General features: G+C 37.5%; 1 long non-coding RNA gene across 2 annotated transcripts; it reads right to left on the bottom strand.

Annotated features, from left to right (window-relative positions):
• Positions 1-12,152: 12,152 nt before the first annotated feature.
• LOC112661171 (uncharacterized) lies at positions 12,153-64,805 on the bottom strand. Of its 2 annotated transcripts, XR_003137480.3 has the most exons (4): positions 64,745-64,805; positions 64,111-64,191; positions 13,402-13,724; positions 12,153-13,172 (listed from the first exon to the last, which is right to left on the bottom strand). It is a non-coding gene; the product is annotated as an uncharacterized LOC112661171 (long non-coding RNA). The 2 variants fall into 2 exon arrangements; XR_003137479.3 differs by having other exon boundaries at positions 12,153-13,724; positions 64,745-64,804.
• Positions 64,806-72,089: the final 7,284 nt, after the last annotated feature.

Here is a 72,089-nt window from a genome sequence, read left to right as displayed (position 1 = left end):
GGACTTGTTGTTTTAATGGATATAGAGTTTCGGTTTTGCAAGATGGAAAGAATTTTGGAGATTTGTTGTGTAGAAGTATAAAGTACTTAATGTTACTGAAAAGTACACTTAAAAATGGTTAAGATGGAAAATTTTATGTTATATGTATTTTACCACTCTGTATGGGCATGTGTGCATATGTTTGTGTGTGTGTGTGTGATTATGAAAGTGTGTAAGCATGAAAGTGCCATGGATGGGGGTATACGTTTACTATTTATTCAGGGGCTGATGGCTAGGTTGAATGGGAGGGCTTACATAGAGATGGCTTTTAAGGGGGTGTGCAACTTTGACGTGTGGTCTAAAGAGGGGCCTGTGCACATGGAGTATAGGGATTAAGGGAGGAACTCCTGAATTGTGGATGTATGGGTTCCTGTGCAGTGAATAGCTGTGCCTTTTAGTAGCAGGGAGATGAGATAAGATAAAAGCAGACAGTGTACTGAGAAAGGTGTTGGATTTGAATTTCCCCAGTGAGCTCTCCCAGTTGGCTCTGTGAATCAAGGAACTAAAAACCTCATTCTGGACAAGGTGGACAGCCCTTAAAAATTTGTCATTTGTGTTGTCACTTTACTCTTGTCACTTGGGAAAAATATACAAGAAGGTGAGACAATGTGAGCCCTTGTCTAGTTAGGGAGATCAAACCTTAATGGAGGTTCTTTTCATGGAGAGATTACTCCTTTCAGCAAGATTCTAATTACGTGGGTTTATTGATCACACACATTCTGCTATCCACATCTACTCATTTGCACGCTTCAAATGAAGAGAGTAGCCAGGGAACTCTGTCCAGGGCAATGAGAAAACCACTGCCATGACACTCAGATAGCATCTCACACTTGTCATCGGGAGTCTTCTGCCATCTGTCCAAGGGAACAATCTGACAGAGCACACAGGATGAAATTTTGCTAGCTTCTGTCTTTAGATAAGGACGCTATCACTGGCTGAACATATTTTATGTATAACCTACCAGCTGCAAAGACCACTCAAGCATCATGTTTAAATATATTTGATAATATCTTGAATTCCTGTTAACTCTTGCCAGGATGTGTGGGCTATAAAAGCATACAATAATACTCAATAGATGCTTAGATTAAAAACAAAAACATATATGAAAAATGACCGTGGTCCATTCCCAAATGTAAGGGGTGTCAGTTGGGAAAAAGGAACCCGTGTATTGAGCAGAGGATGCGGGTAGAGCTGGATGGTGGTTATGGAGAGTGTGTAGAGGCTATTAAAGGGATATATTTTAATTCATCTCTTTTCTCTGTCTCCTGATTTCAAATGGGACCTGATATGGGGAAGCCTCAGTTTTGCAAAGCTTTTCTTTCCTCTGTAGTTCAACTAGTCTCTCGCTGTTGACTGATTTCAAGACTAATTTTCATCATTTAGATAATTTTGAATTAGTCTAGGATCAATGTTTAGAGAAATTAGAATGTAAACTCAGGCTTACCCCAACATGTTATTATCTCAAGAATTTGTACAAATTAATGCCAAATTTGATGCCCCACATTTATCAACCTGTGGGGTGTGAAATGTCACTCCCCTCTAAAGGCCATAGTGTGGTGTAACTTTGTTCTGAAATCACACTGGGTATTTTATCAATTATAATAATAAAATAATGGTACTTCACCATTGTTATGGTATGTCCCCCCCCCTTTTATATCTAAGTACTTGGGTGTGTATTTATTTGGAACAAGAGAATTCTTTTCTACAACTATAGTATAGTTAGTAAAATCAGGAAATCTAACACTGACACAGTACTGTTCTACAATCCATTGTCCATATTCAAATTTAATCAGTTGTCCCAATGTCCTTTTGTCTGAAAATATCCCTTAAAAGATTTTTTTTTCTGGTCTAGGTATTTGTCATACCTTCTTAGATTCCTTTTATATGGAACAGTTCCTTAAATTTCCTTTGTTTTCTTGACAGGGATTTTTTTTTTTTCTCAAAGGGGTAGTCAGTTATTTTTGTGGAGCATCCCTCAGCTTGGGTCTGTCTGATTTTCCTCATGATCACATTCAGGTTGTGGATTTTTGGCATGAATACTGAAAAAAAAAAGAATACTGCAAAAATAGAGAAATGCAAATAAAAACACAATGAGATATCTCCTCACACCTGTCAATGGCTAAAATCAACAATTTAAGTACCTACAGGTCCTGACAAGGATGTGGAGAAAAAAACTATTTGCACTGTTGGTGGAAATGCAGAATGGAACAGCTTCTATGGGAGAGAGTATGGAAGTTCCTCAAAAAATAAAAAATAGAACTACTATATGAACCAGTAATCACACTCCTGAGTATTTACTCAAAGAATACTAAAACACTTATTTTAAAGGATATATGCACTGCTATATTTATTGCAGCATTATTTATAATAGCCAAGATATGGAAGCAGCCCAAATGTCCATCAGTAGATGAAAAGATAAAGAAGATGTAGTATATACAATGGAATATTACTCAGCCATAAAAGTAATTAAATCATGCTGTTTGCAATGACATGGTTGTATCTAGACAGCATAATGCTAAGTGAAATAAATCAGTAAGAGAAAGATAAATACTATATGACTTCACTCATATGTGGTATAAAAAAACAAAACAAATGAACAAAGGAAAAATAGAGACAAACCAAAAATAGACACTTAACTATAGTGAGCAAAAAATGGTTACCAGAGGGGAGATGGAGTTGGGATGGGTGAAATAGATGAAGGGGATAAAGAGTACATTTACTCTGACAAGTACCGAGTAATGTATAAAATTGTTGAATCGAAAAATTTAAAAAAAAAAAAAAAAAAAAAAAAAAAGGGATCCCAGGGTGGCGCAGTGGTTTAGCGCCTGCCTTTGGCCCAGGGCGCGATCCTGGAGACCCGGGATCGAATCCCACGTCAGGCTCCCGGTGCATGGAGCCTGCTTCTCCCTCTGCCTGTGTCTCTGCCTCTCTCTCTCTCTCTGTGACTATCATAAATAAATAAAAAAAAATTTAAAAAAAAAAAAAAAAATAAAATAAAATAAAATTGTTGAATCGTTATATCGTACGCCTGAAAGTAATATAACACCATATGTAAATTATACTAGAGTTAAAATTTAAAAATAAATAATAAATAAATAATAAACTCATAGAGTTGGCAATTTTGAAAGACAAATTTAAAAAAATGGGTTTGCACATGCAATTGGATATCTATGTGAAAAAAATTAACTTCAAATTTACCTTACTCCATAGACACAATTAACTTGAAGTGGATCATACTTAAATGTAAAATTATAAACATAAAACTTATGGAAGAATACGTAGGAGAGAATATTCATTGCCTTGGGATGGAAAAGTTTTCTTACATAGGGCTGAAAATGCTGTAACTATAAAAGAACATTAAAAAATTGGACTTCATCAAAATTTCACTCATATGGAATTTAAGAAACAAAACAGATGAACGTATGAGAAGGAAAAAAAAAGTGAAGCAAACCATAAGAGGCTCTATCATGGAGAACAAACTGAGGGTTGATGGAGGAAGGTGGGGGTGGGGATGGACTAAATTGGTGATGGGTATTAAGGAGGGCTCTTGTGATGAGCCTTCAGTGTTGTATGTAAGTGATAAATCACTAAAATCTATACCTGAAGCCAATTTTACCATATATGTTAACTAAGAATTAATTTATTTTCAAAGATTTATTTATTTATTCATGAGAGACACACAGAGAAAGGCAGAGACATAGGTAGAGGGAGAAGCAAGCTCCCTGCAGGGAGCCGGATGAGGGGACTCCATCCCAGGACCCCAGGATCATGACCTGAGCCAAAAGCATATGCTCAGCCACTGAGCCACCCAAGTGGCCCCCAAGCTTCATTATATGATTTAGGCCTCTGAGCATGACTGTATAGAATCTTCCCTAGGTAGATAGGAATTGCAAACCTTGTGGTTTTTATTAACTTATAAGAAACAGCCAGACTTTTTCACAAAATGGTTGGGCCATTTTAAATTGCCACCATCAATGTATGAAAGTTTTAGTTGTTTTCTATCTTTATCAACATTCGGTACTATTGATCCTTTAAAGTTTTGCTATCCTAGTGAGTGTGTGTTGATACTCCATTGTGGTTTTACTTTGTCTTTCCCTGCTGACTAATGAGGTTGAATCTTTTTATATGCTTCATGATCATTGTATATCTTCCTTGGTAAAGAGTCTTTTAAAGACTTTTTGCCCATTTTTATTGGGCTATTTGTTTCTTTATTCTTGAACTGTGAGAGTTCTCTATATATTCTGGATACAGATGCTTTATTACATATAATGTGCAAATACTTTGTCAGTTTTTGGTATTAAGTGATGCTGGCCACTAGCCAATCTATGGCTTATCGTTTTCATTACTTTAATGTTGTCTTTCAAATTTTTTGTTTTGTGATCAATCTAGCTAAAGATGTTTTTATCAGTCTTTTCAGAGTTCAGGTTTTTTATTTAATTGATTTTTTCTTTGTTGTTTCCTGTTGCATAATATAGAATTTAATTGGATCTTGTCCCTGTTTCCTGGAGAGAGACTCTAAATCCTTGGTTCTTCCCAAATAATAGGAGTATTTTTGTTATTCATGAGCCTCCTGACCATACCATAGGTTATACTAATGAGATGATTCCTGGTAGACCCCTAAGGCCTTCAGGGTGGGGGATAGCCATTTCAGAAAGACCAGCAACGTAATTAGAGGGTTGAGGGTTTGAGCTAGCCCAACATTCAAGGAGAGAAGGGAGGCTAAATATTGACCGTGTGGTCAATATTCAATCAATTATGCCTGCATAATAAAACCCCAATAGAAATTCTGTATGCCAAAGCTCAGTGGAATCTTCTGATTGGTAAAAACACTAATGTGCTGCGATGATGATTTACCCTGATCCCACCTGGAGAGATTGTGGAAGTTCTGTATTCAGGACCCTCCCAAACCTTGCTTTATGTGTCTCATTTGGCTGGTCCTGATTTGTAGCCTTTAAAATTATAATTATATATAGCATTTTCCAGAGTATAAGTCATTCTAATAAATTATCAAACCTGAGGTAGATTGTGGGAATCTGTAGAATTGATAGGAAGTGTGGGTGGCCTGAAGACTCCTGAAATGTGGTTGGAATCTGAGGTAAGAGCAGTCTTGTGAAACATGCTTTTAACCTGTGGAGTCTGACACCAATTCCAAGTGGTTAGTGTTATAATTGTATTACAGTATCCCAGCTGGTGCTGGAATATTTGTCATTTCATATATTATTAAAAGAATAATGTTTCTTCTAAGCATCATTTGGATTTATTATATTTTTATTATCATCCAATATTAAATACTTTCAAATTCCCCTTGTGATTTATTTTTTGACCTATGGACTATTTTAGAAGTTAGTTATTTATTTTCCAAAATAATACTTGGGGATATTCCAAGTATTAATTTTGTTAACAATTTCCAATTTAATTACTTTTTTTTAATCAGAAAACTTATTATGTTTGTTTTCAATGCTGTAAAATTTTTGAGGCTTATTTTATGTCCCAACATGTCTGTCATGGTGAATTTTCCATGTGTTCGTTCTTTTTTGTTCTTCCTTTTTTTCCTCTTGACTTAAATTTTAAATCAAATTTTAAATTTTAGGTAGTTAACATATAGTGTGATATTGGTTTTTGGAATAGAATTCAGTGATTCATCACTTACATACAACTGTGTGCTACTCATAAAAAGTGCCCTCAATACCTCAATATCTAGCCTATCTCCCACCTACATCCCTCTACTAATCCCCAGTTTGTTCTCTATCTTTAAGAGTCTCTCATAGCTTGTTTTCCTCTCTCCTTTTTTAACTTTTCCCCTTTCCCATATATTCATCTGTTTTTCTTTCTTAAACTCCACATATGAGTGAGATCATATGGTATTTGTTTTTTTCTGATTTATTTCACTTAACATAATACACTCTCTAACTCTATCCATGTCATTGCAAATGGCAAGATTTCATTTTTTGATGGTTAAGTAATATTCCATTGTGTATATATATACCACATCTTTATCCATTCATCAGTTCATGGACATCTGGGCTCTCTCTCTCCATAGTTTGGCTATAGTTGAAATGCTCAAGGTGCATGTATCCGTTTGAATCTGTTTTTTTTTTTCTTTTTTTTAATCCTTGGGTAAATACCTAGAGCAATTGCTGGATCATAGGATAGCTCTATTTTTAACTTTCCAAGCCCCTTCAGAGTGGCTGCACCAGTTTGTATCCCACCAACAGTGCAAGAGGGTTCCCTTTTTCCCCACATCCTTGCCAACACCTGTTGTTTCTGTGTTGTTAATTTATTAACTTCTTATTCTTAATTTTAGCAATTCTGACAGGTGTGAGGTGGTATCGCATTATGGTTTTGATTTGTATTCCCCTGATGATGAGTGATGTTGTAGCCATCTGGATGGTGTTTTTGGAAAAGCATCTATTCATGTCTTCTGCCCATTTCTTGACTGGGTTATTTGGTTTTGGGTGTTGAGTTTGATAAGGTGTTAGTACCTAAAATCTGTAAAGAACTTATCAGATATGTTATTTGCAAATATCTTCTCCCATGCTGTAGGCTACCTTTTAGTTTTTTTGATTGTTTCCTTAACTGTGCAGAAGCTTTTTATCTTGATGAAGTATCAATAGTTCATTTTTGGTTTTATTTCCCTTGCCTGTGGTGACATGTCTAGTAGGATATTGCTACAGCCAAGGTCAAAAAGGTTTCTGTCTGTGTTCTCTAGGATTTTGATGGTTTCCTGTCTCACATTTTGGTCTTTCATCCATTTTTATTTATTTTATTTATTTTATTTTTATTTTTTAAAATTTTTTGATCATTAAAGTTCTTTTTATTTTTTATTTTTTGGATATTTTTTTATTGGAGCTCGATTTGCCAACATATAGCATAACACCCAGTGCTTATCCCGCTAAGTGCCTTCCTCAGTGCCCATCACCCAGTCACCCCAACCCCTCACCTACTTCCCTTTCCACTACCCCTTGTTCATTTCCCAGAGTTGGGAGTCTCTCATGTTCTGTCACCCTCGCTGATATTTCCCACTCATTTTCTCTACTTTCCCCTTTATTCCCTTTCACTATTTTTTATATTCCCCAAATGAATGAGAACATATAATGATTGTCCTTTTCCGATTGACTTACTTCACTCAGCATAATTCCCTCCAGGTCTATCCACGTTGAAGCAAATGGTGGGTATTTGTCGTTTCTAATGGCTGAGTAATATTCCATTGTATACATACACCACATCTTCTTTATCCATTCATTTTTCGATGGACACCGAGGCTCCTTCCACAGTTTGGCTATTGTGGACATTGCTGTTACAAACATCGGGGTGCAGGTGTCCCAGCATTTCACTGTACCTGTATCATTGGGGTAAATCCCCAGCAGTGCAATTGCTGGGTCATAGGGTAGTTCTATTTTTAACTCTTTGAGGAACCTCCACACAGTTTTCCAGAGTGGCTGTACCAGTTCACATTCCCACCAACAGTGCAAGAGTGTTCCCCTTTTAAATTTATTTTTATGTATAGTATAAGAAAGTGGTCCAGTTTCATTCTTCATCATGTTGCTGTCCAGTTTTCCCAAAACCATTTGTTGAAGAGACTGTTTAGTTTCTGTTGGATATCCTTTCCTGCTTTGTCAAAGATTAGTTGGCAAAAAAAAAAAAAAAAGATTAGTTGGCCATTAAGGTTAGTTGTGGGTCCATTTCTGGGTTCTCTGTTCTGTTCCATTGATCTGTGTGTCTGTTTTACTGCCAGTACCATACTATTTTGATGACTACAGCTTTGTAATATAGCTTGAAATCTGATATTGTGATGCCTCTGGTTTTTTCTTTTTTAGAATTGCTTTGGCTATTTGGGGTCTTTTGTCCACGTGCTCCTTAAAATAATGTATATTCTGATGTTGGTGCATAGAATGTTCTACAAATGTCAATTAGGTCAATTTATTGATAGTGCTATTCAACTCTTCTATATTCTTACAGATCAGAGTCTTGATTTACTTTTTTTTTTTTTAGTCTTATTTCTTCCTACTTCAATTTGGGTAGTTTCTATTTCTGTGTCTTCAGGTTCACTGACCTTTTCTTCTATATTTTCTAATCAGCTATTAATTGTATTTAATTTTAAATTCAGATACTGTTTTTCAGCTCCAGAAGTTCCATTTGACACTTTTTAAACATCTTCCATTTCTCATTATGCTTTCCCCCTTTAAGTCTTTGATTGTATTTATAATATTTATATTTATAATAACTGTAGTAAAGTATTTTTCCCTATTATTTCAAGGTCTGCTTATTGATTGTTTTCTCCCTCTTTTGGATGATGTTTTCTTGCTTCTTCACACATCTGGTATCTCTTAGATGCTGGACATTAGGGATATTAATTTTGTTGGTCTGGATTTTGTTATCTTTTTTTAAAGAGGGTTGATTTTTATTTAAGCAGGCAATTGATTTATTTGTGATTCATTTTGATCTTTTGAAGTCTATTAAAGCATTTTGGAGTAGTTATAAAATATCCTTCACTCTGAGACTAAATTTCTCCCCTAGTAACAAAGTGTGATCTGTCTGGAGTCTTTATGCACTGGGAATTCAACAAAGTCTCTTCACTTTAGCTGGTCAGAACTTGAACAGATATTAGCCCTACATGAGCTCTGGGAGTTCTTACAACTCCCTGGTAGTTTTTTGTCCAACTTTGTAAAATTTCATTCTATCTATGACAGGTTAGTATTAAGCAACATTCAAGGGGACCCACAATGGTGATTTCTGGAGTTCTTTCTTTCTGTATTCCTTTCCAGTATTCTTCATACATTCCAACTGCCTCAGGCATTCTCAACTTCAGTCTTCTCAACTCACAGTCATTATTAGGCTCTGCTGTGTTCCCCCTCCCTGCATCACAGTCCAGAAAATGCCTCTAGGTTGATCAGAAGGATCACTTTGTGTCTTTTCTTTCGGGAACCAAAGTCCTGTATTACCTGTTGTCCAAATTCTGAAACAAATTTTTTTTTTGTCTATTTTTTCACTGAATGAGAGCATGTCCTGTATAAGTCTATCATGTTCAGAAGCAGAAGAATATATGAAAGTTTTAATTATACAATTAATTTTTAATAGAAATAGGTCTATTCAGAATTTCTATTTTCATGCCAATTTTGACAATATTGGCTTCCTGTGTAATATTTTTATCTTTGATTTTTCCCTAAATAGTTCTTCTGAAAGCTTGGTTTTCATTTGTTGTTGCCAAAACCTTTAATGCCTTCCCTTTGTTCTCAGTGTAATCTTCTATACCTTCAGCTGCTATTCAATATCTTCAATCATCTGGTACTAAACATTGGATTAATCACTACTCTTTGTAGATGGTTTAAAAAACTTTTAGGGCAGCCCCGGTGGCTCAGCGGTTTAGTGCCACCTTCAGTCCAGGCCATGATCCCAGAGAACTGGGGATCGAGTTCCATGTTGGACGCCCTGCATGGAGCCTGCTTCTCCCTCTGCCTGTGTCTCTGCCTCTCTCTCTCTTTCTCTCTGAGTCTTTATGAATGAATGAATGAATGAATGAATGAATAAATAAATAAATCTTTAAAAAATTTTAATAAAAATGAACTTGTCATAATCATATCAATAACTTCTCTGCATTTCAATAGCTTTTATTTTCCTTTTTTTCTTTTTTTTAAGGCAATGTATTGTTTTTTGTTATTTTTTATAATAAATTTATTTTTTATTGGTGTCCAATTTACCAACATACAGAGTAACACCCAGTGCTCATCCCGTCAAGTGCCCCCCTCAGTGCCCGTCACCCATTCACCCCCACTCCCCCTCCCTCCTCACCTTCCACCACCCCTAGTTCATTTCCCAGAGTTAGGAGTCTTTATGTTCTGTCTCCCTTTCTGATATTTCCCAGGCATTTCTTCTGCCTTCCCTTATATTCCCTTTCACTATTATTTATATTCCCCAAATGAATGAGAACATATAATGTTTGTCCTTCTCCGATTGACTTACTTCACTCAGCATAATATCCTCCAGTTCCATCCACATTGAAGCAAATGGTGGGTATTTGTCATTTCTAATGGCTGAGGAATATTCCATTGTATACATAAACCACATCTCCATTTATCCATTCATCTTTCGATGGACACCGAGGCTTCTTCCACAGTTTGGCTATTGTGGACGTTGCTGCTAGAAACATCAGGGTGCAGGTGTCCCGGCGTTTCATTGCATCTGTATCTTTGGGGTAAATCCCCAACAGTGCAATTGCTGGGTCATAGGGCAGGTCTATTTTTAGCTCTTTGAGGAACCTCCACACAGTTTTCCAGAGTGGCTGTACCATTTCACATTACCACCAACAGTGTAAGAGGGTTCCCTTTTCTCTGCATCCTCTCCAACATTTGTGGTTTCCTGCCTTGTTAATTTTCCCCCATTCTCACTGGTGTGAGGTGGTGTCTCATTGTAGTTTTGATTTGTATTTCCCTGATGGCAAGTGATGCAGAGCATTTTCTCATGTGCATGTTGGCCATGTCTATGTCTTCCTCTGTGAGATTTCTGTTCATGTCTTTTGCCCATTTCATGATTGGATTGTTTGTTTCTTTTAAAACACACATCTATATCCTATATATGATACATCTTATATAGTGTACCTTTACTAGCAAGATCAATCTTCCTTGTTCTTAGGAAAACCTAGTGCCTTATACTGTACCTGGATATAGCAGGTATTCCATGACCATTTTCTTTTTCTGAGAGATGAGATCCTGGACCTTTGAAAAAAAGGGGCTTATAAGTATGAAGGCGTAGTGGAAAGGTTAGAATGGAAGAAACAACTGTAGGCAACGGCCGAAGATATACCATTGCCTCTTCACAGTTTTTCCAAAGGTCAGTATTTCTGTTCCAGGTTGTGCCTTTGCAGTAGTTCATTGTTTAATGCCATCACTCTGGAAACTGAGTCATGCAGCATGAAAAGAATGCAAAAAACCCACAATCATTTTGTGATCATTTACATTCTGGCTGGGAGTCGAAACATATACATATAAACATGAATGTTCCATTTATTTTGTTCAGCCACCTTTCCTCTATCTCTTTCTTCCTCTTCTCATAGGCTGCTTTTAATTTTGGTAGAGTGCTGAGTTAAATATCATCTGGCTGACAACCCAAGACCATTTATCTTAGACATTGAAAGAATGATGAAAAAGTCATTTAACCTTTCATAAGAAGGTTTTGCATAGAAAAAGAGTCATCTTACTTAATATGGAAACTTTTTCACTAAATTTAATAAATTGGTTTATAGTCTCAATAATTTAGGAAACTTCAGCCACATCATCCAAATCATTATAAAAAAGAGACATTTTAGTGTTTTGTTGACTAAGTGCCATGAGCTGTATGATTTAAAACTCATACATCAAGTTCAATAACATGCAAGTGAAATGTTAATCAATTTTGTGTAAATTCACCTGGATGGTGAGCACATATCATGTCTTGATGACTGTGATAAGGGGCGGTCCTAGTCACAGGATGGGAGAAAACCAAAAAAGTCCTGATGTTGGCTCAAGTGAGTCTTCATGAAGTGCTATTTAAATTAAGCTATCTGCACAAATGAGACACTCTTTTCTAGCACCTCTATTGTCCTAAAGCAGATTAGGAGAGAAGCAGGACATTGTTGTTTGTACTTAATCCTTTTCAAGTCAGAGACTTCATTCAGCCTGGAGCCAGACACCCAAGTCAGACTGGAGACAGACATTAAGGCTGTGATGGAAGGAGGATAATGCATTTTGTTTGTTACCTAATCTCATACACCAGTTTAGGCACACACCTTCTCCCCACTAAATCATTTGTTTGGAGAGTTCAGGAAATGAAGCTTGGGCCATGCACAGAAAGATGTCTAGTAAATGCTTGTTAGACAATGTAGAGTTATCTAACGTATCATTTTTGTTCACTTGGTATAGCTGAAACTCCATTGTCCTTGTTCACTCATAGACATAAAATTCTTAAGGCTTGTGCTCACTGACTTTCTACACTAACACCTATACATAAGCACCCTCATAATAACTTCTTTGAAAGTAATGATGAATTTGGTCAAGAAATTAATTCTTTGTTGATTGGCTCTCTGGAAGTTGACATAATTAGATCATCATGTTTTTACAATAATCAATGAGTGCTTGAACTAGGATGTTGAGTTTCTTTTTAATTTATTTGGTAACATAGCATATGTATGTACAGTGCTAGAATAACCATCATTGTGGATGTTTTATGGTAAAACAAGCAGGCAGAGTCAAAGGGATTTTTTTGGACCCAGAGTCAAAGATGATCTTTAATTTTCAGTCCTTAAATATTAAACTTGACATCACCTTTGATAATAAAATTTGTTGTCACAACATATATCAATGTGTGTTTGAATTTGGAAATAACATGTCTCATAGACTCAGAGAGAGGGGAGAGGGATAGAATGTATATAAATCACTGAGCAGGTCATCTAGTGTATACCCATTCCTCCAACAAAAAAAATATATCGAATGTCTGTAACATAATAAATAAAGTAAAACAAGTTCCTGCCATTGGGGGTAGGGTGGGAAGAGAAATTAGAAAGAAATAAGTAAGTATGTAGCATATCATGTGGTCATACAAACAAAAGAGAAATCAAAGTAGGGAAATAGAGGTGAGGAGTATCAGGTGGTTTCAGGCAAAGATTCACTATATGGGATGGTCAGGGAGGGCTTCACTGACAGTGTGATGTCTGAACAGACATAAAGAAAGTAAAGGAGAGAGGCATGTGGATATATGGAGGAAAAGCATTCTGGAAAAAGGAAACAGCAAGTATAAAACCCCACACTGGCAGCATGCCTGGTACGTTGGGGAATAGCAAGGAACCTGTAGCATAGTAAATTAGGAGCTGGGGAGATGTGAGAGATGAATTAGAAAATCACTGGGGGCCAAATTATAGGCATTTTAGCTTTCACTTTGAATGAAATAGGTAGCCATTGTTGTATTAGGGGCAACGGAATGACATGATGGGATTTACATATTAAAAAGGTAGAGAATCATCAATATATATGGGTTTCTGTAGTAGTACTGTCATCTGTGATATAATGGCTGGAGTTCTAGACTCACAGTTGGAACACCAAGATTGCAATTGTAGTCTCTCCTTAACCCTCAGGAAACTCTTCACATTTTCAGAATATCCATTTCTTAAGGGAAACAAAGGTGAAAATACCACTCACTCAGAGACTCTGAAAATTACCTGAGAGTGTATGATATACAAGATGCTTTAAGTGAAAAGCAGCCTATGAAGTCGGGTATAAAACATAATCTTAATTTTACAAAATAAATATCCTAGCATGTTGTAACAAAAGTAACCAATCTAATAAGCTAAGAATAACAATGGAAAATGACTTATATCTGATTCATGATATTTACCAATTATTATCATTTCTTTCTTCACACATTTTTTGTGTCTTCCAGATTTTCTCATTGAACATGTATTAAAAAAAACCCAACTAGATAAAATGTTTTAAATAAGCATAAAGGTAGTTGATAAATACCAAAGTTCTTATTTCAATAAAAAATAGTGAATGCAAAACTGTTAGGAATTCTCAAGAAATATGCAAAAGTGAGGTATAATCAGAAGAATGGTGCTAATAATTCTTCCCTTCTCCAGCTTCTCTTGAAAGTCGGTTTCAAGGATAAGATACTGTAGGCAGATGACCAAAGGGAGAATTTGAACAAAGGGTCCAGGATTCCTGAAATGAAAGGAGCAGAATTCCAGCTTTTGAAGACTTTTTTTAGACAGAACAATAAGCTATGTTGGGAACAGTCTGGGGTTTCCCAAGAAACTGTGCTTACAAAGGATATAGAAGCAAAGGCTACTGGAAAAGTCAAGCATCCATACAATCTTTCGCCTCTCCCTTACTTTCCATCTTCAAGATGACTCAAAATTAGTGCCTTTTATCCTGGCACATAAGGCTTTATATAAGCTGTCGCCTGCCACCTCCTCTGTCTCATTTTCTATGCTTTCTCTACTTCTCTCATCATGTTCCAGACACTCAAGTCTTCTGTTCTCTGACTGAAAGTTTGTTCCTGACTCAAGGTTTGTGCAGCAACACTTCAGGCTGTCTCAAGTAGCTTGCCCATTGCATTATCACACTCTATCTTATCACCCTGATTATCTCTTTATATGTCATCACTTACTATTTTTAATATAGAATTTAATTTTTAGAGCTATTTTAGGTTTGCAGCAAAACTGAACAGAATGTAGAAGTTTCCCATATATCATTAGACACACATATTGCCTCCTCCACCATCAACATCCCACACCAAAGCAATACATTTGTTATAATCAATGAACCAATATTGATACATCATTATCAAATAAAGTTCGTAGTTTACAGTTCACTTTATGAGTTTTTTCAAATGTATAATATCATATATCCACCATTATTATAGTATCATAAAGAGCAGTTTAACTGCCCTAAAAATCCTCTATGCCCCACCTATTCATCCCACTCTCTCCAAACTTCTGGCAACCACTGATAGCTTTTTTATTGTCTCCACGGTTTTGCCTTTTCTAGAATGTCATATAGTTGGAATCATACAGTATATAGCCTTTTTAGATTGGCTTCTTTCACTTAATAAAATGCATTTAAACTTCCTATATATCTTTTTGTGGCTTGTTTCTTTTTAGTACTGAATAATTTTCAGTGTCTGGATGTACCACAACTTATTTATGCATTCACTTGCTAAAGGATATTTTGGTTTCGTCCAGATTCTGGCAATTATCAATAAAGCTGCTGTAAACATTCATGTGCAGGTTTTTAGAGGGGCACACATTTTCAATTCATCTGGGTAAATAGCAAAGAGCATGATTTCTGGATTGTATGGTAAGCATATTTCAGATTTGTAAGAACCTACCCAGCTGTCTTACAAAGTGGAAGACCATTTCGCATTCCTACTAGCAATGAATGAGAGCTCCTGTTGCTCCACATCCTCACCATCATTTGGTATTGTCAGTGTTTTGGATTTTTGCTTTTCTAAAATCTGTATAGTAGTATCTTATTGTTTTAATTTGCAATTCTCTAATAACACATAGTGTTGGACATCTCTTCATATGTTTATTTGCCATCTGTATTTGCCAAATACAGATGGTCTTCTTTGATGAGGTCTCTGATCAAATCTTTTCCCAATTTTTTTATTAGGCTTTCATTTTATTGTTAATCTGTAAGGGTTCTTTGTGTATTTTAGTTAATAGTCCTTTATCAGATATATCTTTTGCAAATATTTTCTCCCAGTGTGTGGCTTATCTTCTTATTCTCTTGACAGTGTCTTTCATCATCTAATATTTTTGTGTCTAATTATTTATGAACACACTTCATGCTTCTCCCAGCAAGAATATAATCTCCACAACAACAGAGACTTTATTCGTGCCTGGCAAATAGGTAGTCAATAAATAGGTCTGAGGGAAAACAGAAGGTATAGTCAAGGTTACTAAGTTTCAGTTATACAAAATGAGTAAGTCTTTGGTCATCAAGAAGATATGATCTCCAGTTGATCCATAAACTGGACTCTGTAATTGGAGGCTCCCTACCCCCTACCCTGTCCATAGAATATGTGTTCCCCTTATCTTCCCTGTCCCTAGAAGCTGCTATAAGGATATAGTCTTCAGTTAGAAATGTGATGTTGAGGCAATCTGGACTGAATTTGTGACTGAATCCTGTTAAAACCTCCTGTGTATTGAACAAACCCATAAAAGACCTCTGTATGTAAACTTTTAAGATTCTGGTGCAGAAATCTACTCATCTTGCAGGTACCCAAGACAAGCCTTGTAAGTAAATTCCCTTGCTTATTAACCTGAAACCTAACAATCTGGAGTGGCCTGCCTCTTTCTTTGGTCTCTCCTTGCCCTTCACAAATGAGGGCTGGTTTCAGATTATACCTAGGAAGCTCCCAAGGAGTTTGTGAACCAATAGAACAAGAGATCTGTTGTACAACAGAAGAGACTATAGTTAATAACACTTCATTGAATACTTAAGAATGTGCTAAGAAGTTGCTCTCATGTTAAGTATTCCTATCACCCATGCATACATATGCACACTCACACACAAATAATAAAAAAGAGGTATAAAGAGGGCAAGTGAAAACTTTTAGAGGTGATAGATATGTTTATGGCATAGATTGTGGTGATACTTTCATGGATATATACTTATCTCTAAACTTATCAAGTTGAATAAATATACACAGCTTTTTGTATGTCAGTCATACCCCAATAAAGTGGTTTAGATAAATAAATAATGGATTTGAGTTGCTTTTTTTCCTTTTTTAATGTCTAGCTTATAAAGAGCTTTTTGGTTTCTCTTATGGAGATAATAGCAATAAAAACAAATCTACACACATATACATAGAAAGTCATGTAAACCATATTTATGCAAATTAATGTTTTACTGAGCAATTCATTTTTCAGGATAGTTCTCATGCATGTAATTACATGATTGTCATTTTTCAGAGCATTTCAATTCATTGAAAGATAACTGTCTATAAAAAGATACTAATCAAAAGAGTAAAAAAGCAGGCTGTTGCATTGGAGAAGATATTTGCACTACACATATTTCAGAAAGGTCTCATACGCAGACTATAAAACTTCTGCAAATGAAAAAAAAAAAAAAAAACTCAGACAACCCAATAGAAGAATGGGCAAAAACCCTGAACAAGCACTTCACTGAGCAAGTACTCCACTTCATTAGCCCTCAAAGCAATGCAAATTAAAACTACAATGTGATAATTTTAGTTGCCCATCTGGATGGCTAAACAATGGGAGATCGATCACACACAATGAGAGTGAGGATATGATACAGCCATTCCGGAAAACTGTTTAGCAATATCTACTAAAATTCTCACCTATCCTAGGACCCAGCAACTTTCACTTCTAGGTATAACCCCAGCAGAAATGTGCATGTGTGTTCAACCAGAGATGTACAAGAACATTTCAGAGCAGTACTATTTATTATTACAGTCAAAAGCTAGAGACAATCTCAATGTACATCAACATGGGTGAATGGTACAGTCACACAATGGACCACTGCATAAGAATGATAGTACAATATGAGCAAAAGAAACTAGATACTAATAAAACAAAAACAAAAATAAAAACAAAACCCCTCCACACTATAAGATTTTATTTATATGTAGTTCAAAACAATCAAAATTACTTCATAATGTTAGACACCAGGTTGATGGCTAGTAATTGTAAGGGAATATGAGGAGGTTTTTAGGGTGTTGGTAATATTCTCTTCTTTGATCTGGGTGCTAATGACTCAGGCATATTCACTTTGTAAAAACTCATTAAGCTTACACTTGGGCTTTTTGTACTATATATGTATATTACATGTTGGTAAAAAATTTATTTAAAAATATATTTAATGAACCTTCCACTCATGACCATCTTTCTTAGATAATTAAGCAGTCACCGTGGGATATCCTAGGATATTCTGTTGTAATTATCAGCATTGGTTACTAAAAATATCCTTGTGTGTGTGCATGCGCATACCTTGGTGGGGGATACATCACATTGTGTTCTTTTTTTCCCAATGTATTTTTAAAATTGTTATACTCGATATTTTGTAATAGATACAGAATGCATATAAATACAAATTCTATGGCTTTAAGAGGGTGTTCTAGGAAGATTAAATCTCCTTCTTAATCCTGACCCTGAGACACCCAACTTCCTACCTTAGAAGCAACCTCTACCACTAGTTTATTGTGTGTCATTGCAGTTGGGGATACTACACAAGCATATATACATATATAGAGAGCTGCCATACTTCTTTTTAGTGGCTACATAATATTCCATTGTATATGGTATACTTTATTTAGCTAGATCCTTATTGATGAATATCTGGATTATTGCCAAATTTTTGCTATTTACAAAAAATGCATTTCAATAATTACCTAGTGCATGTCATATTTGGTGAATGCATATTTGCAGAATATTTGGAAAATAAATCTCCTGAATTAGAATTGCTGGGTCACTTCATTTGTATTATTAATCATAATTTATTGTTAATCAGTTTTATCAAATCATACTCCATATGGGTTGAATCAGTTTTTACTTTCACAAGAAACATAATTTTTCATAGGGGTTCCCTAATGCTCTAACACCATTTATTGAGTAATTTTTCTCTCACTAGTTGGGAATGTTATGTTTATCAAATACTATGTTTCTATGTATATTTGAGTCTCTTTCTAGATGCAGCATTATGTTTTAATTGTTTTAATTATATATTTGAATATTTGGTGATGGTAACATTTCTTCAGATCTTGGGGGGGGGGTCTGTTATTTACTCATATGAACTTTAGAGACAGTATATATATTCCCAGAAAAAACTTATTGGCATTTTAATTTTCTCTTTAATGTATTTTACTGCATTCAAGGTTAACTTTGGAAGAAGTGATATTATAATTTTTGAATCTTTCTAACCAAGGCCTGTTTAGATCCATTTGTGTTCTCAATAGCATTTAATATTTTTGTTTTGATCTGCACATTTTTCTATTTTATTCCTATGTATGTTTATTCCTAGGTATTTTTTCTTTTTAAATGTAGTTATATAATGGGTCACTTTAATGTCAGGATTTCCTAAATGGGAGTAGCTTTTGATTTCTGGATGCTAACTTTCTGCCCAACTACCTCACTCAATTTTCTTATTATTTGTAATAGTTTTGCTACAGATCCTTTTTTATTTTTTATATTTAATTTTTTCACTTACTATATTGCCTAATACTTTCAGAACACTATTAAATAATAGTGGTGATAAAGGACATTCTTGTCTTGTTCCTTTAACTAGAGACATATTTAAGTGTTTCTTCATTAAGAATAAGATTTGCTGGGGTGCCTGAGTGGCTCAGCCAGCTAAGCATCTGCCTTTAGCTCAGGTCATGATCTCAGGGTCCTGGGGTTGAGCCCCACATTGGGCTCTCTGCTCAGCAGGAAGTATGCTTCTCCCTCTCCACTCTTTATGCTCTCTCATGTGCTCTCTCAAATAAATGAATAAAATCTTTAAAAAATAGAATAAGGTTTGTTTTTAGGTTGACTATGTATGTAAGTATATAAATGCATTTTTCTAATAATGTTGATGAAGAATTCATCACTTCTATTATGTCAAAGTTTGTTTTAAACAAATTATGAATAATGAGTTTTATCAAATTATTTCTCAGCTATCAATCCTCATATGGTTTTTAACTTTTTATAGTGCATGGTTAAATTTTTAAATTATTTCTAATACATACAAAAATAGAATAGTTCATTTTTTTAAAAGATTTTATTTATTCATGAGAGACACAGAGAGACAGAGACATAGGCAGAGGGAGAAGCAGGCTCCTTGAGGGGAGCCTGATGTGGGACTCCATCCCAGTACTCCAGGATCACACTCTGGGCTGAAAGCAGACGCTCAACCACTGAGCCACCCAGGCGTCCCAAAAAAAGAATAGTTTAATTAAGGCCAACATATCCATCACCTAGCTTCAGTAATGATAACTCATGGACAATGTCACTTCACCTATACGCTTCCTAATTCTCTTCATCCTCCTAAATTATTTTCATGCAAATCCAAGGTATCTTATCATTTCATCTATAAAAGTGTCCATATAAATTATAGGGTTTCTTTTTTATAAGCATACCATAACAGCATTATCCTACCTAAAATATTTATGATAATTATGATATTAAACAATAAAATGGATTATTTTGTGAGATTACTTCATAGTTTGTGTTGGATACTCTAACAGGAGGTATATATTGTCTGGTTTTCTCCCTTTTGGAGATATTGTCACTCACTGATGATTATTTTCTAGAACCATTCATTCATAAGGCATTCCAAAGGGCAATATTGTTTTTACTTCTTACCTAATTAGCTAGAATACATCCAGTTACAGAGAAGCTTTCTCTCAACAATTACCAGGGTTCTTAAGGTACGGTTCATGAAGGAAGGATAGCAAAGGTGCTTGATTCTTTCCCTTTATTGATTGGTTTAAAAATATTCAGTGATTTCTAAGCATGCAGCAATGATGACCAGTGCTTCTTTCTTAGTTATAGATTTATTCATTTATTTTAGAACGTGGGAGCAGGGGGAGGGGCAGAGGAAGAGAGAGGATCTCAAGCCGACTATGCACTGAGCACAGAGCCCTATGTGGGGCTCAATTTCAAGACTCTGAGATTATCACCTGAGCTGAAAACAAGAGTCAGATGCTTAACCAACTGACCCACCCAGGTGCCCCACCAATGTTTCTTTTATTGTTGTTATGAACTAATCATTATTATGAACACAAAATATGTATTCCAAATTTATTGCTGTTGTATCCTTACTGATTCATATATTTTCTCATATTTGTTTAGTAGGAGCTTATTCAAGTTGGCTCCTGAATCCTTTAGATAAAACTTTTTTAGTATTTGATAACTTCATTATTTTCAGTATGAAAGTAGTTTTACATCTTTTACATTTTCTGCCCAGTATATGAATCTGTCATTTCTCCAAGAAGCCCTGAAGTATTTAGAGACATGATTTGATGTGATGGATGCTATTGCTTCTGGCTTGGTTATTATTTCTAGGTCTTTTTGGTGCACAGGAATGTGAAATTTTTTTAAAGAGAAAATATGAGGGATGCCTGGATGGCACAGTTAAGTGACCCACTCTTAGTTTCAGCTCAGGTCGTAATCTCAGGATCATGAGATTGAACCCAACATCAGGCTCCATCTCAGGATAGAGTCTGCTTAAGATTCTTTCTCCCTCTCTGCCCCTCCCCCTGTCAAATAAATAAATACATCTTTAAAAAAAAGAGAGAAAATATGAGTTTGTACTGATATTTCTAATTCAAAGTCAGGACTATCATTAAAAAGGATAAATTGGACTTTGTCAAAATTTCAAAACCTCTGTTCTTCAAAAAACCCTGGTAAGGGAATGAAATTTTGATGAAGTCCAAATCCTGCCCGTCTCCTGCCCTGTTCCTCATGGTTTCTTGTCAGACCCAGTGGAGGTCTGTGGAGTAAGTGTGTTCCACTCATATTTATAGTTCCTAGGGTTTCTGTACTTGTATGCTCCTTCATACTTCTTACCCTTGCATTCTTTTTACCCTCTTGGCTGGTTCCTGGGGTCTCTCTCTTCCATGCTCAGCCACAGCTGAGCCAGTTCTCCTGTTTCTCTTGGCTGGGGCCATTTTCATTTGGATTTCTGGCTTTTTTTTCCCCCTAAAACCTCAGCTCTCTGCTGGGTTAAAGAAAAGCTATGATTTTATGGTTTACCTGGCTTATTTGACCTGGTAGGGTGGAAGTGACACACACGCTAACTTTCTATATTCCAGACAGTAGTGAAACTCTGGCTGCAGTTGTTTTTAATCAATCAAAAAGCTACAGTTGTTTTTTTTTTTTTTCAAGAAAGCTTTTATGGTTTGTCTTTTTGTTGTTTTTATTTCACACAGAGAAAATTCCTTGATTAGAGTTACCTGAATCAATTTCAATAGTCTCGCATTTATATCTCATTTGTTTTGAAAATCTTTGAACTAGGATAAGAATTTTCTTAAAGCTTTTCCTGTTGACTGTCATATTATTTTACCTTTTTGGGGAATATGAAAGTATAGAAGAACACTTTTTAAATGGATGTTCCCTTGTTTGATTTGAAATTCAAATACAGTGCAGTCTTTCAGTAGAGAAGAGTTTTGCTTGGCAAACGATTTTTGAAATAAACACATAATTATGTATTAATGTTAGTCTCAAGAGTAGATGATTCTAATTTCAGATATATATATTTTTTAATACCAGAATAATGACCTCTTCCTCTGGCTCTCCTGGCTCAGATGCTTCTCTCCATTCTATGCTGTTTGCTCTATGACCCTCAAATTGCCACTTCTGATGAGGTAGGTCCAGTAGGGGTTCCTTCCCTTTCTGCTATCTATACCATGTCTGGATAGATGGCTATATAACAATAAGAACAACCACAAGGAAACGAGTTTTAAATGCAGATGACATGACTAAGGATATAATAATGATTCTGTTTGTTATGTTTTGAGTGGATACATAAATGAGGGAATGGATGAGTTTATAAGAAAATTGGCATTGCAGTTGATTGCCATCAGAGCCAAACTAATCAGTTAGCGGTGCATTTGATCAGTAGCCAGGAAATGATCAAAGTATTTGACCATTAGCCAGTTAACCCGTAATTGATCCCACAAAAGTCTTTTCTACAATAATAGAAGAGCCTGGTACAGTGCATATGAAGGAGATGAGGGTGCTGCTGCTGAGGTAAAGAATGTGGCCTATTTCCCACTCTATCCTATAAGTGATCACTGCACCTATCCTTAAGCTCCCCTAGAAGCTCCCTAGAAGTTCCCCTCAGTCATTGCCTGGGCAGCTTTACCTCCTGCCATCTCCTTCTGGTCTCTGGGCTCCAGCAGCACCTGTCTGCTCTCAGTTCCTCAAACTAGCCACACTCTTATCCAGCTCAGAAGCATTATACATGTTGTCCCCTCTGCCTGGTATACTCTTCTGTTCTTTCTTATCAATGTCCATTCTTAAATATTCCCTCTTCGATGAAGCCTTCCCTCAGTATACCATGCAACTTTATTTGCCTCATCAGTCTGCCTTGAATATGCCTAAATCTTTCAATCCAGTACAAGTTCCCTAAGGCATGGACCATGTCTTGATTCTCTTTGTATACGTTTGTTATATGTTTATTTGGTTTTAATTGATTTGTTTACCTGAAATTTTTTTCAAGAAAGCATTAGATTCAAAAAAGGATCCCCATAAATAATGCATTGTGGTTAAAATAAAGATAATAGGTCAGAAATCAGACAGAATAGGTGGGAATAATTGTACCTGTTATGAAATAATTCCTGAAAATGAATGATTTACCTTTGTCTCCCATATAACATCAACAGAGGGTCTTACATCAGCCGAATATTAATTAAGGAGGCTATAACTGGGTTATCCATCTCCAAAAGCCAAAGAAGAACTAAATCAGCAGCATAGATGGCTAGATGTTGTAAAATTCCCAGCTGTTTTAGTTCCCTGATTTTTTTTAATCTTTTGACTTCGCATCTAAAAGCTACTTCTTTTTTTTTTTTTTTTAATTTTATTTATGATAGGCACACAGTGAGAGAGAGAGAGAGAGGCAGAGACACAGGCAGAGGGAGAAGCAGGCTCCATGCACCGGGAGCCCGACGTGGGATTCGATCCCGGGTCTCCAGGATCGCGCCCTGGGCCAAAGGCAGGCGCCAAACCACTGCGCCACCCAGGGATCCCTAAAAGCTACTTCTGAGACAAATGTGGGAAAGCTGTGGTAAAAGAGTGACCTGAGGGGTACCTGGGTAGGTTGGTTAAGCAACTGACAATTGATCTCAGTTCAGGTCTTGATCTTAAGGTCATGAGTTCAAATCTCAGATTGGGCTCCACTCTGGGCATGAAGCCTACTCAAAAAAAAAAAAAAAGAGTGACCTGAAGAGAGGCTCTTGGAGCTTACCTATGTCCAGAGTTCCCCATACCAGGCACCCAAGTGAAGTATGGGTGGGCTGCAGGGCTTCCTTTCATGCCTCTCTGGGGACTATCAGCCAGCCTAGGGTCCTGCTAGTCTCAATGAGGGACAACCTGTGCTCTCCAAGTCATGTCACCTTGCTTTTCACCTCTAATATCATGGCTTTTCTACATTTCTTATCAGAACTATCATGGGACGAGGTCCTTTTCCTTTTATCTGCCACTTTTAAGTATTTTAAAAGACTGAATGTAGTCCTTTTTCTCAGTCTGCCATTTACTTCACTCCTTTACCTTAACACAGTCATTTTTACCTAACACAGCAAACCACTGTTTGCTGCTCTCTGCCCAGCATGTAATCCAGGTAAAAAGGCAACCATGATGCCACCTGCACAGGTATGGCCACCTGTGGAAAGGTGAAACCATTTAAGCTGACCCTTTGTCCACTTGCAGCATATGACAGATATTATAAAGGAAGATTTATAAGGAGAAAAACAATATTTAAAATTATTTCTAATCTCCCTGCCTCATGGTTAGGGTGTTTCCTGGTAATAGCTGAGCCCTTTGTAAGTTAAATGCCCTTAACAGTAGAGGATGCAGGTTCAGCAGCAGAGGAGCTAGGGCAGGGTTATGTGGTTCTGCATAAGGTGAGTGCATTAATGAGATGGGAATAGAGAAATCCTGGAGGAAGGAGACAAGGGCAACCAGCACCAGACCCTGAGATGTTGGGGGACAAGAGAGAAGAGAGGTTAAGGTTTCTTCCTCAGCCAAGCTCTCCCCAAGCAGAAACATAAGTGAAGAGGATTTTTCCAGGGAAATGCCTTATACTGTGCAACCATGTTCTGGGAATTTTCATCAAAATTATTGAAAGCACAGTATGTTTGTAGAGTTAATTTCTGTTGAAGATAGTGAAGAGCAAGCATGGTTTTTGTGTCATATTGGGAGGGTAGGGGGAAGAGCAAAATCAGCTTGCTTAAACCTTGATTCTGACTTTGACTAATGGTATTTATGCATAATATGTATTCCAACCACTACCTTGTGTCTCCAGTGATGATTGTTCTACACAGTGAAGAGCTAAAGTCTCTAACCCAAGATATCTTTTCTTTGGAGAGAAACATTTTCCAGAACTTCTATAGCCAAAAGCCAAAAGATTGAAAATTATTTGTTTCAATTGGAAACATAAGATAATTAACAACTATTACTATACTATTTTTTTTCTTTTTAAAAAGATTTTATTTATTTATTCACGAGAGACACAGAGAGAGAGAGAGGCAGAAAAACAGGCAGAGGAGAAGCAGACTCCATGCAGGGAGCCTGATGTGGGACTCTATCCCAGGACTCCAGGATCATACCCTGGGCCGAAGGCAGGTGCCAAACTGCTGAGCCACCCAGGGATCCCCTATTTTTTTTAATAAATTAATTTTTTATTGGTGTTCAATTTACCAACATACAGAATAACACCCAGTGCTCATCCCATCAAGTGTCCCCCTCAGTGCCCGTCACCCATTCACCCCCACCCCCCGCCCTCCTCCCCTTCCACCACCCCTAGTTTGTTTCCCAGAGTTAGGAGTCTTTATGTTCTGTCTCCCTTTCTGATATTTCCCACACATACCATACTATTTTATAGCACTGACGTCAAATTGCTAATTTATGAATGGTTTTATATTACAAGTTTTGTATGCCCAAAACTTGTGGTTTTTATAAAATTTCCATTCTTATAAACTTAAATTTGTTTATCAAGCCAGTTATTCCAAATATATATATTAGGGTTTTTGTCTGAAATGAAATTATAAGCTGCTGAGTTCAATAACTATAACATGTCTTTATTTTTTCCAGTTTGTATAAAACACTAACAAAAAATGGAAAGCTATTTCAATTTTTAAGACTATATTCTCCATAACTCTCAGCAGATGACATAAAAAATTAGCCTCCTTTGAGCTTAGGCTTCTTCTAATTAGCTTAGGTCTCTCAACAGAGAATATTATTGAAATTCTAGGACTGCACAGCAGAGACTTTTGGCACAGGTCCAGGAACCCATGAAGTTTCTCCAAAGCAGAATTTATTTCCTATCTATGGTAGAGGATGTTCATGCAAGTTGTCCATCAGAGGGATTTAAGTTAGAAGTAAGGGGATATCTTTCAGGAAAATAAGTTATTTTATCTCTGGGGTGACTCAGAATATATCACATCATCATGTCACAAAGCAGGTATTATGTCAAGGTCCCGTAAAAGCAGAAGACAATGCTCCAAATTCATGAGGAGAGAAAATGTGGGGAGACTAAAAAACACTTGAAGTGGCAGGACCCCTTCCTCTGAAAATTATAGGTCTGTGATTTTCTTCCAGAGCCTAGAAGATGGAAGCCAGTCTTTGTCTGACCTTTTATTCTAGGGCCTATGAAAAATTGCAATCATTATACATTGTAAAATAGGATCATTGTGTTATGTCTGGCACCAGTGTAGTAACAGAGAGGAAGTTTGCAATAGACATAATTGGATCATCTTTAAAGGAAGATAGAACTCAGTTAAAATAAATATGACTCTACCTAGCCTCTGAAGGAGGGATGATTCTTTTATAATATTTAGATATACTGGTTTGGGCCTGGAGCAGGATTGGAGAAGGGGAGTATCTGGATTAGATCATCCTGTCAATTAATTAATTGTTATATTCCAAAATACATTATACTTATTTTTAACTAAATTTATGGAGGCCTGAGGTGGTACAAGTTTAGCTAGGCCACTGGCGGTGGGAATAGAGAGTAAGGATACATCCGAGGAGCATTTCGGGTAGGGAATGTTGTGATTTCATGACATATTGGTCATAGGGGCTGAGTGAAGAGACTGAAGTGAAAGATATTTTCAAATTTTCTCAACTGGGAGATCAGATGAGTTCATGAGCAAAATGGTAGAGTTAGAAGGAAATTGTTTGAAAGAAAATGAAGGGAAAGGGTAAGGCTGTGTTTTGGTCCCACTGAATTTTGTGTGGCAGTTGAGTATCCAAGGGGGAAGTATTAAGAGGATCTTAAAATTGGGTGTTCTGTGAAGGGGAGAGGTTATGTTAGAAGCTATAGATCTAGAAGTCATCAGTGTACAATCCATACAGATAAAAGTAGATGAGATCTCAGAGTGAAAATAAAGGCCTAAGTTCTGACTCTGAGAATCGGGAATTGGTGTTACATGAGTTTTTTATGTAGTTACTTTTGGCAGCCAATACTACATTTCATTCAATTGATGATAACAGTAAGATTGGGGAAACATATTTCCTGTTTTTCTATAGGTTTTCCATTTTTTCTGTAGTCAAATTTATCCATTACCATCAAGAAGCTATATTTGTTTTAGTGATGAACTTTCCTCTAGCAAGCATTAAAAAGAAGTCCTGTCTGGCTGCAGATTTTTTTTTAAAATGACACAAACATAAACCTATTTTCCCCCTTAATTTTCAATTCTGAGCTTTTTAACGATGAACTGCACTGTGGTAGAAGAGAGAGGAGGAAGGCAGTGGGTAGAGACAGATCTTTTTATAAAGATCAGCAATTCTCCATGCTTTTATCCCAGGCAAAGATTACATTTAACACCCAGGGGTCTTAGCTGCCTCAGATCCTTTTTAGAACGAGTAGCTGTGGCACTGCAGATAGTTTGGGGTGTCCTTTCATTTTTTGACAGTATTAAATATATACCCCAGTGAGCCATAAATCAGTGATTTATCTAAGAATAAATCATATCTCTAATAAGGGACCACTTCCTTTAAATTGGACAGTGTATTAAACAGATGAACTTTCTCAAAAATACAAACTGTCAGCTGGCTATTTTTAATGAATATAACTTAAAATTTCTCTTTCTTTAGGAGAAAGTGATTTTTCTTCAAAAGGGCAAAACTAGGGGATTTGCTGAGTTTTGTTGGTTATTGTATATACACTATTTAATCTTTCAGCTACAGGGGGAGTGAAGGTTTTCTCCCAAAGTTTTCACTATCAAGGTTGCTTCTTAGGGAAGGGACAGAAGAGGCATATAGAGATGAACCTACAGGAACTAAACTTGGTGGAAATGCAGTAGGACAGGGCTCCATGTGGACTGACTTTGTATATATGTGTGTTAGTATTTCACACTGGAAATATTCAATGTCATCACAGGTTGGGTGGGCCTCATTTGCTGTTATTCTTGGTACTTAGTATAGTATCTGAACTGCCCAGTAGGTGCTTAGAAACTATCTACTGAATAGATATATGTTGTGTGCTGAAATGATAATGATGATTTCTTAAGTGTCTGGATCCCATTTTTGGCTATTCTAATTTACCAAAGAAGTGATCTGTTCCTTTACCACTATTAGCCTAGAAGAAGAGCTGTAAAAGAGAAAAGATTATGAAGATGTAATCACTTTTTCCATCCATAGCATAAGGTATTTTATAAGCATTTGTATATCTATGTCCTGCTTAGATTCATTTTAATTAATAAGTTTCAGTGGTGGGCAGTAAAAAGAAGGGTGTGGACATGAGTGAAAAGGAAGAAAATTCCTTTAAAGGGCTGTCATCCAAGAGACCTGGTTACCTAAAACTGAATAAGTGGATCAGTTGTATACAGATGCGAAATCTGAACAGCTGAAGATAGATATAGACATGATGGACACATCTATTTCTAGCAATATAGTGAACTAAAATATTCAGACACCCTCTTGTGCAAAATACCTGAAAACACTGAATAAAATGTTTAAATACATATAGGTTTAATCTGTAGCTAAGCTGGCAAAATGGAAGGAAAATACTTAAGGCTAAAAATAATAATTAGGCAGTAATCCAGAAAGGTAATTAGGTAATGAGCCAGGGGTTCATTTTTTTTTGCATCTCCCAAAGAATGGCACTCAGGGAAAAAAACAAATTGTGGGGTGGAAGGAACTTGCCCTACCAAGGGAGATGGAAAGGAAACTTTCCTTAGTTCTAAATGAAGAAAAATGATGTCTTCCTTGGGAATTTGGAACCATACACTGGCCCTTTCATAGGCCAAAATGTAGATTACATGGGTGAGCCAAAAATCCAAACTAAGCATTGAATTGAAAGTGCTCTTTGGTTGGTAGTGCTTTAAGATACTGTGTTGAAGAACATGGAAGACTCCTAACTCTGGGAAAGGAACTAGGGGTGGTGGAAGGGGAGGAGGGCAGGGGGTGGGGGTGACTGGGTAGTGGGCACTGAGGTGGGCACTTGACAGGATGAGCACTGGGTGTTATTCTGTATGTTGGCAAATTGAACACCAATAAAAAATAAATTTATTATTTAAAAAAAAGATACTGTGTTGAAGAACTCACCTTAAACCCAAACCTCAAATAATTTTTGTGTATAAAATTCAATAAATGCAAAAGATAATTAAAAACAAAACTCCTAGGAGAAAACAATGCAGCATGAGTGAGAGGTTCCTCACTCAATCTAAAAATTACAAAATCAAGACCACAAAGACCAGATTTCCTAAGTATTGAACACAAAATATATAAAATAAGCATGCCTAAATATTTAAAGAAGTGAAAGAGAAATTTTAACTTGTGACTATCAGAGGAAAGACGAAGAAAAGGCAGATTTTAAAGAGAACCAAATAGAACCTCCAGAAATAGTAATATAATAATTGAGGTTAAAAAGTAAAGAATGATTTACAAACCCAATTAGACATAGTAGGATAAAGAATTAATGAGTTGGAAGTTGAATCTGACAAATTATTCAGAATGCAGTGCAGAGAGGAAAAGAAGTGAATGTTTTTCTTTTATATATAATATCTCTATATTTATATGTATATTATTGAAATTCTATCTGCCAACATATAGTATAACACCCGGTGTTCATCCGTCAAGTGCCGCCCTCAGTGCCCATCACCCAGTCACCCTATCCACCACCCACCTCCCCTTCCACTATCCCTTGTTAATTTCCCAGAGTTAGGAGTTTCTCATGTTCTGTCACCCTCTCTAATTTTTCCCACTCATTTTCTCTCCTCCCCCTATGATCTCTTTCACTATTTTTTATATTCCCGTATTAGTGAAACCATCTAATGATTGTCCTTCTCCGATTGACTTACTTCACTCAGCATAATACCCTCCAGTTCCATCCACGTTGAAGCAAAGTGAATTCTTTTAATCAGAGTCCTTCTAGGAGAACTGAGCTAATGGAAAAGCAGCAATATTTAAAGAAATAATAGATGAGAACTTTCCTGCATTGATGAGAGACAAGAATTATGATATTCAGAATAAATAAAAATCTATGTTTAGACACATTCTGACAAAAAATACAGAATCTTTAATATAGCCAGAGAGGAAAGAACAGTTACGGACAAAGGAATGGCAATTAGACTGGGCTTGGACTTAGGTGAAACAAGTGAAGTGCCTAGAGTATAAGATTTCAAGAGACACTCATTGTCCAGTCCAACAGCATAATGATTCAAAATACTTAATGGGAGGGGAGTGGCTTTCTCCTTTAAGGAACAGGAAATCCTTTTTAACTTAAAAATGACATTTACGGCAACTGGTATTGCCAAAGAGCTTTAATATTATTGTCCCTTATAGCTTTTGCCAAGCTGTACTTAAGGAAAAGGGGCTAACCTCTTCTAGAAAGTACTTTTGTAGTTGTAAGAATGGAAAGATGAGACACATAGCAAGCAATATGGAGGAGGCTAGAAGGTTTGTAGATCCAAATTTTGTACTAAATTTGTTAAATATCCCTAACTCAGAAAAATTTCAGCAAGTCACAGAAAAGAAAGTCTCAAAGTAAGATAGAACGATTTATTCTACTCCAACTGAGAAGTAAAATGAGGGTTATTCCAAGGCAGGGGTAGCAAATACTTGACACCTATGCTGCCTTGTTCAAGTCCTCTGTTAATGCCAGATGCCATTAATTAACTGTAACACCCTATTTCTCAGCTCAGCTCTCCTCTCAAAAGCTGAGAGGACTTACCAAAGGACTCAGGATTCATTGATGTATCTCTAACTAACTAGAACAATACCTGGGACCTTTTTTGTGCTCAGTAAATATTTGTTGGCAGATGAATGAATTGGAGTTGACAAATAAGATTAATCCTATTTGCCATCACTATGAGGCAGTGATTAATAATAAGGAATAATGATATCTAGAAAGATAACTTCTTTGTCCAATTCACCTCCTCAGAAAAGGTGAGTTCTGAGAAGTTAAGGCCTCCTTGTCTGGGATGTGATGTCCCACTGGGACAAGCAGAGCATAGAGGAATGGCCTGGTGTGTTTGTGGTTTTTGCATGAAATTGAGAGATAATTCTGGAAAGTGATATCTATAGATAGTTTTGACTAGGCCCTCTTCCTAACTTCAGTTTGTCCACTAGTATCCTCCTTTGGGAATCATACTATCAGAGCCAGCACATAGATGGAGACTAGTGGGTGTAAATCAGGTTTAAATTCTATCTACCAGGCTAACTGCAATGTGTGAGTAGGACTTTTTCTATCCTAGGTTTAATAAGGGCCTGAGAACTGGTGATGAAGGAGTCAAGAGTTGAGAATTAGAAAAGAGCTCTGACCCTTCAAAATTTGTATATCCTCTCAAGGAAGGACAGTACTCACTTATATGAGTATTTCTGGAAGGACCTACTCATGTCTCTAGCAAAGATGGATAAGGGTTTCCTGAAGCTGAGGAGCTCTAGCCTTTGAGCTAAGTTGATCAGAGAGAAGGAAGATCCCATTTTGATACTTCAACCAGAGACTGAATACTCACTTTGTGATCTTCCACTAGTCCATCAGGCTTGAGATTGCTATGACTGAATCTGGAGATCCAATTTCAGGCTAATTGATGAGGAAGGATAGATACACTCAGGCAGATTCTGGGGAAAGTTGTGAACTTCAAGGATAATGAGAAAACCTTACAAACTTCTAAACAGAGCAAATTTCTTACAATGGAGAAAGAATCAGAATTGGACTAGAAGACAGAGGTATTTATATGATATCTGTAAATCATAAGAGGAAAGAAATAGCTACAATCCAGGGATTCTATCCCCAGCCATGAAGTAATTTACCTATCAAAGAGAAAGGAAAATATTTGCACAAATTTGAGAATTCTGAGTATACACTACGTGCATACCAATCTGAAGAAAATGAAGAATTCCAGCCACATGAACAGAGCAGAGACTTAAAATAACAGGTGATGAAGAGGGAAGGCGAGTGGTGAGCAGTGAATCATGCCATGGGTATGGTGTAATTTTGATGGGGAATAATAGATTGACTGGTAATGTTTCTAATATAACTACCAAATAAGGATTTCCAAATGAAAAAGACATACTTTGAGAGAACATATTATTAAAATCTGGAACTAAAAGTACTAAATTATCTCAGCCAAACCTAAAATTTGAAATGTGGCAGTAAAAGCACTCAAATTCAACCTTCCATTCTGGAAGGAGGAGGTAAAGAAGTAAAATTTATTTTGAGTCTCTTCATACTGAGGAGGACAATGAGAGAGATGAGCACATTGTCAATAGAAGGAGCTGGTTATCTATAGAATGGTGCAGAGAAATATATTTGATCATGAGCATTGGCAAAGTACAATAAAAGTGTCTGATAGAATATACAAATTACAGAAAAAAAATAAATGATAATCTGACCAAATTAATAATGAAAAGTAAAAGGAGAAAATGACAAATATACAAATAGTATATTTGAGTACTAGAAACTAGAAAGGAATAGAAACTCATCAGTTTTTACCCCAACCGTGAATAAGCAAAATTTTCCTAGTAGGAGATAGATAATACTGGGTTGAGTTTAAAAAACAAAACCCTATATGTTTTTTGTTTTGTTTTATAATATTTTTATAATTTTAAAATTATTACCTTATTACATTTAAAGTGATAAAAAATACTTAAGAGGGAAAGAAAGATAAAAACAACTGAAGGCAAATGAAAACAAACATTAAAACCAGATAAGGTGGAATGTAAGAGTAATTAGGATGAAAAAGGATGAAAGGATGAACACGGATGTTTTATGATGATTAAGATAGAATTTTTGAAAACCATGAAGATTTCTAATATACCAAACAATACATCAGCTAGATAAACATAGAGATGTAATTTTAAGTTTATTTTTAAATTTTAGTTCAAAAAATTGTAGACTTACAGAGGAGTTACATAGTTCAGAAGGGTGGAGCAAGACGGTGGAGGGGTAGGGTGCCCAAGTCACCTGTCCCCACTAACCTACTTAGATAACTTCCAAACCATCCTGCACACCTACGAATTCGACCTGAGATTTAAAGAGAGAACAGCCGGAATGCTACAGAGAGAAGGGTTTTCGCTTCTAACATGGTAGGAAGGCGGAAAAAAATAAAAAAGAATCCAGTTGGGGAGGGGCCCCCGCGGGGAGCCGGGCTGAGCGGGGCGGGGAGAGCCTCCAGGACAGGAGAGCCCCACCCTGGAGACGCGGGGACTTTAAAAATCCGCACTGGATTCTTTGCGGCGGGAAAGGCACTTGCAAGGACCTCGGGCAGGATCGCAGGAGGGGCAGTGGATCCCCCAGGTTCCCGGGGTCACTAGCAGAGGAGGGGCGCCCGGCCGAGCACGGTGAAGGACTGGAGTGCGCTGCGGGGCCTCGGGAGTGGGATTCCAGCGCGATTCCAGCACCGGGGGACACAGCCCAGGATCCGGTGATCCCCCGGGGCCAGGCGGAGGCGGGGAGGGCCCAGGACAGCGAGGATGCTCCAGTGGGGCGCCCCAGCTGTGCAGGTCAGCGCCCCCCGCCCGGGAGCATCCAGGTCCCTGCACACTGGGAGCTGCAGAGTTACGGGGGGAGCGGACTCCAGGGCTGGGGAGCTGGCCGCCGCCAGTGTGGTCGTTCCTCCTGGTGTCACCCTGTGCCTGGGAGGGGCGGGGCCGCCAGGGGACGGGGCTTCAGGGTAAACAGCTTCCACTGGGCCCGGCACACTGCGGGGGGCGAGGCAGCTCCCCAGGTGCACCCACCTGAGAGTCAGCACAGCGGACCCTCCCCCAGAAGACCAGCTGGAAGGACAGGGGAAGAGCAAGTTCTTGACCGAGCAGCGCTGGGAAGCTCCAGGGGAAGTCGAGGGATTTATAGCATATAGAGCTAGAGGGCACCCCTCCTTTTTTTTTCCTTTTTCCAGTACTACTCGTTTTTATATCAGACTATAAATATCTATTTCTTTCTCTTTCCCTCCTTAACTACAATATTTTACCACCTCTTCATTTTTAAGTTTCTTCCTTTTTGACTTTCCTATTTCTACCATTACAGATCCCAGATATATTTTCCACCTCTAGATTCCCTTCAACATCCTCAACTTAATTTTGGGAGATATATAAGATACTTTTTTTTGTTTTGTGTTTTTTGTTTTCCCTACCTCGTTTTGTTCTACTATGGCGAAAGTTAATACCTTCTAAAACATGACCAGCATGCACCCAGAACCAAGTGGTATACTGTGCTGGTTCATTCTGTGACATTCCTCATTCCCATTCTGCCCCCCTCTTTTATCTCGTTTATGTTTTGGTGGTCAGTGGTGAGGCTCTCTACAAGTATTTCTGGTTTATATAAATTTGGGACTGAGCATCTTCTAACATACACAACTTAATACACTCAGAACCAAGAGGATCACCTTCTAGGATCCCTCTGGTAGACTACATTCTCCCTCCACACCACCACCATCTCCCAGTAACCCCCCCTTTTTTTCTTCTCCTTTTTTTTCTTTTTTCTTTTTTTTCTCTTTACTTTTGTGTTTTTCTCTTTTATTCTTCTTTGGGATTCTTGGCCTTTTTTACTACTTTGTTTTAAAATTTGTTTTTCAGGGGATCCCTGGGTGGCGCAGCGGTTTGGTGCCTGCCTTTGGCCCAGGGCACGATCCTGGAGACCCGGGATCGAATCCCACATCGGGCTCCCTGCATGGAGCCTGCTTCTCCCTCTGCCTCTCTCTCTCTCTCTCTCTGACTATAATAAATAAATTTAAAAAATTAAAAAAAAATAAAATTTGTTTTTCACTTTAGTGGTCCTTTTGCTTTATTTTTTTCTGATCTTTGTTTTCATTTTCTGGTCTCTGATCTCATCAGAATTATCTAGGGTAAAATTTACTTAGGTCGTGGTTGATATTCTTGACTCAGCCCACTCATACAGCTACTTTGCACTAAGAAAAATGACTAGAAGGAAGAACTCCTTACAAAAGAAAGAAGCAGAAACAGCACTCTCTGCCACAGATATATAGAATATGGATTACAATTTGAGTCAAGAAGCCAATTCAGAAGCACAGTTATAAAGCTACTGGTGGCTCTGGAAAGAAAAGCATAAATGACTCAAGAGACTTCATGACTGCAGAATTTAGATCTAACCAGCCAAAATTAAAAATCAATTAAATGAGATGCAATCCAAACTAGAAGTCATAATGATGAGGGTTAATGAGGTGGAATAAAGAGTGAGCAACACAGAAGACAAGTTGATGGCAAGGAAGGAAGCTGAGGAAAAAAGAGAAAAACAATTAAAAGACCATGAGGAAAGGTTAAGGGAAATAAATGATAGCCTCAGAAGGAAGAATCTATGTATTATTGGGGTTCCAGAAGGCACCAGGAGGGACAGAGGGACAGAAAGCGTATTTGAACAAATCATAGTTGAGAACTTCCCTAATTTGGGGAGATAAACAGGCATTTAGATCCAGGAGATAAAGAGGTCCTCCCCAAAATCAATTAAAAAACCATTCAACGCCTCGACATTTAATAGTGAAACTTGCAAATTCCAAAGATAAAGAGAAAATCCTTAAAGCAGCGAGAGACAAGAGATTCCTAACTTATATAGGGGGAAATATTAGATTAACAGCAGACCTCTCCACAAAGACCTGGCAGGCCAGAAAGAAATGGCAGAATATATTCAAGGTACTAAATGAGAATAACATGCAGCCAAGAATACTACATCCAGCAAGGCTCTCATTCAGAATAGAGAGATAAAGAGCTTCCAAGATAGGCAGAAACTGAAAGAATATGTGACCACCAAACCAGCTCTGCAAGAAATATTAAGGGGAATCCTGTAAAAGGAAGAGGAAGCCCAAAGAAATAATCCACAAAAACAGGGACTGAATAGGTATTACGATGACACTAAATTCATAGGAAATGCAAACGATTTTTAAAATGTTTTATGAGCAACTATACGCCAATAAATTAGGCAATCTAGAAGAAATGAATGCATTTCTGGAAAACCACAAATTACCAAAACTGGAACAGGAAGAAATAGAAAACCTTAACAGGCCAATAACCAGGGAGGAAATTGAAGCAGTCATCAAAAATCTCCCAAGATACAAAAGTCCAGGGACAGATGGCTTCCCTGGGGAATTCTATCAAATTTAAAGAAGAAATAATACCTATTCTACTAAAGCTGTTCTGAAGGATAGAAAAGGACAGAATATTCCAGACTCGTTTTATGAGGCCAGCATCACCTTAATTCCAAAACCAAAGACGCCACCAAAAAGCAGAAGTATAAACCAATATCCCTGATGAGCACAGATGCAAAAATTCTCAACAAGATACTAACCAATAGGATCCAAAAGTACATTAAGAAGATTATTCATCATGACCAAGTGGGATTTATCCCTGGGATGCAAGGGTGGTTCAACATTCGTAAAACAATCAACGTGATAGATCGCATCAATAAAAGAAACAACAAGAACGATATGATCCCCTCAATAGATGCAGAGAAAGCATTTGACAAAATATAGCATCCCTTCCTGATCAAAACTCTTCAGAGTGTAGGGATAGAGGCAACATTCCTCAGCATCTTAAAAGACATCTATGAAAAGCCCCCAGCAAATATCATTCTCAATGGGGAAACACTAAGAGCCTTTCCACTAAGATGAGGAATACAACAGGGATGTTCACTCTCACCACTGCTATTCAACATAGTACTAGAAGTCCTAGCCTCAGCAATCAGGCAACAAAAAGAAATAAAAGGCATTCAAATTGGCAAAGAAGAAGTCAAACTCTCCCTCTTTGCAGACTCCACCCCAAGATTGCTAGAACTCATACAGCAATTCGGCAATGTGGCAGGATACAAAATCAATGCCCAGAAATCAGTGGCGTTTCTCTACACTAACAATGAGACTGAAGAAAGAAATTAAGGTGTCAATCCCATTTACAAAAGTTGCACCCAAAAGCTAAGATACCTAGGAATAAACCTAACCAAAGAGGTAAAGAATCTATATCCTAAAAACTACAGAACACTTCTGAAAGACATTGAGTAAGACACAAAGAGATGGAAAAATATTCCATGCTTATGGATTGGAAGAATTAATATTGTGAAAATGTCAATGTTACCCAGGGCAATTTACACATTCAATGCAGTCCCCATCAAAATACCATGGACTTTGGAGTTGGAACAAATAATCTTAAGATTTGTGTGGAATCAGAAAAAAGACCCCAAATAGCCAGGGGAATACTGAAAAAGAAAACCAGAGCCAGGAGCATCACAGTTTCAGATTTCAAGTTCTACTACAAAGCTGTGATCATCAAGACAGTGTGGTACTGGCACAAAAACAGACACATAGATCAATGGAAAAGAATAGAGAACTAAGAAATGGGCCCTCAATTCTATGGTCAACTAATATTTGACAAAGCAGGAAAGATTATCCACTGGAAAAAGGACAGTCTCTTCAATAAATGGTGCTGGGAAAATTGGACAGCCACGTGCAGAATGAAACTAGACCATTCTCTTACACCATACACAAAGATAAACTCAAAATGGATGAAAGATTTAAATGTGAGACAAGAATCCATCAAAACCCTAGAGGGGAACACAGGCAACGCCCTTTTTGAACGTGGCCACAGCAACTTCGTGTAAGATACATCTATGAAGGCAAGGGAAACAAAAGCAAAAATGAACTCTTGGGACTTCATCAAGATAAAAACCTTCTGCACAGCAAAGGAAACAGTCAACAAAACTAAAAGACAACCTACAGAATGGGAGAAGATATTTGCAAATGACATCTCAGATAAAGGGCTAGTATCCAAGATCTACAAAGAACTTATTAAACTCAATAGCAAAGAAACAAACAATCCAATCATGAAATGGGCAAAAGACATGAACAGAAATTTCTCCAAAGAAAACATACACATGGCCAACAAGCACATGAGAAAATGCTCTGCATCACTTGCCATCAGGGAAATACAAATCAAAACCACAATGAGATACCACCTCACACCAGTGAGAATGGGGAAAATTAACAAGACAGGAAACAAATGTTGGAGAGGATGTGGAGAAAGGGGAACCCTCCTGCACTGTTGGTGGGAATGTGAACTGGTGCAGCCACTCTGGAAAACTGTGTGGAGGTTCCTCAAAGAGTTAAAATAGATCTGCCCTATGACCCAGCAATTGCCCTGCTGGGGATTTACCCCAAAGATACAGATTCAGTGAAAAGCTGAGACACCTGCAGCCATGTTTATAGTAGCAATGTCCACAATAGCCAAATTGTGGAAGGAGCCTCGGTGCCCCTCAAAAGATGAATGGATAAAGAAGATGTGGTCTATATATACAATGGACTATTACTCAGCTATTAGAAACGACGAATACCCACCATTTGCTTCGACGTGGATGGAACTGGAGGGTATTATGCTGATTGAAGTAAGTCAATCATCATATAAGATGAGACAGGACAAATAATGAGATTGAGAAGGACAATCATCATATGGTTTCACTTATAGGGGAAATATAAAAAATAGTGAAAGGGATCATAGAGAAAAGGAGAGGAAATGAGTGGGAAAAATCAGAGAGGGTGACAAAACATGAGAGACTCCTAACTCTGGGAAAAGAACAAGGGGTAGTGGAAGGGGAGGTGGGCTGGGTGATGGGGTGACTGGGTGATGGGCACTGATGGGGGGAACTTGGGTGTTATACTATATGTTGGCAAATCGAACTCTAATAATAAAATATACAAAAAAAATAGTACAGAGAGTTCCTGTCTAACCTCCATCAAGTTTTCTCTATATGACCATGGTATCACTGTCAAATCCAAGAAATTAATATTGACACATTACTATTAATTAAACTATAGACTTTATTTAGATTCCCCTTGTTTATTCACTAAAGTCCCTTTTTTCTTGTTTGAGCATCTAATCCAGGATACCATATTCTATTTAGTTGTTGAATTTCCTTTGTTCTCTCCAATTGTTGACAGTTTTCAGTCATTCCTCCTTCCCTTCCTCCTCCCCATCTTCCTCCTCCTTCCTTCAACCCTTCTTCTTCTTCTCTTCCTTCTCCCCCTCCCCTCCCTCTGTCCCTCCCTTTCTTCACCACTCCTCCTCCTCCTTCTTTTTCTTCTTCTCTTTACTTTGACACATTTTTTAGGACTATTCAGATATTTTGTAGAATGTCTCCTTATTTGGGTTTGTCTGATGTTTTTTCTCATGGTTAGGCTGAAGTTATGGATGTTAGAGAAGGCTACCAGAGAGATATGTTCCCTTATATTCCCTTTCCAGTACATCATATCAGTGGCTAAATGGTGTTAATTTGTCTTATGACTGGTGATATCATGTTAATTATGGTCACATAGTTAAGGTGGTGTCTGACAGGATTCTTCAATATAATGTTATTTTTCCCCTTTAAAACTCATAAATATGTGGGAAGGGAGATACTTTGAGGCTACGCAAAAAATCTTGTTTCACTTTAAGTCTTGCTTCACCTACTAATTTTAGCATTCCCTGGAGGATCTTACCTACAACAGTAACTATGGTATTCTTGTGGTGATCTTATTCTTTTTATAGATTGACTGAAATTCTTTCCCCTTTTATTTATTTAATCATTTATTTGTATCAGTATGGACTCCTGGATATTTATTTTATTTTCTTGAGTTACAAAATCTATACTATCACTTTGCTAAAATGGTTCCAATCTCAGCCACTGAGAGCTCTTCCAGGTTGGGTTGCTGTGACCTTTTGACATGACTCCATTTTTTAAAAAATTTTAATGCTTCTTTAATTTCTGGTATAACAAGATATTCTTATATTTTCTCTATTGCCTGGATTTTTCTGAGGAGTCTGTTTTTTTATTATTATTTTTTTATTGGAGAATGTCATTTAAAACCAATGTCTGGGCACTAGGTATACTAATTGCTACTGGTGTGTCTCTGCTTCTAGACAGAGCTAGAAAATATATAGACAAATACTAATCTATGCATGCAGACACACAATCCGTTAGATGATAGATAGATGATAGATAGATAGATAGATAGATAGATAGATAGATAGATAGACAGATAGATTGATTCACTTGTTGAAGGACCCTTGGGTCTCCAGTTTTTAGTGATTATGAATAAAACTTCTATAAACATTTATATGCAGGTTCTTGTATGAACATAAATTTTAATTTTACTGGGTACACACACACACACTTTTTAAAATACGAGTTTTGGGGGCACCTGGGTGGCATAGTTGGTTTAGTGTCTGACTCTTTGTTTCAGCTTAAGTTGTGATCTCAGAGTCATAAACTCAAGCCCCGCATTGGGGTCTACACTCAGCACGTAGTCTGCCTGAGATTCTCTCTCCCTTTGCTCCTCCTGCTCATGATCTCTCTAAAATTAATAAATCTTAAAATAAAATGAAATAAAATAAAATAAAATAAAAATATGAGTTTATTCTAATACTTTCAACTCCAATCTAACACTGGTGGGTTTATTCTAGCATTCCCAGGTTGCTTATAACTTTTCTCCACCCATGAGAAACCTCCCTTTCATTATCTATAATATATTTACTTATTTGTCTTACATGTAAAATACTTTCAGAATTGTTTGTGCATACTCCTGAGAAAACCATTCAATGCATAGTCATTTGGGTCTCCTTTTACTTAACAAAATGCCTTTAAGATTCATTTATATTGTCAGATGGATTAGTCAGTTCGTGTTTTTTTATTGCTGAATGATATTTTACTGTATGAATGTACCACAATTAGACACAATATTGATGTACAGTTCTTTTTGTCTTTAGCCTTACTAGTATCCAGTGAAAGTATCCTTTTGCAAAGTTACTTAGATCAATTTCTGTTTTGTCTTACCCAATTAAATGTAGCTAAGTCATTTATTTGTAACATGGTTAGATTCACTTGTGATAGTCTACATTTTATCTTGGATTTCCTTGACATCTTGGGTTCATTTTTTAAATTTGCGTGTAGTAGACTTTTGCGGTACACAGTTCTATGGGATCTGACAAACGCATACAACCATATGTCTATGACCACAATATCATACAAAACAATTCTACCTATCCAAAAATTCTTTGTGCTACTCATTTGTAGTCAACCACCCTCATCACTCCCAACCCCTAGAATGACAGACCTTTTTAAGGTGTCTATAATTTTCCTATTGAGAACATAATATGAATGGAATAATTCAATGTGTAGTGTTGGGTGTCACTTCTTTCACTTAATAAAATACACTTAAGATTCTTTCATGTTGGATGAATCATTAGTTCCTGTCTTTTTATTGCTGAATGATATTCTACTGCATGGATGTACCAGATTATTTTTTTCCCTATCGAAGGACACCTGGATTGTTTTTAGTTTTTGGCAATTATGAATAAAGCTAGCATAAACATTTGCATACAGGTTTTATGTGAACATATGTTTTTATTTCACTGGGTAGATACATAGGAGTGCAGTTGCTAGGACAAATGATAAGTGTATATTTAGTGTTATGTGAAACAATCAAACTCTTTTCCATAGTGACTATGCCATTTTCCATGTCTATCAGTAATGTGTGTTTCAATTGTTTTGAATCTTTGCAAGCAGTATGTATTGTTAGTTTATCTTTTGTTTTTGTTCTTAGCTATTCCATGAGATGTATAATAACATCTCATTGTGGCTTTAATTTATGTTTTCCAGATCTCTGGTGATGTAGAACATCTTTTTATGTGCTTATTTGCTATCCATGTATCTTCTTTGGTGAGGTGTTCAGTTCTGCTCATTTTTTTGTTGGGTTGTTTGTTTACTTATTGTTGAATTTGAGAGTTCTTTATATATTTTAGATAGCAGTCCTTTGTGAGGTATGTAACTTGAAACTATTTTCTCCATTGTATAGTTTGTCCTTTAAGTTCCTTAATAATGCCTTTTACAGAGAAAATTTTTAAATTTTGATATTAAATTTTTTCTTTTATGGATCCTGCTTTTAGAGTTGTATTTAAAAACTCTCTACTAGGTTCTCTTACATCAATCGCCTAAGAGTCATGCTGTAAAAAGCAACAAACTTTCCTCTTCTCCTCCATCTGCCCAGCAGTCATAAAGCAACAACCATATGTGAATGCATCTCCATCTGTACTGGCCAGGCTGGTGTCCTGATGAGAGCTCTATTGCCCAGAACATGGCATCCAGACCAATGGTCAGATGCCAAGTAACAAGACCATTGCAGGAGGAGATGACTCCTTCAACATCTTCTTCAGTGAGTCAGATGCTGGCAAGCATGTACCCAGGGCAGTGTCTGTAGACCTGAAACCCAGAGTCATTGATGAAGTTCACAATGGCACCTACCACCAGCTTTTCCACCCTCAGCAGCTCATCGCAGGCAAGAAAGATGCTGCCAATAACTATGCCTAAGGACACTATACCATTGACAAAGAGATCATTGACCTTGTCTTGGAATGAATTTGTTAAGTGGCCAGTGAGTACACAGGTCTTCAGGGCTTCTTGGTTTTCCACAGTTTTGAGGGGGAACTGGTTCCAGGTTCACCTCTCTGCTGATGGAACATCTTTGTCAGTTATGGCAAGAAGTCCAAGTTGGAGTTCTTCATTTACTCTGTCCCCCAGATTTCCACAGCTGTAGCTAAGCCCTACAACTCCATCCTCACCACCCACAGCACCCTGGAACACTGAGATTGTGCCTTAATGACAGACAATGAGGCCATCTATGACATATATCATAGAAACCTTGATATTGAATGCCCAACCTACACTAACCTAAGTAGGTTGATAGGTTAAATTGTGTCCTCCATCACTACTTCCCTAAGATTTGATGGAGCCCTGAATGTTGATCTAACAGACCTCCAGACCAACCTAGTGCTCTATCCCCACTTCTAGTTTCCTCTGGTCATATATATTCCTGTCATTTCTGCTGAGAAAGCCTACCATGAACAGCTTTCTGTAGGAGAAATCACTGATGCATGCTTTGAGCCAGTCAGCCAAATGGTGAAATGTGCCCCTTGCCATGGTAAATACATGGCTTGCTGCCTGTGGCACCATAGTGACATGGTCCTAAAGATGTCAGCACTGCCATTGCCACCATCAGGACCAAACATACCATCCACTTTGTAGACTGGTGCTCCACTGTGCTTCAAAGTTGGCATTAATTACTAGCCTCCGACTGTGGTACCTGGTAGAAACCTGGCCAAAGTATGCAAGCTGTGTGTATACTGAGCAACAGCACAGCCATTGCTGAGGCATAGGCTAACCTGGACCATAAGTTTGACCTGATATATGCCAAGCATGCCTTTGTTCAGTGGTATGTAAGAAGGGCATGAATGAAGAGAGTTTTCTGAGGCCCATGAGGACATGGCTGCCCTTGAGAAGGATTATAAGGAGGTTGGAGTGGTATCTGTTGAAGAAGAGGGTGAAGAAGAAGGAGAGGAATACTAAAGTTAAAAATGTTACAAAGGTGCTGATTTTAAGGGAAGTTTATTCTGTTTTAAACATTGAAAAGTTGTGCTCTGATCAGTTAATTTGTATGTAGCAGTGTATACTCTTATACACAGTTACTGACCTGTGCTTTATAATAATACTTTATTATCCGAGCTGTCCATTTATCTGTGGGCTTGAATAAAGTATTCCCTGTCTTAAATTAAAAAAAAATAGATAAAAAATTAAAACTCTGTTAAACCAAGATCATGTGGATTTTAGGTTATGATGTCCCTGGAAGTCATAAAGTTTTACTATTACTGTTTACATTTAGGCCTAAATCAATTTTGCATTTATTTTTATATAAGGTTTGTAAAATTTAGGTCAAAGTTTGTGTATGTATATCCAATTGTTTGGCACCATTTATTGAGACTATTATTCTTTCTCCATTAAATTGACTTTGTACCTTTGTCAAAAACCCCTTAACTATATTTATATAGGCCTATTTTGGGGGTTCTTTCTTTAGTTCCATTGATCTATGTATCTGTCCTTTTGCCAACACCACGATAGTTTGGTTATCATAGTTCTACAGTTAAGTCTTAAAGTTATATAGTGTGAGTTCCTCAACTTGTTCTTTTTTAAAGTTATTTTGGTTAATCAGTTCCATTGTTTTTATACTTACATTTTTAAATCATCTTTGGAATATCTATATAAAAGCCTCCAGAGTTTTGATTGGAATTACATTGGAACTATTAACCAAATGGGAGAAATGGACATTTTAAAAATATCACATCTTTCACATAAACATGGTATATCTCTTTATTTAGATCTTCTTTTATGAATGTCTTGTATTTTTTAGCATAAAGATCCTGCATATAACTGTTACATTTGTACATAAGTTTTGGGTTTTTTGTTTGTTTGTTTGTTTTTGGTGCTATCATGAGTAGTAATTTTTTATTTTAAATTCCAATTATTCACTGTTAATATATAGAAATATAATTGAGTTTTGCTTACTTACCTGTTTCCTGAAAAAATCTATTACAGTTTTAAGAAGTTGGGGTTTTTGGGGGGAGGAGGTAGGTATTTTGATATTTTTTACATAAGAAATCTTGGGATTCATGACTATGACACTTTTCTTTCTTTCCGGTTTGTATACTTTCTTTTTTCCTTTATTAACTTACTGGCTGAGACTTCTAGTACAGTGTTAAATACGAGTGGTGGGATAGGACATTTTTGATTTGTTCCTGATCTGAGAATGAAAATATTAAGTTTTTCACCATTAAATATGATTTTAGCTTAGGGTTTATGTAAGTGTCCAGTATCAAGTTATGTAAGTTTTCTTCATATCCAAGATTAGAGTCTTTATCATAAGTGATGTTTAATTTTGTTCAGTGCCTTTTCTGCATCTATTGAGATAATCACAATTTTTTTCTTTAGTTTGTTAATGTGGTAAATCAAATTTGCATTCTAGACATAAGCCCCACTTGGTTGTGATGTGTTTTTACTTTTATGAATTGCAATATTTTATTTATTAATATGTTGCATCTATTTTTCATGAGAGACCTTGGTCTCTAGTTTTCCTTTCTTGTAATATCTTTGTCTAGTGTTGGAATTAGGGTAATGTTGAACTCATAAAATGGATTAGGAAGTATTTCCTTCTCGTCTGTTTTCTGTATGACATTGTGTAAAAATGATATTATTTCATCCTCAACTATTTCATTGAATTTACTAGTGACACTATCTGGGCCAGGAATTTTTGTTAATTGTTTGTTGTAAGGCTCTTAACCAGCACTTTAATTTCTTTAATAAACAGGACTCTTTCATTGATCTATTTTTTTTTTTGATAACTTGTGTCTTTCAAGAATTTGACAATTTCACCTTCGATGTCAAATGTATGAGCATAGGATTTTTCATAGTATTCCCTAGTGTCTTGGGGTTTTTGTTTTTTATTTTTTAATGCCTGTGGGGTCTATAGTAATGTCCCCTCTTTCATTCCTGAAATCAATAATTTTTACCTTCTTTTTATTGGTCACATTAGCTAAAGATTTATCAATTTCATTGATATTTAATAAAGCAGCTTTGGTTTTGTTGATTTTTCCCTGTTCTTCTGTTTTCAAATTCATTGATTTATGCTCTTTATTAGTTCCTTCCTTCTGTTTGCTCTGAGTTGGTATTTAATCTTCCTTCTCTAGTTTAAGGTGGAAACTTAGATTAGTAGTTTGAGATTTTTATTCTTTTCTAATAAAAGCTTTTAATGACATAAAATTTCCTTTGAGTACTACTTTAGCTGCATTCCCTAAATTTTGTTAGGTTGTATTTTCATTTTCATTCAGTTCAAAATCAATGATTTATAGCAAAACCTAAACTACCAATTCTAATCCAAGAAGTAGGACACTTAAATTGCAAAAAAGGGGATCATAAATTTGATAAGAAGCCTGCCAGAAGGACACCTAGGTGGCTCAGTAGTTAAGCGTCTGCCTTTGGCTCAGGGCGTGATCCTGGAGTGCCAGGATCGAGTCCCATATCGGGCTCCTCACAGGGAGCCTGCTTCTCCCTCTGCTATGTCTCTACCTCTCTCTATGTCTCTCATGAATAAATAAATAAAATCTTAAAAAAAAAAAAGAAATCTGCCAGATAGTTTCAAAGCTGAGCTCTATCAAATTTTAATAATCGGATAATTTTAATATTATGAAAATTATTCTGGACCATTTCAGAGGGGGGATATGCTTAAAATTCTTTTTGTAAGACGAGTATAACCTCAGCAAAAACTTTATGAAACTTTATAAAATGATAGAGGGAAAAAAATAAACGTACTAAAGACCATCTCCTTTATCTCAAGACAATTATAAAAATATTATATAAAATATTACCTATTGGAGTCCAGCAGTATATGAAAAGAATAATGTATTATGACCAAGTAGGATTTATTCTAGGAATACAAAGGTGGTTTTGTATCTGATATTTATGAATTTAATTGATTAATAAAAGAAAAATAGTATGATAATTTTAGTAAGTTTCAAACTTTTAATTAGCTATTTTTTAAATTTTTTTCTTTTTTTTTTTTAAAGATCTTATTTATTTATTCATGAGAGACAGAGAGAGAGGCAGAGACATGGGCAGAGGGAGAAGCAGGCTCCATGCAGGGAGCCCAACGTGGGAATCGATCCTGGGTCTCCAGGATCACGCCCTGGGCTGAAGGCGGCGCTAAACCTCTGAGCCGCCTGGGCTGCCCAATTAGCAGCTATTTCTAATAAAAATTATGGCTAAAGCTAGGAATATAAGGAACTCTTTAAGAATAAAATTATTTAATAGAAATTAACACCAACATCACTCTTAAAGTGTTAACACTAAACCTTTTCCCATTAAAATGAATTCTGTCTTGGAAGTTATAGTAAATTCAAAATGATGGATAAAGAAGATGTGGTATATATGTACAATGGAATATTACTCAGCCATTAGAAATGATGAATACGGGCAGCCCCGGTGGCTCAGTGGTTTAGCGCTGCCTTCAGCCCAGGGCGGGATCCTGGAGAACCGGATTGAGTCCCACATCGGGCTCCCTGCATGGAGCCTGTTTCTCCCTCTGCCTGTGTCTCTGCCTCTCTCTGTGTCTCTCATGAATGAATAAATAAAATTAAAAAAAAAAAAAGAAACGATGACTACCCACCATTTGCTTCGATGTGGGTGGAACTGGAGGGTGTTATGCTGAGTGAAGTAAGTCAATCGGAGAAGGACAAACATTATATGGTTTCACTCATATGGGGAATATAAAAAATAGTGAAAGGGATTATAGGGAAAAGGAGAGAAAATGAGTGGGAAAAATCAGAGAGGGTGACAAAACATGAGAGACTCCTAACTTTGGAAGATGAACAAGGGGTAGTGGAAGGGGAGGTGGGTGGGGGATAGGGTGACTGGGTGATGAGCACTGAGGGCGGCACTTGATGGGATAAGCACTGGGTGTTATATTTTGGTAAATTGAACTCCAATAAAAATATACATATAACAAATAAGTAAATATTACAAAAATAAAAGCTACATTTGTTGATAATATTGCACATATAAAAAAAGAGGTTAGTAAAAACTATTTTAGTAAATAATTTTTTACTGAAAAAGTATAGTCTTTTTTAATAAATAGTGCTGGCACAACTGGCAATCCATTTAGAAAAAATAGGTCGACTTCTTTATAAAATATAAAACTATTAAATGGGTGAAAGACAAAAATGAAAAATAAAATTTAAAAATCTTGAAATAGGGATCCCTGGGTGGCGCAGCGGTTTAGCGCCTGCCTTTGGCCCAGGGCGCGATCCTGGAGACCCAGGATCAAATCCCACGTCAGGCTCCCGGTGCATGGAGCCTGCTTCTCCCTCTGCCTGTGTCTCTGCCTCTCTCTCTCTCACTGTGTGCCTATCATAAATAAATAAAAATTAAAAAAATAAAAAAAATAAAAATCTTGAAATATAAGAGATTCTATGTGTAACCTTGGTTTGGGCTACCATTTTAACCAAGACAGTAAACCCAGATAGATATGCTTAAATATTTACATTTATTTACATAAATACAAACTATATTAGTAGATAAACAGTGGATAGGAAAGTGCAAAAGGGGAAGAATTCTGTTTAAAAATGATCTAAGGGGATCCCTGGGTGGCGCAGCAGTTTAGCGCCTGCCTTTGGCCCAGGGCGCTATCCTGGAGACCTGGGATCGAATCCCACGTCGGGCTCCCGGTGCATGGGGCCTGCTTCTCCCTCTGCCTATGTCTCTGCCTCTCTCTCTCTCTCTCTCTCTCTCTCTGTGACTATCATAAATAAAAAATTTTAAAAAATGATCTAAGAAGGCAGCCCCTGGTGGTTCAGAGGTTTAGTGCCGCCTTCATCCCAGGGCCTGATCCTGGAGACCTTGGATCGGGTCCTGAGTCGCGCTCCCTGTATGGAGCCTGCTTCTCTCCCTGCCTGTGTCTCTGCCTCTCTCTCTCTCTGTCTCTCATGAATGAATAAATAAAATATTTTTAAAAAATGATCTAAGAAACTCTAATATGTTTGTGTCTGAATATAATTATATATGCATACAGAAAGTTCTGAAAAATATATATGCAGTTGTTCCATTGGTTATGTGGGGGATAGAGAGAACTTGGGAGTTGCAGATAATACAAAAGTAAAATATCACATAAAATGTGGTCATGATAAAAAATAGTACATAGGATTTGTTAAAGTTACATATTTGTATGTAAACACATAAATATATGTATTAAGAGGTCAAGAAACTTTTGTTAATGTATACCTCAGAAATTCGGATTTCATGTGATTTTTTCATCATCTTCTTTATACTTTTGTATGTTGCTCCATCTTTTCATCATGAACATGTATTATTAAATCAGAAACATAAAGCAGTTTCACTGTGAGAAATAAAAACAAAGCAAAATGTACTCACCAATTCAAATGAATTTATCCTTAACTTTGAAATCCAAGTGAGAAGACAGTTGTGTTTCTGAATGTAGGGAAGACACACAGGACAGAGTGGGAGAAGGATTCAGAACAGTTCTGAGCTAAGAAAAAGACACACCTGGAAATGGACCTAGAAGCAGTGAAAAGCAGTTTTTGGTTTAGTCTTAGTCTTGGCATTGGGGTCCAAGCAAATGCTACAAGAAAACTGTTAGACTCTAAGTCCCAAATGAGACTTAAGTCGGTATTTCATTTCTCTATCTTCAACAGAAGAAAAGCAAAGCCCAAACATCCCACTTCTGGGCTGAAGAACAAATTTTTTTCAATTTACTCTTTAGTTTTTAGACAAAATGTGACTCAGGAGGAGAAACCAGAAGACAAAATATTTTCTCCGCACTGGAGGAGGAAAGAAGGATTTAAACTAGTTTTCAACCTGTCACAGAATGAAATAACTGATTTCAGACTCTGTTTTTCCAGTAGAACCAGCGCCATCAGTGAGAAAGACTCTCTCTGTTCCCTAGAGAATGTGTTAAAGAAAAGTTCTGCAACCATTGTTGCATTGAGATGATTTTCAAAGAAATTCACAAGAAAGGAAAATTACAGCATTCTGTTCTCTAGGTGATAAAGACCGCATCCCTAGCCTGAACCCTGGCTTTGGAATCAGGTGCTCAGAAAGCATGATTTTTATCTGAAACCTATTTTCACGTATCAAGTTAACTTATGCAAGCCTTTCATTCTCTTTCTTAGTTTTTTCATCTATAAAGTGGGAGTGCCTATGATAATATAATGAAGAAAAGAATACTTGATTTATATCAGACCATAATTCAAATGCAAGCATAATCATGAAAATGCTGATTTGAATAGGTGAAGTATACAAATGCCACAAACAAAGGAGGTTCAATAAATTTGGGTTTGTTTGTTGGTTTTTTGTTTTTGGTTTTTTTTTTTTTTTGGTCCTCCACAGCCATAATTATAAGCTACTTGTGATCACTGAGGAGGCCTGTCAGAGTAAATAGCAGAGATTTTAAAAGCAGAGTCTTTAGTCTTGAAAAAACAAAACAACAACAAAAAAAAGAAAAACAGAACAATGTCAGAGGTCAGCTACTCCAGTGTGCTCATTGTAGTTGAGACAACTAAAAAGGTCTGAGTGGTGAAGTGAGTAGATCGAGGTAGCATAGCTTCTCAGTGATAGTTTTGGGACAAATATCCCCTTGACTCTCTACCTAGTGTCCTCACAATGAAAGAGGACTCACTCTTCAGTAAGAAGCATTCTTTTGCAAGATGCCAATTTATAAAAGCTTTCTTGACCACTCCCAACTACTTCCCTATCCATGGAAATGACGTCTTTCATAATCCTGCTGTTCCCTGTATATTCCTTTAATAGTGTACCTTAAAGATTGTTGCTTTGATCTGTCTTTTCTACTAGTCTGATAATTCTTTAAAGGCAGGAGCCATGATGTTTATTTTCTTCCTTTCTTTGTCCCTTCTTCTCTCCTTCTCCCTCTCCTCTCCCCTCCCCTCCCTTCCCCTCCCCTCCCTTCTCTTTATCTTTCTTTCATCTTTCCTTCTTCCAGATTACCTCATTCTTTGCTTAAGACCTTTCACGGATTGAATGAGACCCACCCACATTATGGCAGGTAATCTGCTTTACTCATTGTCTACTTATTTAAATGTTAATGACATCTAAGATATACTTTCACAGCAACATCTACAGCTGGTGTTTGACCAAAAGCATGGGCACCATAGACTTGCCAAACTGATAATAGAATTAACCATCACAAATGATAATGAAAGAGAAGGAGATTGTAGTCAGAAAGTCAGATACTTGCATTAGTGTGTTTGGAGCTAGAATAGCATGACAGAGTGGAGTGATCATGGATGTGGATAACTAGGATGAAGGGGAGGTCATCAGAGATGTGAAGGCAAAAAAATTGAGAGTTCAGCATAATGACTGGATTCATCTACTGAAACAATGAAGTCATCTAAGATCTTATCAGATGAGATAGAGAGGAAGAATTTGAGCCCAGCCTAAGTATTTTGTAATGATAGATAATAATCAGGAAGAAGAAAGATGATGACCAAGAGAGAAGAGAGAGGGCAATATAGTCAAAAGGCCTGAGCCTCAGTGAAGAGGATTTGAGCTGTCATCTCTACCACTGGGTGGCCTTAAGCAAATTACTTTATCCCTGTGTGCCTATGCTTTTTTTTTTTTTTTAATCTAGCAAATATTCTAATCTTTTTTTTAATATTCTAATCTTTTTACATTCAAGGACTGTTGTAGGAATCAAGTATGGTGGTAAATGGAAGAGCAGTTTGAAAAACTAAAAGGCTGCCTAAATGATTAGAGAGAAGATAGGATCTCTTGAGAATAATTATGAAGCACTAAAATATATCTCCAAACAAAGTTAAGGAATGCCTGGTTTTGATTCAAAAGAATTGTAGGAGCCTTCAGGATGACTCCTTGAATAATACTCACCTCCTGGCATTCATACTCCTATGTAGGACCCTACCACATTTGGTAGGACTGACTTATAGGACACATATAAGTGATGGCATGTGACTTCCACTAGGCATAGCCAGTGGAAGCACTGTGGCTTTCACTTCTTGGATCACTTGTTCTGGCAGAAGCCAAATTCCATGTCATGAATCATGACAGCCCTAGGTAGGGACCTATGTGCAAGAAACCAAGGCCTCCTGCCAATAGTCATGTGAGTGAGTCATACTGGAAGGAAATCTTTTCATACCAGTTAAGCTTTAAAAAGTGCAGCCTTAGCCAGTATCTTGACTGCAAGATAGGAAATCCGAGCCAGAAACACCCATCTAAGCTGCTCTTGAATTCCTGACCAACAGTAATTGTGAGTGAAAATGTTTATTGTTTTAAGCTACTAAAGCTTTAAAGTAATTTGTTATGTAGTGATAAATAAATAATATAAAAGGTATTTGTTTCAACTAATCTTAAGTTTCTTCTTTATTCATGCTTTCTACCTGTGTGTAGAAATGAAAGTAGATTTTTTTAAATGCATACTCATGGAAGTCAGGAGGCATTTCTTTGTTCTGAGGCAATGGGTGAGTCTCTTTTGCTCCTTAGGATTTTGGTTTGCCCAGTTGTAAAATGAAAGGTGGTCCTAACATCCTCTTGGCCCTGTTTAGCAGCCAGTTCTGTGAGCAACTTCTTGAATGAGATAGTTGGCTTACAAAATACATGATTTTACTATGATGATGATGCCAAATTAAAATTCAACAGACCAATTTCATTGACCGAATTTTTACAAAACTATTTTTTAGAAGGAAAGCAGACTAGAGCAAGGCCAAGGAAATTTAGCTAGTGTGTAAGCATCATGTCCAGAAGCAGGAAAATTGCAAAATCAAAACAAACAAGAAAACACCAAATCCCCTCTCCCTAAAAAACTCCAACCACCCCCCTAACAAACAAACAAACAAAAAACAAATAAAAAACCCGGAGACAATGTAGGCAATTCTAAATTCAATCTTTATAAGGAGGTTTTTCATGACATTCACCAAAAATGTGTTGCATACAGTTCTGCCTTAGTAATGTGTCTGGTTATATATTTATATGTTTCTGTTTCTTCTAGATTTGTTTTGCTTTATAAAAAAATATTACATTTTGCTAAATTAAATTTTTGGAGTTTCTTCTATGACTGTCTCTCCAATAACTAAATGATTTGAAAATTGAAAAATATATATATAGTCGAGTAGGCTTCTCCAGTATTTTAGATACCTATAATCTTCACACAGTGATTTTTTTCAGCCATGATTAAAATCTCTCAACTTATTCCATTTTTTCCATTTTAAAAAGTAGGAGATTCAGTCATATTAAGAATAGTTAAATTGGCTTGATTATTTTTTTAAAGATTTTATTTATTCATTAGAATACACAGAGAGGAGAAAGAGAGGCAGAGACACAGGCGGAGGGAGAAGCAGGCTCCATGCAGGGAGCCTGACATAGGACTCGATCCTGGGTCTCCAGGATCAGACCCTGGGCTGAAGGCAGCGCTAAACCGCTGAGCCACCAGGGCTGCCCTGGCTTGATTATTTTTATCCTCTGACCTAGGCTTCCAAACTTTTTCCCATTGGCTTTAACCTTCTAGGACATGCTTGTAGGCAAAACTGACCTGGTTAGGGTGACATCATTTAGCTAGTTGGTGTTCCTGAGAGTAGCAAGTCTATATCATGCTCTATTAACTTTCTTAGTTACAGCTTAGGTAGTTCTTCTTCTCCCAATGTATCTTTCCCTATTGTCCTTGTCACAGAATATGTGTATTCATCATTAATCTATACAATTTATCCCAAGCTTTGTCTCATTTGTTTTGAGAGTTGTGTAAGCATGTGCTCTTGATAGTCATTTACTGATTATATCAGATGTATCTTATATGCCTCCTCTCTTTCCTTAGCACTGCCACCTCCAGACCTTCTACCTCCTGCTTACCAACCCACCACAGAACACACATTTCCTACTGCCTGTAGCCAACCAGTTTTCCTCAGGTTGCTGGGCCCTCCCTCTTGGCAGCTGCTGTGCAACCAGGCTAACCAAGGGCATGTCTGGTCTCTTGTCTCCTTCTACCACATCTAGACTTTAATGAGTTGTCATACAACAGGCATGGGAACTGGGCAAGTGAGCCAGGTTTCACAATCTAGAAGTCCCAGGTAGAGGGATGGGTGATGGGTAGTAGTGGTTATCTACCTACAGGATGAAATTTGACCAATAAGAAACATGTGATGGCAGGGAGCCCACCAATAAAATTTCTTCTCATCTCACCCACCCTTCGACTGGGTCAGCCACAGCTACTGCCCTGGAGATGCCCTTGCAAGGTTACTTACTTATCTCTTCCAGGCCCCTTATGAGGCAGTGACCAGAAAACTCATGCATCAACTTGTCCTGTTTTTTTCTTCTCCCTCCCTCACTTCTCTTTGTGTTCTCTTTGTCCTGGGATTTTACCTCCAAGATAAAGATTTAGCTCTTAATATTGGCCTCAGATTCTGCTTTCTAGGGAACCTGGGCTAAAACACTGACTAGCTACCAGTATTGTCTTTTGTAATAACACATGTTTACTCCTTTCCTATATTTCTGCTCAAAACACACATATAGACTTTGGGGAATATGCCTGCCTATATAGATCTATATTAAACTTTTACCAGTGTGTGTGTGTGTGTGTGTGTGTGTGTGTGTATACACACACACAGAAGATTTAATTTCCCTTCTATAATTAGAGATAAATGAGCTGCTACACTGAACTTCTTGCTGGTTCTTGAATATTTCAGGCACATTCCCACCTTTATACTTGCTTTTCCTTCTGCCTGAACTATTGACCCAGATATATACATCCCTTTACCTCCTTCCAGTCTATGCTCAGTGAGTTTTCCCTGATCCTTATATTTAAAATTATAGCACCATCCCCTCGTCTACCAACTTCCTTTCTCCACTCTTGCTTTATTTTTCTGTATAGCTCATTGCCATCTAACATATGTTTTACGCATTTACTTCATTTATCTGTGTCCCCCAACTAGAGTATGGGCAACGCAATAGGGACACAGTTTTTTTTTTTTTTTTTTTTTTTTTTTAGTGTATTTTCTTTGCTGCTCTATTTCCCAGTTCTTAGAACAGTGTCTGGCACATAAAAGTGCTTGATAAGTGTTTGTTAAATGGATGAATGAATTAATTGATATATTGATTGATAGTACATATTAAATAGCAAATGTATCAGCATTGACTCATTTAGTTCAATTTTAAGGAAGAACAAGATAATGTGTATCTCTAAAAGATGTAAATTGAGTTTACATGGTGATTGAGTGCATACAGTGAAAACAATCAAATTCATAGGGAAAACCCAGACCTTTATCATTAAGCAGGCACTAAGAATCTACTGTGCACCTATTCCAGATGAGATCCTGGGGAGATACAAATGAATATAAGACACGGTTCTTCTCTTCACAAAGCTTATCATTTTGCTTAAGAAAATAAATGTCATGAAATAATTAAAGAACTTTAAATTATTAAATTATGTGAGTTTGACTTTAAGTGCATTTGCAGTTAAGGAATGAGAGAGTAAAAAGACGTTAGAACTCTTACCTCTGGCTTTTCCACTCGAGTGCCCAACCTTTGACAACTGAGTTAGCTTTTTCCTAATCTCAGACTTCACCTATAAGGTTGGGATAGTCTTCTAGAGATAACCAAAAGGACTAAATGATACAATGCAAGTAAATTGCTTAGCACGCTGGAATTGTTCAATAAATATTTAATTATAATCTTTCATGATTATCACACTTTTTAAGAAGCTACATATAGATACCTCTCTAGAGAAGGTAAGGCTTGAAGAATAAATAGGACTGGAGCCAAAAAGAGAAAGTAGAGGTGGAGGAGATGAGGAGAAAAACAAATGTAGAAACATGAGGCAGGAATGCATATTGTATGTTGAAGGGAGCAATGTCCCCAGGTGAAGGAGTGGGGAAGAAAGTAGGGCAGGGGGAGATGTGTAGCCAGATTATATCCAAAAAACTTGGACTCTAAATATAGCTCTAATCACTGGGTTTTGAAGATCTCGGGAACGAAGAAAAGAGGGGAGAGAATACAGGAAGAATAAAGGGAAAGAAAAAGGAAAGATGGAAAAAAGTTGAGAAGCAAAACTAAAGCCTGGCCATTGGCCAGAAATAGCCTTCTCATGTGTAATATTCTCTTAGAATTTATTTAAAGCATTAAGATGAGAGGACAGTTCAGAGCACTGGATTAATTCCCTTTTCTCTCTCTCCCTCTCTTTCTCTCGCCCTTTTATTAAGAAAATAAAAGAGACTTTGAAATATTAAGCGATAGTGGGATTAGAACCTTCTCCTGCCGGCCCCAGTCTTTCCTCCCCTATTAATTTCCACTTGATTAGAATTCTTTTTGAAGTATTTAAATATGGACAATAGGAAATAGAAGGGTGAGTTATTGAATATCAGTTAGACAGTATTAATATAATCACAGCTCCCATTTTTTATATAGACACTTCATCTATATGTATAGTTTCCATTAGGAATAAAGTAGACACCCCTCTCCCCTACCTCAAGTAATTATGAGTTTTTTTAAACTATAATGAAACTCTTAAAAGTTAATAGCTGATTTGTAAATCCTCAGCTTAAAAATTTTTAATTTAAAAAATAAGTTTTAGAACTCTAGAAAACTGAGAATTATTTTTTCTTGCTTTCTTTTTTTTTAAAAACATGAGAGATTTGCCTAACACTAAACTCTTTTTAAAATTTTTATTGAGGTGTAATCAACATACAATATTATATTAGTTTCAAGTGTACACTATAATGATTTGACATTTGCATGCATTGTGAAATGGTCACCACAGTAAGTCTACTTACCATTTGTTACCTTACAAATTTGATACAATTTTATTGATTATATTTCCGATGTTGTACATTATATCCCCATGACTTCTATATTTCACAACTGGAAGTTTGTACTTCTTAGTCCCATTTACCCATTTTGCCATTTTGTCCCTCTTCCCCAAACTCTGTCTGTGGCAACCACCAATTTGTTCTCTGTGTCAATGAGTCTGGGTTTTGTTTTACTGTTTATTTGGGGTTTTGGGGTAGATTCCACATATAAATGAAATCCTATGGTATTTGTCTTTCTCTCTCTGACTTATTTTACTTAGTATAATACCCTCAAGGTCCATCCATGTTGTCACAAATGGCGAGATACTCTTTTTATGGCTGAGTGATATTCCACTGCATATATATATGTACTACATCTTTATCCATTTGTCTGTTGATGAACAGTTAGGTTGTTTTCATATCTTGGCTATTGTAGATAATGCTGCAATGAACATAGGGGTGCATATATTTTTTCAAATCAGTGTTTTTGTTTTCTTTGGATGAATACCTAGTAGTAGAGTCCTGGATCATACAGAAGTTTATTTTTTGTGGAACCTTCATACTGTTTTCTATAGTGGCTACTCCAATTTACATTTCCATCAACGTGTACAAGGGTTCCATTTTGTCCACATCCTCACCAACACTTGTTATTTCTTGTCTTTTTGATACTAGCCATTTGGAGTAGTGGGAGGTGCTATCTCATTGTGGTTTTGATTGTATTTCTCTGACGATTAGTGATGTTGAGCATCTTTTCATGTGCCTGATGGCCATCTATGTCTTCTTTGGAAAAAATGTCTATTCAGATCCACTGCCTATTTTTAATTGGATTATTTTGTTTTATTGAATTGTATGAGTTCTTTATAGATTAAGCTGTGTGAATTCTTTATATATTTTATATGTTAACCCATTATAGGATATATGACATGAAAATGCCTTCTACCATTCAGTAGGTTGCCTTTTCGTTTTGTTGATAGTTTCTTCCACTGTACAGAAGCTTTTTAAGAAGAAAATTACAGGCAAATATCTCTGATGAACACAGATGCAAAAATTTAACAAACTATTAGCATACCAAATTTAACAATACATTAAAAGGATCACATACCATGAACAATGGGATTTATTCCAGGGATGCAAGATAAGTTTAATACCTGTGAATCAATCAATGTGATATGCCACAGTAACAGAATGAGCTATAAAAATCATATGATCGTATCAATAAGCACAGAAAAGCATTTGACAAAATTCAACATCCATTTATGATAAAAACTATCAACAAAGTGGGGATAGAGGGAACATAAGTCAGCATAGTAAAGGCCATATGTGACAACCCCATGGTATAGATCATATGCAACAGTGAAATGCCGAAAGCTTTTCCTCTAAAATCAGGAACAAGGCAAGGATGCCTATTCTCATTACTTTTATTCTATATAGCATTGAACTCCTGGCCATAACAATTAGGCAGGAAAAACAAATGAAAGGTATACAAATTGGAAAGGAGGAAGTAACACTGTCACTATTTGTAAATGACATGACACTATATAAAGAAAACCAAAAAGACTACAGGATCTAAGACTTCTATACAAAAAGCTGCTGTGCTTCTATATGTTAATAATGAACTATCAGAAAGAAAAATCAAGGAAATGATCCCACTTAAAATTTCATTGAAAAAAAAATACCCAGAAATAAATTTAACCAAGGAGATAAAAGACCTATACAGTGAAAACTGTAAGACATAGATAAAAGAAATTAAAGAAAATACAAATAAATGGAAATATATCCTGTATAATACAGAATAGTAATCTAATATATATCTTTTGTATTGAAATAAAGGGACCAAAAATTAGTGAACATATTTTATATGTTTGATGCCTGTGCTTTTTGAGCAACAAACAACAAAAAAGAGAGTAAAATATAGGCAGTGTGCAATAATACTAGAGAATGCTTTAAATTAGAATCACCTGGAAAATTTCAGTCTTACACTCACCCTGTATGTGTGGAACTCAGTCAGTTGGATACTGTGCTAAGCTCATTGCATAAAGTAAGCAAAATGACTTTTGAACTTTCCTCCTTCTCCAAAACCAGTAATCAGCATTCTGACCATATTTGTGAAGGTCACATGCTTGATTTAATGCTCTGTTGTTGCCAATTGATACTCTTCATTTTTTAACAAGTGACTCCACATCTTCATTTTGCACAAGGCCCCACAAATTATGGGGTCCATGCAGGTCTACCTGGGGTCTACCCAGGTCTACCACTTGAGGGGCTAATTTTTCTGGAATGAGTTAAAGCTATAGATTTTTCTTTTCCTAATTCACCTGGGATTTCTTACATGCTGCCCTAGACTCCTGAATTTAAAATATATGGATCCTATTTTCAGACTCTATCCCCATGTTTTTTTTTCCCTTCAAGTGAGGCTATACATGACAGAACAGCACTCACTGTGATAATGCCAAAAACTCTCCCTTAGAATTCTGTTGTTCTTTTCTGTGAGTAGAAATCTCTAATTCTAGATGCCTGCTTGACTATTACCTACTGGCCACACCAGAAAAGAGGGTTTGAAAATCCTGCTGGATCTTTGTATAACTCAGGAGGGAGTGTTTGCAATTGCCAACAGTCAACACCATAAACTGTTGTAAGACAAGTAAGCATGGATGGCCTCCTGGATGTGTCCATCAGCATCCTGAGAGCTGTGGCAAAAGGCCCTGGGATCCATCTCATCAAATCTTCAGAATAGATGAGGAAGTAGAAGTTTGGGAATAGGAAAGGAGTCACCCTAGGTTGATGTTGTTGATTTACAGACAAGGAGAACTGGAATTGGCTTCTAGGTCCCATCGAATTTCCTGTGCTTCCTTATCACCCATTTTGGAGCCTTAGATATATAGAGCAAATCTGATACTCCTGTAATGGGGAGTGGGTTGGAAACCAACAGTACTGAAGTAATGCTAGATCCAATGCTTTCTGTCCTGAACAAGTATTCATGGAGATTCAAATGGGACCTGGATGCTGGAATCATAGAAACATGTATGTTCACCTTCCTATGTAGCAGGCTCTAGGCATTACCTAGTCATGGAGATAGCCCATAATGGAATATTACAGTTAAATGGCTTCTCTCTGGAAGTCAATGGTCAAAAAGAGATCTTTTAATCCTGTAAGGCCCACATAAATCACACTTTGGCTTTAATGATGGCCCTGATTACCCAAGCCCTCACCACGGTAGGTTCCACCAGCATGTGGTATATGTAGCACATGGCCCAGAAGTTGACTATAACACTATTGAGTTGTTAATCCATTGTTGACCTGTCTGTGCTAATTTTTGCCCAAGCTTATATTGGGGTAAGCAACCAGTTCTTCCATGTCTTCTGAGTCTGAGCAAGTATTCTTGTTAACCAATTCATCCATAGAAATTCCATGAAACAGTGGGTAAGAGAAGGGCATGAGTGAAAAACAGCCTGGGTCTACTGATGTTGCTCCCCATCTCACCCCCATCACACACCTGTACACATGCACACTTGGAAGCAATTAGGTACTGATATACAGAATCTTAGGTCTTACCTATGCTACATTCTCCTGGAGTCCAAAAGTGAGAGAGAAAAGGATAGAAGAATTACAAGTGTGTTGTAACAACCCCCAGACCATTCCATTGCACCTGTTCTGGTTCTGCCTTAAGCAGGCAGGAAATCTCAGCTTCTGGCCATGCTGAGTAAAGCAAACTAATAAAATCCCTCCCATATCCCTGCTCCCTGTTGTCTCCAGGTTGCTTTAAGATAACCCGTCTTTGGACTGAATTCATATTTTTTGTCTTTTAAATTGTGATTGCTGAAAGGGCCTGAACTTCTACATTTAGTTAAAGCTGGAAATTCACTTTCATTGAATCCTAATTGAGAGAGAGGCCCCAAAGACAACAGACCACAGACAGGAAAATGAAAAGAGAAAAAGAAAATACATGAAAGAATGGCTGTAGATTTTTTTGTTTTGTTTTTGTAAAAGATTTTGAAAGCCAAAGAATAAGATAAGGTAGAAAATTCTATGCAACAACCACACAGCTGGAGAAAAGGAAGGCACAAAATGGAATTGTTCCTTCTTTGGTTTTCTCAATACAAAATAGAAAAAAAAAAACTTGAATGAGAAAAGCAGAATTTCCTCAAAACCTCTCATGATATAAAATCAGTTGGTGAGGAATATGACTAGCTTGGAGCTAGGGGAAAAAATGATTTCTGAAATGCATGTTTAGAGAGGGTTTTTTTTAATGCAATAAAAATGGAAAAGAATTTGGGGGTGGGCAGGGGGAGGCCTTCCCACAAGAGCAGTACTTCTGTCTTCAGGGTCTGGGCAAAGATGCCTTGCCCCATCCTTACAGTAGCCCATTACCAGGCCTCTCTCCTTCACATTATTCTCGAGCAACCTTATCAGACACAAGCATCGCCTCAGATGCTGTGACTGGAGTTAGAGCTCAATAGCACCTTGAACCATCAGAGCAATCTCAGCTTTTAAGAAAAGGTCTCCACAAGGAGATGCGTGAGAGAATTTGCCTGTGGCTATGCGCGTTCTTTAATAGTGAGCTTTCCTCTGCCAGCCCTTGCTGCAGAGCCTGTGGAGAGATGAGAAGTCGCTTTATTTATCACAGGGCTCTTCCGAGTGCCTGTTAGGCAATGATCATATTATTTATTACCAGGTGTGCAGTGCTGGTGGGGGCAGGGTGGGAAATGATTTCTTTAATGGGCCTTTGGCAGATGCAGGGCTTGGGAGATTGGGGGCGGGGGGAAGGGGAGGAAGAGAGTGGGAGCTCTCTTGAAGGGGTTTGCTGTGCTTTTTAAAGGGGATGCATCATAGCCTGAACGGAAAAACATTATAGTAAATATATGTTATACAAGATTAATTATGTTAATTTAGGAGTAAAGTGGAAAAGAAATGTGTTCTTCAAGTATCTGCAGTCACCTCACCTAGATCTTGTGGAAAGTTTGAGACAGGCTTTTAACTTTTAGCATCTCTACTCTATCCTGCCATCCCTCAATCCTACAAAAGCAGGACTCTTCTTGTTGGAGAACTGTCAGGGCCAGAGACTAATTTTCCAAAAGTCAAGAAGACCCAGATCTAGGGACATGATCAAGAATATCAGGCTCTCAAAGGCTCACTCTCTGGACAAGTTCTTAATTTAAAGCAATCAGCCAGTATGTTTCCCTCCAATATATAAATAATACCAAGACTGACTAAACAATAGAAACTTTGGAGTTATGTAGAAAAAGGCTTTGTCAAAATCCCTTGAAAGTTGATCAGGCTCACTGAAGAACTCAGGTTGGGGGCTCTGGATCAGCAGACTTCCCTGGGCAGGGCAAGAGGAGGGTGGCAGGGTGGTGTTGAGTTCTGGGTGGAGCTGCCAGGGCAGTGTCTACTTCTGCTTATTCTATACTAGTTGTGTGGCCCTCTAGACACTGTTTTCTCCCAAAGGTCCACCTACTCCCAGTCCCTCAGCTGGAGAGAGGATAACTGAGTCAAGAAAGTTGTTACTGAAAATCCTATTACCCACCTTTAGCAGCTAAAGGCAATGGATTTCCTAAAGTGAGAGCCTTCCTCCCTCCATCTAGCCTCCCACCCCTACTGTGAGTGGTGCAGCTGGAAGAGATATGCACTGATCAGGATCAGGATCAGCTGCAAAATACCGATGATGCCCAACTACAGTGACTTGGAAAAGGAGCAAGTCTGTCATATGAAGTTTGAAGGTTGGCATCTAGGACTGTTGTTGCTAGTGCTCTGCAATCCTTAGAGCACTAAGGATAGAGGTTTCTACCCTTCGGGATTGTCTCGTGATTGCAGAATTATCACTGTACCTCTGTCTGGCAAACACATCAGAGTAACAGGGAGGAAGCAAGAAGAAGGAAGAAGGAGAAGTAATAAAGGGAAAAGGAGAAAAGGGAAGAAAAAGGTTAATGGGTGAAGAGGCTCATATAGAAAGGTATATGCCCAGCAAGTCCGTCCCCCTTTTGAGGCTCTTACCAGAAGCACACTACTTAGAAATTCCAGTCCTAAGGGAGTCTTCCCTCATTAACTTCAGCTTATATATGGCACTTACCAGAACATCATATGGCTACACCTATTCATTAAGGGACTTGGAAATCTTTTTGGCTTGGTTTGGTTTTTAAGCCAGGCACAGACTCAGTCCCAACAAAATCATGCTGCTGTTCAGTTAGAAGGCAAGCATGGATATTAGGTAACAATGAACCACTGGCCATAAAACAGAGATCCTAGACCTGAGGGACAAACCTAGGCCCATGTAATCTGGAAAGTAAAGGCTCCTGGATAGATGAGGATCATCTCTTCTGGGAGATCTAGAACATCTTTGGCTACCCCAGGACTAAGATCCCAGAGGCAGGTCCCCCATGGGTGAGGCTAGAGCTCCATGACAGATAAAAAAACCTCAGTCCTTCTTGACACCAAGTCAGGCCATTAGGACCCTACCTTGCCCTCTCTGTGATAAGTCTAATGGAACTTGCCCAGCCTTTTCCCCACATTGTTATCCTGGCATAGACCATCTGGCCACTGTAGGGCTTGCTCTTGCTATACCAGCCCAGGCTCATGCTATGTGACCCTATTTCCAGAAACAAGTTATCTTGAAAGCCTACCTTTAGGAAAATTATCCTCCTGGCTGTCTTTCAGCTATTTCCACCTAAGTCTCAGGTCTATCTTTGCTCTATACCTATCTAGCTCCAGTAGTTTCCTAGATTTCATGGTCTTGTGGGACTTGCTACTGTTTACATTCTGTCCTGAAATCCAGGTTCCAGAATTATATCGCTAACCTTGTTTTCTGTGTCTGAATCCTCACCTTGTACCTGAGGGCCCTAATCTTGTTCCATGATGCCTGGTCTATTCATTCGTTCATTCATTCATTCATTCATGAGAGACACACACAGAAAGAGGCAGAGACATAGGCAGAGAGAGAAGCAGGCTCCCTGCAAGGAGCCCGATGTGGGACTTGATCCCGGGCCCTGAGATCACGCCCAGAGCCAATGGCAGATGCTTAACCACTGACCCACCCAGACATCCTGGTGCCTGGTCTTTGAGCCTTTTTTCCCCAGCGCCTAACCCCTGCCCTAATCCAGTCCTATTCAGTCCCTGGGGTGGGGGCTATCCAACATCAAAACATGAATATCTGTGCTCTTTCTTACTGCTTCTCCAGACTCTAAATACCACACCTTCCCAATGGCACCACTTGGAATTTCCTGATGTCTGTCCTACCTTGGGTAGTTACTGCTACCTGCCTTTAGACTCCCTTCATGCCACACTCTAGTCAAATGCTTTTTTTTTTTCTTTTTTTTAAGCAGGCTCCATGCAGGGAGCCCGATGTGGGACTCGATCCCGGGACCCCAGGATCACACCCTGGACCAAAGGCAGACGCTTAACCGCTGAGCCACCCAGGTATCCCTCAAATGCTTTTTATATTACTAAGGGACTCTTTCTGTTTGGCTCATCATGATATGTCTAAGAGCTCTCTAGGACCTGGCTCATTCTAGCCTGGTGACTGACTTCTGATAAAGAATCAGATTCTGCTGGTAAGGGTTTGATGATCCCCTGAGATAGGGCAATGGCTGCTCATATGAGCCATTTTTGGCTATACCCACTTCCAACCAGCTGTGCATATCCTGGCACCACCAAGTGCCTGTAAAGTCCTGTTAATTATGGGCCCTTTCTACCAACAGATCCTCCAGTATTTAGTTTGTAGTGTTCTGGACCATCCTCATCAGGAAAGGGGCTGTTGGCTTTGAGCTCCTCAGAAGGGTTCAGTTCTGATCTGATGAGCACCTTCTCAGAAGAATATTAGGTAAGAACCAAAAACTGATAAATGGCCAAAAACTGATATATATAAACGTGTATATGAAAAATGCTAAAAAATCAGCATTGTGTATAAAAACTTTGCATTTCTATCGATAATAATAGAAGTTATTTTCCCTCAGGCCCATCATCCCTATATTATAAACTGAAAAAAAAGTCTCCACCACATCTGAGATCTTATATGATTATACCTGACTTAAGCTCTCTATAAGAAGTTAATACTTTAGACAAGTCTTTGAACTTGAAATATCCAAATTGTGCCGTTATATCTGTTTCATTGTTCACTAAATTTCCTGAGGAGACCAAGATTCTCTATTGGCTGACAAAGCAGATAACATAGAATTGAGGATTAACTTGTCAAACACAGAAATCTGGAAAATGCTGAGAAAACTTAAGTATCAAATAACATTGTTATCTTCATGTAAAATTAGTTATTAAGCACTTACTTAAATATAATACCTTGCACATGTGTGGTACTTTACATGACTCCTTTCTGGCCATTGTATTATTTGATCCTTAGCATAACCCTAAAACACAGATCAGTCACATTAGTTCTATCTCCCTCACAGTGGAGGAAGCTGAGACTTCAGGAGGTTATGAGTTACATGTTCAAAGTTGGGAATCAGCAGAAGTTAGGGACCAAACTGTGGGGAGGTACAGAGGGAGTGTGTTCAGGAAACTCCAGGCCTCCCCTTAACTCTGGCCTGTCTCTTTAGGCTCCTATGGAATCTGGGGAAACATGAGAAAGCTCACCAATGTGGTCAAGATTTAGAACTCTCATCTTTAAAAAAAAAAAAATTAAATTTGCCAACATATAGTATAACACCCAGTGCTCATTTCATCATGTGCTCTCCTTAGTGCCCATCACCCAGTTACCCCTCCCCCCACCCACCTCCCCTTCTGCAACCCTTTGTTTCCCAGAGTTAGGAGTCTCTCATAGTTTGTCTTCCTCTCTAATTTTTCCCCACTCAGTTTCCCCCCTTATAGTCCCTTTCACTATTTCTTATATTCCACATATGAGTGAAACTATATGATAATTGTCTTTCCCTGATTGACTATTATCTTAACTCACTTCCTCACTTGTGCTTTCAGATCATGAGGTGTACAAATTCCAAAGGTGACCATTCTGTTTCCATTGGTGACCACAGTTTTCAGATTTATGTGGTAACTGCTAAGATCTAACTGGTGTGACCCCAATGTTCTCTTTCTACTCTGAAAACATTCAATAAGGATTCAGCAATGTGGGCCCCACAATTATTCTTCCCCTGTGACTTAAGAATGATATATATGTTTTTAAAGATTGTATTTATTTATTTGAGAGAAAGAGAGATAGCACAAGCCGAAAGAGAGGCAGAGGGAGAGAAAGAAGCAGACTTCTCACTGAATGGGGAGCCCAATGTGGGGCTTGATCCCAGGACCCTTAAAATCATGACCTGAGCTAAAGGCAGATGCTTAACCAACTGAGCCACCCAGGGACCCCAGAATGATATATTCTAATTCACAGTTGAGGATACAGAATTTCAGTGATTTGGGAAAACCTCTAGCACCTCCTTAAGTTGCCTTCATTTTTTCCAGCTTTTGTTTATTTTTTTGTTGAAGGCTAATTAACATATGTTAGTTTCAGGTGTACAACATAGTGATTTGATAGTTATATACATTAGAAAATGATCACTAGTATACGTTGTTTCCGTCTTTCACCATAGAAACATATTGCAATATTATTGACTACATTCCTTGTGCTGTATATTACCTCCCTATGACTATTTATTTCCAATTGGAATATTGTACTTTTTAATATCCTTCACCTGTTTCATTCATCCCCTCATACTCCTCCCTGGGCAACCAGAAGTTTGCTCTCTGTATCTATGAGTCTGTTTTTGTTTTGTTTTTTTCTCCTTATCTATAATTATTTATTTTTTATTAAAGTATAATTAACACCCATGTGAGTTTCAGGTGCATAACATTGATTCAACAATTCCATACATTACTCAGTACTCACCACGAATAAGTAGTCACCCATCTGTTACCAAAGGATGTTATTATAATATTCTTGACTATCTCTTCAATTGCTTTCTGATGAAAGTGATCCCTACATAGCTTGAGCATTGTGATATAAAGGTAGAAAACTATGAACAGAAAGACAGCTCCTTGTATTTTGATACATATTTTGTCTCTTCTTTGACAAATGTTCAAGATGTTCAGGTGTTGAAATGTGCAGTTTCATACAGTGGGCCTTGAAAATGGAACCCCATGATTCCAGTGAACAAGGAGAGTCTCAGTGGTTGCTGCCCAAGAATGTGAGCCCTCAAAATACCCACTCATCGTAGGTAAGAGGGTAGAAATCTTGAGAGAGGGCTGTTTGCATTCATAGCATCAGCTCAGTCAGGGGCCAAGCTATAGCTATAAGAAAAGTATTAGAAAAGTAAGAAAAGTATTGTAAGAAAAGTATTGTAATCCCAGGACCAGTCCCAAGAATTCATGTTACCACAGCTTAGTTGAGGACCCTAAAGTGGAATGGTGATTCAGTCGTGTTAGAATCCATCCTGGCACCTGATTTAGCCCTTCCCTACCTTGGAGAGAGGCAACTTCCATCTTTGCTGGATTCATGGTAGGCCTACATCCTGAAGCACAGCTTTATGAAAAATCAAGCAAAGATTGAGCATAAAATCAAGTTCTTGGGAGTACTACCAGAATTACCTCAATTGCCCACATCATAGCCCACTTCAATTTCTATTTTCTGAATAAACTTGAGTTTCTGAACACTTGAAGATAATCGTATATAGTTCAGATAAAATAAGCAATTTATACGAATAATACTGGAAGTTATTTGAAAGAGTAAACATTTATTGGACTTCCAGAAAGTTCTAGGGACTGTGATGGACAACTGGTTAGAGTTTATCATTTAATCCTTATAACTACCATGTGTCCTTGGGTACTCTTCCATCTGACAGATGAGGGGGCTGAGGTTCAGAGAGATTAAATAATTTGCATCACAAAGCTAGAAAGTAGCTAGAATCCAAATGAAATTCAGCCTAAAAACCTATGGCTGTTCCATGATTCTCTGTATTCTCTGTGATGAGTACATATCAATTCCTCATTAATGCTATGCCAATGATACCCACCCATGTTTGTCTGCCTGCCTGTCTCAAGTGTTAGCTTGTAAACCCATTGGAGGGCAGGAGTCTTTCTCATTTGCCTCTAGGCAGTCCACATCTAGGATGTAGATAATGGTCTGGGACCAGTGGAGCTTAGTAAGCTTTGATTGATGCATGACTATCCATCCACTGGGGACCATATCTGTGTCCAGGAGATGATGCATTTTGTTCATACTCTCAAGAAACCCAAAATCAGATCAAGAGCAGATCCAGAAGGAGCTTAACAATTGCAGTTTCATCCCCCAAATCTGCAAAAGTCACCATGGAAAACATCTTTGGAAAGAGTTGATACTTTTTGTGTAAATGGTTTACTTTTTGAAAGATAATGACTCTTGTGTGCTGATGGTGTTTACCAAACTACTTCTTTCCCTTTTGCTAAATTCATGAAAGATAAAAATCTGAGATTCTGATGCAACTCTTCTAAGAATTTTTCAGATTAAAGCAGAGTAAACATAGTCAGTATTTAAGAACTTTCTGCTTGCCTCAAGCATAGGAACATAGATATCTTGAATCTTCTCACTTTTCAAAGGAGAACAATTCTTATGTTCTATTCTAGAAACTAGATGTGGAACTTTCGTCTTGGCTTCCTGGACAAACAGTCTTCTTTTCTATAATAATGTCACCCTCTACTGAAAGTATAGGATGTTGCTGTTTCTATTTCTTAAAGGCAAAGTGCTAGGAGCTGAGAAAATGTAATTAGTAGAATTCATGCCCAAGAATACTTTTCTCTGTTTTTCTTAATCTCTTTCTATTGAATTTAAAATGGAGCTGTGTTAATGGTGTATGTTTCCTAAATGTAGTTAGCCGGTTAATTCAGGCAATTCTGTGTCCACAGGAAAACTGCTGCCTGGCCCATAAATGTGCATATCACAGCCTTTGAATTCTGTGCAGACCCAGCACCCACTGTTCTGTCCATAAAATTCAGAGTGGAAGCATATCCGGCTTTTCTTCCACTCTATATGCCTAATGCCTAGAACAGCGCCTGGCATCCGGGAGACCTCTCTTGAATGTTTGTGAAGCAGATTTATAAGTAAATGAAAAACCAGGTTTATGAGTATAGAAGAATTTTCCTAAAATGAAATTATTTCCATCTATATTAGTCAGTGCGGATTGCCATAACAAAATACTGTGATAGGCAAGCATCCCAGGGGGAGTTTCAGGCAAAATGAGTTCTTAATATTTTATTTTCTCTCCAGCCACTGGCCGCCTCTCTATTTGGTTTGGGGCTGAAATAAGACAGCTTGTAAGTAACTGGAGAGGGTGTTTACCCAGTGAATTAGTTCGGCTTTCATTGTGCAAGGGATTAGCGTTGAGCAGTGGATGAGGCTCCGTTTCAGGTTAGAGGGGCTCGCTATTCGCTAGCTCCAGGCCAGGACTAATTATCATAGGACTGAGGCCATTAAAGGGCTTAACTACCAGTGCCCCCTTCCAGGACTGGATTAGCTGTTCGCCTGCAGCTCTTGGCCGATAACCATTCCCAGGTCCGTCTGCTCTCCACCGTGATGTGAGCCGGAAAATGCGGCCGACTCGCAGCTCAGAACTGCCAGGCACATGGGCGCCCAGGCTGAAGGCTCTGTGACTTTGAGGGGCCAAGAGTATATTCGCCTTTGGAAAGGACTAGAGACTACTCGAGGTCTCTCTATAACGGGATGTTTCTGGGAAGATGGACGGAAGAGCCTGGGTGAGAGAGGGCTGGAGATGTGGCACCCGCCCTGCTCCAGGAAAGCCCAGGCGCTGTCCTGGGTCCTGAGAACCAGGCGGGGCCGGGAGAGGGTGGGGGATTGAGCAAGTTTGGGTGGGCCAGGTGCGGGCTGACCCTGCTGCTGCAGATTCTCAGGACACCTGACGCGTGGATCTGGATGTTCACGTGCACAACCCAGCACCACTGCAGTCTTTTTGCTTTCAGAGCCACAGGTGGACCTACAGAATTGTGGGAGGGACAGGGTATTTTTGTTTTGCTTTCCCTCTGTGGATGAGGCAAATAAATTACTTCATTTCCCTAAATCTTGGTTCTTCATCTATAAAATCAAAATAAAGTAGTACCTAGTCAAAGGGCTGTTGTGTGGGTTACAACATAGGAAGGACTGATTCATTTCAAGGCTCACTATGGGAGAGCTCTTACACTGATGAGTACTGTGAAAGGAAGAAAAACATCTAGTTCTCTCCTTAAACCTGGAGGGAGGAAGGGATCTTAAAGATTTTCTAGTTTTCTACTTCCTAGAATTTTCTAGGATAAGGGCCACTTTTTAATTTAGTTAATTGATGCAGGGGGGGGAGTGGAGGGAGAGGGAGAGAATCTCAAGTGGATTCTACACTGAGCATGAAACCCATAGTGGAACTCTCATGGCCCTAAGAACATGACCTGAGCTGAAATAAAAGTTTGACGCTTCACCAACTGAGCCACTCTCAGGCTCCCCAAGTGCCACTTTTAATGTTAGCAATGTGAATTCTTAGCATTAATTGAAAGAGTGAATAAAAATAAATATGGATCTCACCAAAAAAAAAAAAAAAGTATATCTGTGAGGTATTGAGTGTGTTAATTAGATGAGAGGAATCCTTTCACAATGTATATGGATAGCAAATAACCTCCATGTATGCTTTAAATAGCAATATAGCTTTATTTGCCGGTTTTACCTTAATCAAGCTAAGAAAAACTCTGTAAAAGTAGAAACCATCCATATAAAAGTAGTAATAAAACTGGTGAATAAGAAAAATGTATACATATGAATGAGAAGACCCTCGCAGTCATAGCATGAGCCCCCAAAGGTCCAAAGTCTGTAGTTCTAGAAGGCCTCATGTGTCCAACTCTCTACTGAAAGCCTTGACAGAGAGGTCAGCTGCTGTTTGCACACCTCCAAAGCTGGGCTACCCCAACTTCCTTTAACTCAATCCATTATTCTGAGGAGAGAAAATTCTTTTCTTAAAATAGTGTTTATAGGATAGTCACTAATATAACAGTGATTCTTTCCAGTTGATAGGACTGTGCATGACTTTTTAAACAAGTTTCCATCTTCATGCTCAAAGTTCTATATTTACTATCAGAAAAAAGTCAGTATAGATAAATTTTTGGTAATTATGTAATTTATAATATTATTTTGTAAAATATTAAACAAAAACCTGTACCTCTATAACTTCCACTGATTTGGTTCTTGTTTTAGCCCTGGATCTACACAGACAAGTCTAATATTGCCCATGACAACTCTTGAAGTACGTGAAGTTAACAGCCAGGTAAGAGTTTCACAGAGAATGTTAGTGAAAAAAATTGAATCAGAGGTAGGTAACTGCATTCTTCAGGTGTACATTGCTGCTTCATTTTTCAATGGGGGCATCTAGATTGCTTGCAAGAACACATTAGTAGGTGACAATCAAATCTACCTAAGCCATTTGGCCATAATCATTCCCAAATATATTGGTTGAGGTTTTTTGAAAAGTCCCTTTCAGTAATTATTTAGATATCAAACACATACGAAGGATATTTTCAGTTGCTTAATTATTACTTTTTTAAATTCTTTTTTGTGGTGTTTTTAAAATACTTAAAATGTTTGAATTTCATGTAGATTTAGAAGGAATTTTACAATATGTGGAAAATGTGGATTTAAGTTATAGTAGAACAGAACCATGATAATATGGTTTAAATTGCAGTTTTAAAGACTTCTCAGACCCTAGAGTTGGTATGGGATTGGTCACAAATTAGAAGCCTTCTCTGACTATTTGCTGAGTGATTAACCCATTATCATAGAGTTTTCTATGACACAGTAATTTGGATTCTGGCAAATGAATCTAGGAACTAAGAGTAATTCAACACAATTCATTAAATATTGAGTGTCTATTATAGAGCACACTATACCAAGGGCTAAATTTCCAAAAATCACAGTGAGCAAGAAAAAGTTCATCATGGGCAAATTGAAGGATATACAGGTCAATAATCTCCATAATGTAACCAAACTCTACTCACTTTTTACCACTGGATTTTGTGAAGGGTTAGGTTGATTGAGTTCAGTGCAACCAAAAGAAGCAAAGCAAGTATTGGTGTAATGGAAAAATGCCAAGCTCTGGGATTTGTATTCATTGTGTGTGTATTGTTTTAAGAAAATAGAAACTGAAAGAATGGGATGTTCTCAGTCTATTATTTCAAAAAGCTAGCTATACTAGTCAGGTCATGATAAAAGAAAAATCAAAACTGGAATAAGAGTTGCTGTTCAATATTGAACATTTGGATCACTTCAACAAATATATGTTGAGCAAATTCCATATACAAAGAGTGGTGCCATAAGGGACCCAAAGAAAAGTAAATAAGAGGGACAAAAGGGACTCACAATTTAGGTGGGGGAGCACATAAATAATATTAATAGAAAGTAGACTATGAAAAGAAAAGAAATAGACTGTGTTAAGTACTGCACTATAAGTAAGTTGCTATGGGTGCTTGAAATGAGAGGAACAAGGGAATCCAAGTTTTCTTGGAGGGGGAATGATTTGACTGGGGCCTTAAAGATTTGTCACTACAACTTTATAAACCTAAGTTAATATATGTTTCTATAGCACAGTCACTTATATCCCGATTCTCCCTTTTCTGGGAGGTACTTACAGAGTAAAATGAATGACATCAGAATTCCTCACTAGTTACCTGACACAAAGTGTTATTTGACCCAGAAAAATTGGCAAGAGATAATTTCTGAAGCTACAATGAAGGCAGATTCAAAATGTATGTCATTTTATTAAGAGCTAATTCAATTATGGGTTAGGTTATGGTAGGCAGATTGAGTCAGAGGTTTAAAAAGAGAAATGGAAATTCTACCAAACCATCTGAATACACGAAAGGTACATGAACAGTGTAGTGGTGACTCAGCAAGAGTCATCCTCATTTGTCCCTAGAACATTCTCAGAGATTCCTGAGAACTCAGACTCTGACTTATATTCTAACCTAGAAAATGCAGGAGTCCCAGGTAATCTTAAATGTACCTCCAGGATATATAATTGTACAGGCTGTTTGAGACTATTAGAAGATGATGGACAAAATGTTTTTGACTGTGATGCAAATATAGTTCTCTCACTGATTGTATGAATTTGTACATGTCACTTAGCCTCTGTGAGGCTTAGTTTGCTCTTCTTTAAAATGCCTACCTTGCAAGCTATTTGCTAAAGATTAAGGGAGAGCATGTTCATTTAAAACACCTAGCACAGTGCCTTGTATATACCACATACTCAACAGATTATAGTAATTTGGACTATTATTATATCTTGATGACATTCATTCAACCATTGATATTTAT

The sequence above is a fragment of the Canis lupus genome, chromosome 23 (genome assembly GCF_003254725.2).
Source record: "Canis lupus dingo isolate Sandy chromosome 23, ASM325472v2, whole genome shotgun sequence".
NCBI lineage: Eukaryota > Metazoa > Chordata > Mammalia > Carnivora > Canidae > Canis > Canis lupus.
The sequence above is the reverse complement of the archived record's forward strand: the minus strand, read 5'-3'. Positions and strand labels throughout refer to the sequence as shown.